A 54,826-nucleotide genomic window follows, 5' to 3' on the forward strand; every position below is an offset into this window, starting at 1 on the left:
TAAAAGATTCTCAGACCTGTAGATTTGTTAGTGACACAGGAATTTAATTTCACTCTGATATGATCTAGTTTGCTTAGAACTAGCATTGCATGATCATATAATCCCTTTGTCTAATTGAGGGTACAATGTGTAAGGTATTATGTCCTGAATATCAGGACACAAGCAGATGATCTTCTGATGTTACCCATATGGCCAAATTAATTGCCAGATCATGCTGTCAGGTATTGACAGTACTGCTAATAATACATATCACACTAAAATTACTCTTAAAATTACTACTATTCACATGCAACTTTGTTTGGCTGTCTGCTGAATCTTTGCATGTAATGTTTTTGGCAGCAAATACTAAACAGAAAGACTTTATTTGCTTGAGATTAGTCTTGACCTAATGAATAAGTTTCATAAATGCTGGTACATGTCTTATTATTTCTGCTCTAAAAATGCATATCAAATTACTAGTTGAACTGTTAGCTGGGGACAGGGGGACAGGCTGCTGAAAAATAAACCATCACTTTTTTTTTTTTTTAAAGAAGAACTTCTTTTTTGTCTTTCCTCCCATAGCCCTCCAGTATTTTTAGATTTTAAAAATGCAGGTAAAACTTCTCCTCCTCCCTTTAACTCCTTTTTCTCCAAAAAAAAGAAAGAAAAAAAAAAAAAAGCAAAAGCAACAGTAAAAGATGTTTTCTGTACTTCATCTGCAGGGAATTTGTAGGTCAATTGAAATACATTCTTTACAGTGGCTGTCACAGCTATGGGAATTCTCTTGAAAAGCCCTATCTGTCCAAATTGGGTGAGGAGAACAAAATTCACGCCTGTGATCTGCTTAGGAACTTTTTGGGTTTTTTGGGGGATCCTGAAAAAGATTTATGAAAGCTAATCCAGATCATAACTGTACTGGCTGTATCAGATTAAGTGGGACAAGAGAGTGGATGTGTGTTCACCCTCTCAGAATTTTACCTTCCCTAAGTGTTAACTTCAATCTCTTCTTTTTTTCTTTTTTGTTTTTTTTGATAAACATTTCTTTCACCATTGACCCTCCTTAGACGCAGAGGAAAACTTCAAGATATATACACGAAATAGCAAAAGTAATTACCTTAATTTATTTTAATCCTTCTCTCTCTTCTTTTCTTTAATACAGGAGGTTGGCACTGCAGCTCTCCATCCACACCCCAGCCACCCCTCATCCACTTCTTTATCCCTACTGCATGAAATTAAATTTCCCAGGTAACTACTGGAGCATAATTTTGCAGCAACACTAAAGCCCTCAGACCTCAGCCATCCAGATATTGATCTGAGTGTGAGAGTAGGAAACAAACAGGTTAGTCTAAATATTTTCTCATTCTGAAAGGAAGACCCTTTGTGGTGTTTGGCATGAACATCATTATTATTCAGCCTAACTACACTGCTGGTTCAACAGTTTACATATCCATGGGAAAGAAGGCATTTTGCTGCAACATGCTTCAGTGCATCTGCTGGCACCTAACCTACTGGCTAAAAGAAATAAAGCTACTGGATTGAACATAATATACAGTTTTCCCCTTAGGAAATACAGAGCCTATGGTTCTGTAGATTTTCCGTTTATTATTTTCTTGACATCATAAGCATCCATTTAATGTGGAGGGGACAAAACTATTTTACTAGCCTTTGATAACAGGCAGATTGCCCAGGCTGTCTTGGTTGCACAAAGGAAAACAGGAGAGTAGCTGGGAAACAAATACCTGTAGGCTGCCCAACCCAGCTAAGTTAGTAGAGTCCCATTGCTGCTGAAAATGTGCTCCAGAGCTCAGAAACATCTACTGAACCAGCACTGGACAGAGCATGAAAGTTAGCATGCATACGCTGGTCTTTGATGTTTCTCTGACCCAACTACTCTTCACAAAAACAATCTTAGATACTTCACAAAACAAGTGACCAAATGGTGACATTCATGAACAGGGTTTTGCTTCTTTTCTTTTTTTCTTTTTTTTTTTCCTTCCTTTATGGAAGACTATTTTCTTCTTTTTTTTTTTTTCACTTTTTTTCCCTCCCATTTCTGTTGCATTTAAGTGGTAGAATCTTTTCACTAGTCATATATGCTATCAAATATTGCAGAGCAAAATAAATTTTAGAAGTGCTAAATATGACACCAAAGCTAAGTATTTGATTTCATTATACTTTTTTTATATTCTATTACAAGATTAAATGTGCTACTGTGGATCTCAAGGTACCGTTTTTTGGGGGCAAACATTTAAAAAAACCCCAAACAATTATTTTCCATAGAAAGAATGTAAAGTTTACTGTTGCAATAAAAGAAAAGGGATCCTGAATTATATTCAGCACACACTTATGTAAGAGATACAAAAGCTGTGATTTCAACAATCAACACTTTACTAAAGATTGCAGGCTAACTTGGAAAGTTGGGTTTAACTTTGTAGTAAATAGCTCATTCTTAAATTTCCTAGCTTACTAGGAAAGTGCCTCTGCAGAACAGAGCAACAATACTTCCATCTGTTTGAACAAGCCATGTGGGCACTGCCTAAAGAAACAGACAAAGTGGGACTGCTCAGGCAGTGCTGGGCCATAGTGACCCCCACCATCCTTATGCAGCAGTTCTCTCCAGCCCCCATTATGAACTTCTTATTAACATCTGCCATAATGCATGACGTTGGTGTAAGTACTGTAAGGTCTCACTGCTTTGTAAATTGCCAAGTTGTAAACTTGCTTATTTATATTGGCAGTCCCATAAAGAACATATATTAAAAAATATAAGGAAGCTTATATGTTATATATATATTTTTACTGCAACCTTGGTTTGGGTTTTTAAGGAGAATCAGTGAAAGTGATAATCAGAGATTCAAGAGTTGACACAGGTTCTAGTGTCTTGTTAGGTGTAAAAATTAGTAAGACACAAGAAAATGTAGTTATTTTTAAAATGTCTTACATCCTACTCTTTTATGAGAACCTGGTTTCATACCACTGTTGTGACAGAAGAGAGAAATATGATGCCCCGTGTTGAAGAGAGTCACCCTTTCAGTATTCTCTGATATTGCTTCTGGCTGATTCCAAGATCATCACGATCCATTAGAAGATGACACTGAGTACACAGTGTATCAGGAGAGGCTAGAAAACAGACTTTATGCAATCAGACTTAAATCAAACTGAGACCATAGGGTATTTGGTTTAAATTATCTTATATTTTATTTTAAAAGTCATAAAAAGCAATTATTAGGACACACAATTTAGAATTTTAAATTTTCTACTATATTTTATATTTATTAAATAATGATCTATAAAAGTCATTAATAAGAGTAAGGAAGCTATTTCTTAGTCAGTATGCATGACAAAGTCCTGCAATAATTCTTTTTACGCTATATGAACAATTTTCCCCATTAAGTAGGCAGATTTTCTCTGCCTATTGTTCATGCTGATAAACATTTTGCAAAAGTTTGCTTTGTCTTCAGAATTTGACAGTCCAAACAGCCAGTTTAACAAACAAAAGAGGGTGGATTATGACCAAAAAAAAATCTCAGCAGTGATGTTAGTATTTGGCTTTGTTTGGAGAGCTTTCTTCTGCTTCAGTTTCTTTCATCTTATATTCCATCAGAAAAGTCTCTGCAGAAGAGTTGTTTTTTTCTTCCAGCCACTGTGGAATCTTTACTTCTTGAAATACATATTGAGAAGTACATATAAAATATAAACTGCATAAAAAAAGATGTTACTCGCGTATTTTTTCTTTTTAGACACAATGTGTGACACAATATCTTTATATATTGAATATTTTTTTATCATTTTTTATCATTCATGTTCATTTAGTACTAAGAAAAAGTATCAGATTCAGCATTTATATTCCAAAGTTAAGATAAAATAGATTTCAATCATGTTTTACAGGTTATTTACTTAGAAATTTGTCTCAAGAGGTAAAAAGTGATCAATAAAAATAATGATAAAGTAAGTAAAGATATAAGATATATCTGAATGTAAATACCAAATATATAAAACATTATTCTGGAGATAACTATGTATAAATACTGGTAATTACTTTTATTGTTTTCTCATACAATAGGTCCTATGGACTGATCCTTAAGAGCCTATTATTTGGTTAATTAAAGCTTCATTTTCCCAGATAAGATCATCTCATGTACTTCTTTGGTTAATGAGACATATGCTTTCTTAGAATTATCTAAAAAATAAAGAGGATCAGTAATTGTAGATGGATTAAAACCTTCATCCACAAGGCGAAATTTTTGTTGTTTGAATGTTCCAGTCATTTCCATTTTTTCCTGTAGAAGTGAGGAAGATACATTATTCAGAAGGGAAGCTTCTTCTCTTTTGCTCACATTCACATGTGCTTTTCAAAATCTTACTTGATATAAGATCAATACTGTTTACTCTCATTGTGCTGGAAATCTAGAACTTGTGTGCTGCTACAGACCAATACAAGGAGGTGTGGTGGACAGAAGCTAGAGCTCATTTCTTTCTGCATCCCTGTGCAATGTCTCATTAGTGTCACATGTGGTGCAGCCCCAGCCTGCCTGAGACAATCAATCTCCTTCACCGTGCACATTATAAAATGTGTTAAACTACACATCATAAAGAACGTGTGAGTAAAAACCATCACTATCAAGAGCTCTTTAATGATAAAACTCAGAAAATTCTCTATATAATCATTTGTTGTCACCTTAAAAGAGGGGTTGAAAGAGTCACATACTATATTAGCCGTATGTATATTCAGCAAGTCCAAAGGAAGACAGACCTTGACCATACATTTTGTGTTTTCAGGCCACTGTGTACCTTGGAAAAGTAGTGGGAGGCACCTCTAGTAAGACTCTCTTCTTTATTCTCCCTACCTCTACTCAGCCCAGCTTTATGATCTCTCTTCATCATCTTCTGGAGGTCTCCTGGGAGGCCAATCAGCTGACTAGGGGCCAGAACCCAGCCCACCCAGGAGGGATTTAAACGGCTGCTGGGAGCACACCAGGGATCAGTGTTGGGCCCAGTCCTGTTTAATATCTTTACTGATGATCTGGATGAGGGGATTGAGTCCATCATCAGCAAATTTGCAGATGACACCAAGCTGGGGGGGAGTGTGGATCTACTGGAAGGCAGGAGGGCTCTGCAGAGGGACCTGGACAGGCTGGAGAGTTGGGCTGATTCCAACAGGATGAGGTTCAACCAGGCCAAGGGCCGGGTCCTGCACTTTGGCCACAACAACCCCCTGCAGCCCCACGGGCTGGGGACAGAGTGGCTGGAGAGCAGCCAGGCAGGAAGGGAGCTGGGAGTGGGGATGGACAGGGAGCTGAACAGGAGCCAGAGTGTGCCCAGGGGGACAAGAAGGCCAATGGATCCTGGCCTGGCTCAGGAACAGTGTGGCAGGAGGAGCAGGGAAGTGATTCTTCCCCTGTACTCAGTGCTGGTGAGGCCACCCCTGGAGTGCTGTGTCCAGTTCTGGGCCCTCAGCTCAGGAAGGACATGGAGGGGCTGGAACAGGTCCAGAGGAGAGCAACGAGGCTGGGGAAGGGACTGGAGCACAAGTGCTGTGAGGAGAGGCTGAGGGAGCTGGGGCTGTTCAGCCTGGAGAAGAGGAGGCTCAGGGGAGACCTCATCACTCTCTGCAACTCCCTGACAGGAGGGGGGAGCCGGGGGGGTTGGTCTCTTTTCCCAGGAACCAGCAGTAGGACAAGAGGACATGGTGTTAAGCTCTGCCAGGGGACGTTTAGGTTGGATATTAGGAAGAAATTCTTTCCAGAGAGGGTGATCAGCCATTGGAATGGGCTGCCCAGGGAAGTGGTGGATTCTCTGTCCCTGGAGGTTTTTAAGATGAGACTGGATGTGGCATCAGTGCCATGGTCCGGGAACCACGGCAGTGTTGGATCAAGGGTTGGACTTGATGATCTCGGAGGTCCTTCCAACCCAGCTAATTCTGTGATTCTATGATTCTCTTCTGTCTTTATATTTATATACATACATACATACATACATTATATATATAGCTTATATATATATATATATTATATATGCTAGCAATCTCTGAAAAAGAAAAATTAAGTATGATGTCCAACAAAAATGTCAAAGAGCTGCTGTATCTACTCCAGGTGTACCTCCACATTGTATGTACCTGCTCTGGTTGGTCTAAGAAACGTTCTGACATCTTCTAAAGTATGATTATATCAAGCTTAATACATTTTTAATTTCTTCCCTTGAAGTTTCACCCACTACCTTTTTTCTCAATAACAGCTTTGCCAACAGCAATTCATCTGTAAGCATTTAAATTTTAGTTGAAATTCCAGATACGTGATATCAATGCTACATCCAAGATTCAGATTCCTTCTGTCCAGCATAAAGGCTTTTTTGTGCATCTATACAGGAGTAAGTCTCGACTAGGTTATCATAATTTCATAAAGAAATTATGAAATTTCTGACTACTGCAACATTCTCAAGTCTAATCTTGCTCGTTCATATCAGAATGCTGCTGCAAAAGATATCTTCCTGGACTTATAGATAGAAATACATATATTTCAATTTCAAGGTCTTTCGCAGTCTTTTCCTTTCCATTCTTTATTCTGAATCAGTATTCAGTCTCTGGTTAGCCTAGGGAACCAAGTTCCATAATTTAGCTTCTCTCTTTAAATGATGATTACTTTTTTCATCTGCTCCTCAGACTTAGGAGACTCCTTCACAAGCATCCTCAAAAACATTTTTCTGTTCATCTTTATCATGATGTTTTCAAAACACTAACCAGAACTGAAGATTAGACTTCAATTATTGTGATTATCTGTATTTTATGTTTTCTATGCTCCATTTTTTCCTAGCCCTATGTAATCCCCTGTATTATATTCATATTTTTAACTCTTTGGGGAAGGGAGTATTTTTTTCCCCAAACTGGACAGTTACTAGAGGGAAGTAGTACAGAAATAGGGATGACTGATGATTACCGTGGTGACGACGATAACATACATTTTTAATTCACCTTTTCAATTTACCTAGTATCTTTTCTTTTAACATTTGTCGTTAGCTTACACAGAAAATAGCATTTGTTTTATTGTGCATGATCAATGTCTCCTGCTTTAGCTGTACTTCTTTATTCTCTATATTCTATTGAATAAAATGGATTTTAGATTATTTTCTCCTGATGCAATTTTTCACATTTTTTAATCTGGATCTCTTTGTTTTACAATGCTCATGATTCTAATCTCCCTAAATCCTTTTGTATGATCTCCGTCCTTCCTCATTTGTACAATTTCTCCTGTTTAAACATAATCTGCAAATTTATTGACTTTTTGTGTAATCCCTTTCCCAGAACTCCATTAATGAAGACAGAGAATAGGACTGGGTCTAAAACTGGGTTAAGTGATACATGAACAAGCAGTTTCTGTTATTCACTTAGCCATTTCTGCATTTAAATGATGTAGATGTTTGTATGTACAATGCAATAATGCAGCTTACCTGGACTCTTAAGAAAAGGGGACAAGCATAACTCGGTAGATAAGTCACTACTTGCTTATACGTTTGCTCCAGGTCTAATGATGTATTCTGCTTTAAAATAACAGAGGCCATTCCTGCTTTTCCTTCATGATCTGGGGAAAAAGAAGTGAGATGAGAATTTTGAGAAATGAACGAAGTTGACATTTTAGGGATGAACCTTACAAAAAAATACTGTAGCGCACTAGCAAACTGGCAGTCACGTTTCACCTTCTGAGTTTCAATAAAGATGCAAGATTGCATTCATATTTTATGTAGTATTACACATATTTGGAGATCATTCAGGTGATCAATTAAGCAATAATGCTGTAAATGAGTGTGGTGGGTAAGAGCAAATGGAGTCCCATGCTTGATATTAATCAATAAAGGGGGATAAACGTCAACACCATTCCTCTCTCAGAAACAAGAGTGATGAGCCTCTTTCCTGGATTAACCAATTATGCTTCAGTTTTAGTCTCTCTCTCTCTTGCCACTATCTTTTCATAAAACTGTAGATCTGCAGATTGTTAACAGAGAGAGAGAGATTAAAAGTTCTTAATTGTTTGTCTGGAAAGAGAGAGCACTTTGTGTCTTTCGGAAAGAAAAAAAATCGATAAAATATAAAAGCAATCAACTTTAGCAGTCAAAACTAACTGCACACTTTAACTATCAGCTAGCAGTAACAGCAGAGATGTTCTGCCTTATCTTTGTTTTGATTTGGTTGGTTGGTTGCTAATACTACAAAATCTGTAATGAAACTTGGTTTGTTTATCTTTTAAGTGCAATTATCAAGACACTCACATAAACTGTGTAGGTAAACAGATAAATATTGTACAGGAAATGAGCAGCTCTCATATTTTGGAGTCTGGTTTTCAGACAGCCTTCTTTACTACAATCTTTCTTGTTGTATGGCTTTAAAATACAAGTAAATTACACCTTCTTCACATTTTGAACTCCTTGTGTTTACCCATGCCAACAACCAAACATCCAGCCAGCTTCTCACTCCCTTCTCCCATGGGATGGGAAGGCAGCAGAAGGGAAAGCAAGACGTGGCTATCAAGATAATGGCAGTTTAATAGGGAAAGCAAGAGTTACAGGCACAAGCAAAGCAAAACCAGGACATCATTCAACGTTTCTCATCATCAGGCAGATGTCCTGCTACTTCCTATAGGGCAGGGCCTCACTCAGGGCATACAGTGGCTGTTTGGGAAGACAAATGCCACAGCCACAAATATCCACTTCCTTTCCTCCAGTTTTTATAACGAAGCACGGCATTGTATGATATGGAATATCCTTTTGGTTAGTTTCAGCCCACTCTCCCATTTACATCTGCTCCCAAAAGTCCTTGCCAATCCCTAGTATACTTGCTGCAGGCAGAAAGCCTGGTACAATGCAAGTTTTGGTCAGTGATAGCCAGGCACTGGTGAGTTATCAACACTGTTTTAGCCACCAGTGCAAAGCACAGCACCATACAGACTCCTATACAGAAACTTATTTTTATGCCAACAAAAACCTAGTATTCATTTTTTAAAAAGATTTAACATGAATAAGAATCGAGCCCATAAGATCTCATGAAAAATAACAAAACAAAACAATCATTATTAAAAATAAATTAATGGGTTTTTTTCTTAATAATTTATTTACTTTACTCTTTGTATTCTTTTTCACTTTGTCCTTGGTTTTGTAATATTAATTGTTTACAGTTATTTTATGAGGCTAAGTGAAAGTTGAAATAAGACAGAATAATGTCGTCATACATTTTCCTTTAGAGTTACTTTATTCTTACCTTGTTGACATTTTATTTGGACACATGGATGTCTGGATTTTCCACAGATGTGAATTTAATAAATCTTAAATTTAGGTTATGTAGCTCTCACAAATTCATGCATGATAGCTTTTCAAAAATACACATAACTGCATACAAATAAAAATGCATGATTCACTGGCTCATTCACAATCTGGTGGTATTTCATTACCTGCATTTACACTTTAACTAGGTATTAAACAGATGACTCAACCAAAAGTGATTCATGGGTTTAAAATATGAAATCAAAATATGAAATCATAACTCCAACTAACCTAGGAGAAGAAACACATACAACTAAAGCTTTTACCTGGCACAGGCACACCGTACACATTTGCTTCTTGTATGAAGTCCAGCATCACAAGGACATCAGAAACTTCTGTAGTTGCAACGTTCTCCCCTTTCCATCTAAAATGTGAAAAAAATAATCCCGTGGAAACATATGGACACCTCCTCTTTAAAAAGCATTAACTTTAGTAGAAGCTCCATTCATTTCAGACTAACACCACCTTGGATTTTTCACACTTGTCACATTGTTGTATTGATCTGATCACCAGATCATGTTGCAATTCAAATGTTACTGGGTATTAGAACCACTATACCGGACATCGAAAGTTTAAAACAACTGTTTCCAAAATTTTTACATGTATTTAAATGTATCATCTCTACTATTTGATACGTTTTTCTCCACATCAGTATCCAACTTGCTTGGTCACAGCAAAACCATCACTAGTTATATGCTTATGGAAAGGAGTGTCCAAAGAGCTGGAAGTCCTACAAAACCTTCTGAAAATGAGCTATTCAAATACAGAGAAACACTTGTGACCAAATTAAGCCCCTATCATCCACTTCAGGATCATTATAAACTACATCACAATATAATAAACTGAACACTTGTGGTCAAAAACAAATATAAAAGTATTATTCTATTCTGTATATTTTTAATGAAATGTGAAAAGAAACAATAATTATACCTGAAGGTATCTCCAATCCTGTCCCAAAAATATAGAAAATTGTCATGATCTTGAACCATTAGATCTCCAGTATTAAAATAAAGATCTCCCTTCTTAAATACATCACAGAGTAATTTCTTTTCTGTGTGTCTCTTATTGCCAGCGTAACCAAAGAAGGGGTTCTTCGCATTGACTTTGGAAATGAGAAGACCAGCCTCACCTATACGGAGAAGTTAAAAGAATACAAACCTAAGGTATCACTGGAAATTTCCTGTATTTAACATTAATATTACTTACAGTATTGTTCACTGAAATTCTGAGTCATTTGTACTTCTTCCTAGCGACTCATCAGTTTTCTCCCAGAACTGTCACCTATCAATTGTAAGCTCACTAATAGGTTTATTGTCCTCCCAAAGTGCACAATTCAAGTTGATATTATGTCTCACTCCTCACATCTTACTGAGTTTCCAAAGATGAGTCTCAGCTTCATCAGCTTCCTACTGAAAAACTAGTGTTAATAAAAAGTAGGTGCTCAACCCAGACATTAAGTCCCTATTTAGTCTCCTTTCAGAAGTTCTGAGAACACTTCTTTAAAATATTCATTAAAGTGATAAAGCATCATCATTTTACTTTTTGGAGTAAAATATGAAAGTTTTAATACAATTTTTTTTTCCTAAAAAAATAAAGAGAGACAGGGAAAGGAATATCCTATTAGGCATGTAGTGTATCAAGGTACTAGTTTGCTGAAAGTGGAATAATTGTAGGAAATAACCTTTTGGGAGCAAGTTGTGAAGAGTAAAGCTTGAGAGTTACATTACTTTGTATCAGAGACAAAAAATGAAAATATAAAAAAAAAATGCTTCTGGAAATATGCATAACTTTTAAGACTTCTTCCTCATAAAATACCTGTGCCTGTTTTCCAAAAATTGGTAGTGGTTAAAGCAGAAGTATTTAGTTCACTGGCAGTGTCACTGCAGCCGTGGTGCTCTGAAGACACAGGGCATGGGTGAGACAAAGACTATAGACAGAGATAATGCTTTTTATTAGTCTGAGTGGTATGTGTTCCCTTAACAGCTCAGTCTGACATCCCTAGAGAATAAATTCCTATAAAATTTCATGTTTCAGGGACTCATTTTCTTCTTCTTTGAAAAATCTGCTTCAACTCCCTGTTAAAACTGTCTGCCTGACCTTTAATAAGACTTCTTCTTGCTTCAGTTTCAGCTATTACCTTCCTATAGTTCAAGAGATGCTTCAGTATCTAATAAACACTTTGGAAAATGGTATAACCATGACGTATCATATATTTGATAAGCGTTTTGAAGACATCTATAATCAAATAATTTTGTTGTTATTTTGCCTTTTTTTTTTTTTTAATTTTTAAGCTGAATCACATCACTTAGTCAGAAACAATCTCTCATCGAAAACATTTGCTCTAATCCACCAGTGTTTCCTGTAGATCTCTTTGGCAACCATCTCCCTGTGCTAAACTCCTTTTAAAAACACAGATGTCACTATCTACGTATTCAAAGATAATAATATCATACCATCACTTTTGAACATCACTGTTCTCTGAATGTATCCAAAGACCTCCTGGGTTCTTCTGGTATCAGCACTGGTATGTTTAATGATGTTTTGTCTTAGATCAAAAATCATATTGCTTTTATTTTCAGAGCAAAGAGTAATAGTTGTTGTTGGCATATTGCATTAACATGATAGCAAGACTCCTTTAAAAATTCTCTGGAGTGCTTCTATTAAAATCAATAGGCCATAATATCCTGTTAATATAAACACTTACCTTTCTTAACTTTTTCACACCAACCATGCTTATTTCTAATTGGTTCATCTTTTTGGAAATCATACTTGATTAAATCAAATGGGAAAAAAAGCTAAAAAAGGGAAAAAGTCATCGGTTATTTATCTACACAGTGACATCTGGTGGCAGCAAATATAAGCTGGGAAACCTGTACTCCAGTCTTCCTCATCTAAAAGGAGAACGCAGTTTCATTTAAAACTAAAAATACTCTGTATGTAAACTTACGCCATTTCCTGGAGTTAAGCAAAATCAAAAACATTTTTATAAATGAAGACAAGAACTGTCCTTTTGTCAATTTTCTTACAAGTAAGTTATGGGATCCACATTATCAGTGGAAAAGCCTACACTAGTCAGGATAATAGACGCGTATCTGGTACTTAAGTGACTTTTAGTGGTGGTGACTGATATGTTTTTGGGATCCTCTGGCACTGAAAACAGCTGGCAAAGCAAAGGCCTAAATCTCCTCACAAAGGGAAACCTGCTTCCCACTGGGCTTTACCCTTGCTTAGCTAGCCTCAGTTCTTCCCTCTTGCTTTCTCAGGCAGGTGTATAGTGGTGGAAAGTGAACACCAGCAGAAGGATTTATACTCCTGTGGCTCCAAGGAAGCTGAAGGAGAGGACAAGATACTCTAATCAAAACCAGAAATCGCAATTGGGGTTTTTTTTCCTCAAATATACGGCATTTGACTCTTATTTTGCTTCATTTTTTCTACTGTGATAAAAATACAAGCTGGATCTTTAAGAGACACTGACTGATACCATATGCTTGATACTATTTGGACCACTGTGTTTGCAGTTATTATTCTAAGGAAATAGTTTGCCCAGTTTGGGATTCTGTTTTCCTTTTTCATAAAGGAATGTATCAGCAACATTTAACACCTAGTCAAACCAAAGGTATGTAATTATCTTCTCCTGGAGAAATCTTGGTCACCAGGGAAACAATTTTATAAAACATATGAATATACACCTGCACTCTTCACAATAAAGAAATGCAGTATAATTTAAGGACAGTTTTATGAAAGTGAATGAAGTAAAGGGTAGGATGCTAAAACATAAATATCTTTGCTTTTCTGCAACTAATTCGGAAGAAGAGTTGCATATTTGCTTTACCCTAATTTGAAATGTTGTTGTAACTATATCAAATACTTTTGTTTTCAAGAAAGTCTGAATAAATAGCAACTTGAATCAAACATTAATCCCACAAATTCAGTCTCATCTGGAAAAAATTGTTTCTCTGAGTCTTTTCAATGTGTTTTCCTTCCAGTCTAAGCCTGAATCAAAAAGATATTTTTAACAGTTGATCAAAGGAAAAAGGTCATAGCTTGCAAAATAAAGTAATGATTCAAGAATGGGACACAATTTCCATGAAGTGAATGGTAATTTTTTTAATTAACCTCAGACTATAGGCATTTACCAAAGCCAAGAATCTGAGAACCAGAAAGTTTGCCTCGATTAGAAAATAGTTGTGTTATCCTCGAGGATCAGAATAAGAGTAATTTTTCTCTTAGGATCTTTTCTTATGGATGCCTACATTTAAATGCTGCTCTTTTTTGCTTTCCTTTTTTTTTACATTGACATTACTTTAATACATTTCATATGACAGGCCAAATGCAATGAATAATATAAATAATAAAAGTGAAATTGTATAAAATGAAGTGTTATTTTGTTTTTGTGTTTTATTAGAATAGCTTAAGATAATGTATCATACAGAATAGTATGTTGACAAGATACAGCAATTGAGCTCTGAAGGAATAAAGAATTATTTTAAGTTGCTATAAACACTTAGAAACTGTAATTTATTATCTAAGATCATCTAAAAACTGTTAAGACTTTTACTATATATGACTATACTGTGTTGATGTATACAACTTTCAGTGCCTACAACTTTAGAGTATTAACTAGGCCTATTCCAGTTAGGTGTTCAAAATAATACTTGTGCAAATACATAATTAAAAGAAAATACCATGTATTGTATTAGATATGCATAATGAGTTCATATAAACTCTGTGCAAACAACTGTGTCTGTGCAAAGGTCTTTTCCAAGCTAAATCATTCTATGATTCTAAGCTTGCTTTTCATATTAAATATCAGAAAATGAAAGCTCCACTGTAAAGTATTTAGTCTGGGCACAGACTTACATTTGGTTCACCTCATTATTTAAAATTTAATAGGGAAGAAGACCTGAGCTGTTGAAGCATTACCATATTATTTTCACAGACTACTGCATGCAATATTCATCATTTTAATCTCCATTTTACTGCCTGAAGCACCACATAAATGTAGCAAACAAAAAGCATAATTTAGCTAGCGGAAATTTAAAATGAGTTAATCTGCAACATTATTGTCTATTACTGTGCTGTCTGGATGTAACCTAATAACAGCTTTCTCCCCCTCCTTTTTTTTTTTTTTTAATTGACTGGAAATATGTGAGTTTAAATAATGATTTGAAAATAATTTTGAAATTCCTAAAGCTTCAATTTACAGTGAATGCTCACAGAGCCTTTTTCAGAAAATAAAGATCACAAGCTACTGCTGTTTATTACTTACTTGTTTTAGAGATTAAATATTGTTGAATTCTCTGGAAGAATATCTGTTTATAAAACAAAGCATTACGTGTACTAGATTTAGTTTCAAGCATCTTTAAAAACTGAAATTTAAGAAAAAAAATTCTGGAGCATAATATCTTAGAGATGTTTTTTAAAATATACTTGTAATGCCTTATGTATGCTGTAAAGAGTGGATCCATATGTCCCCCACATAGTTTTGTTAGCCAATGTAAACAAAAGCAAGGAAAAAACCCTTTTAAGTTATGATTGATATTAACTGAATCGCCACATATAATATGTATTGTAATACACTTGTAGTACCTTAGACTATTTTAGCTCAGAACTAGTCAAAAGAGCAGAAACATTAATTTTCATTGGCCAAAGCACTTAGGAGCTGCCAGTGCTTAGATTCACACCTGCCAATATTCTTGCTGTGAATCCAGTTTTCCAGGGTCTTAAAAATTTTTTTAAAGCTAACTTTGTTTACATTTAAACTAAACAGTAAACATTTAAACAAAAAAGTATCTCTTCTGCCACTTCTATGACTGCATGAAGAAATTGCATGATACTAGTTCTGCACTGCTGTGGGAAAGACATTTTATATGCTGAAGTTATTTAAAATTTGTTATAAGATTTAAATGTTTCTCAGCTCAAAGCTGATTTTGATCTATAGAGTTTTGAATAAGAGATTTAGGTTGCTGTGATAGTTTGAATATGCTTAAGTTAATGAAAAATTACATTTACAAATACAGTTTATTACTACTTTTTTTTTTACATGCTGATATTCAGGTGTACTTGGCGTGGTTTATTTTTAGCCCTTCTTGTAAGCTTCCTCAGATCTCATTAATCCCAAGCTCCCTTGTTGTCTGCCATCACTCAGAATTTATTTTAGTATAAGAAAGAGATTTATATATACATGTGATGGACATGACTGAGGGTCTTAGATATTTTTTCCATACCACATTTTTAAAAGTACACATATAAGGTATGTCATACATAACAAAATTGATTAATATTAACTAAATATGTCAGACGTTAAGATTAAACTGTAGTTTATTACTTTATGATGTTAATCTAGGCACTATCTTCTTTGCAAAACATTTTAAGTTTTGCAAGATAAAAAGCTACTCAGAGGCTTCTACTTTTCTTTTTGCTGACTCTATATAAACATTGATTTATTCATATACCAAGGGAAGCTTTCAAGCACATGAACCAATCCCTCTTATATAAAGAACATAGTGTGAAAATAAACAAGTGCAAACAAGAGCACTGCTTCTAGTATAAACACAGTGACTTATTGGATGTCTGGCAACTGCTATAGCATTCATCTCTCTTCTTATTAACTTATGTCTCTCAATTTTTTTATGAAAATAAAAGTGTTCTGTAGAACCTTAATTTTATCACATTTACTTGTCCCCAACCTTTGGCAGTAAAAGAAGGAGAACAGCTACACTTCAGAATGCATTGTTTAATAATCTGCAACTCATAAAATGTATTTAACAAAAAACACAAATGCCTTGAATAGGTAAAAACTAACTTACCTGTAGCATCAAAATACATATTTAGTTTGTGTCACGTGAAAAACCCACATACTACTTGATTAAAAATACAGATAATTAAATAAATATATAGGTAGTTTCAAGTCTAATCCTTTATCTGCTGTAACCTTTACATGGTATTTCCAAAAGGGTAATGACTTATGACAAAACTCTGCCAAAAGTTCTGCAATACCAAAAACAAGTTTACTCAGGTTTGGAACATAACAAATTTCATAATAATATAAGACATGTGATTTAGAAAACTCTGAAACAAAAATTAACATCAACTCTAAGTTTCCTGGCTCACCTACTACTCCCTAAATTCCAGACTCCTGATTTCCTGTAGTGGATCTGTACCCTGCTAGAGATACCCATCAGCATCAGAGGGCCACCATGCATGCTACAGAGCATGTGGGGCAGAGAGTCAGTGGAGTCATCTGCTTAAATTCCTGAGCTCTCAATGGTTTCTGAAAAATCCACTAGCTCCTGTGGTGCTTTTCTGAGTGTTTCCATGTTCCTCCCTGCAGTCTGAGTTCCCAGACCAGAAGTGAAGAATTCCTCTGGCCCCAGCTCGTGAAGCAGCCTGTGGTGATTGTCGTGTGGTGATGCTGTAGTGAAGTTGTGGACCCTGAAACATAGGCTGCCTAGGAACCTATCTGCACATCTCGAGAAGATACCTCTGATGTATTTACAAACAATGCTTTTACAATATTCTCTGAAAATAATGTTGTCAGGACATTTTGCTATCAGTTCTCCTCAGGAGCACAAACGTCACTTAAGTCAGCAGGACTTGTATATATGGATAGGTATCTCAGTCAATTTAAAATTCTAGGCAATGCATGTAGTACTATCCATTTCAAGAAGAGTAAAAACTGGCATAAACAACAACAAAATGTAGTCTCCTTGCAAAAAGCCTTGCTAAATATTCTTTCATATTATTAGCTAAAGCTTGGGACACACATTACTTAGGGACTTCTCAAACCATTTAAAAGATTGTACTAATGGGACCAAAACCAAAAAAATCTATCTGTGAACTTCAAGTTGAAATAATTTCTGCATTTATTCAGAGGGATGAAGGAAAAGTCACCATGTGTAGTATAAATAATACATAATCCTTCTCTCCAAGACATATGAGTGCTGTTTTCAAGGCTAATGAAATACAGAAGGGCTTTTTTTTCTAGTTTTAGTACCCTAGTGTACTAAATGTGTTTAGTACACCAAACACATTTAGCAGATGGTAAATGAAGGGGCACAGCATTTTAAAATGTATAATCTTGGCGACTATGTCACAATTACTCAATAATATATGTATTGTATTATCTTTGACATTTCCATGTAATGATACAGCATAGATGTAGTTTGAGTTACTTGTTTTTAATGACACCTAGGTATAAAATATCTATTAAAGTTATATCTATATGCTACTGTATTTTAATTACTATTATTTTCCAATTATGACAAATATTTACATAGCAATATGGAATATAAATATTCTATCTGAAAACATCTTTAAATATAATCTGTAGAAAAACAAGTCAGAATAGGACATTTGTACGCTTATTTTACATGTGATGAGTTCTTAGGTACTGAAACAAATTCAACTTTCTCTTTTGTCCTCTAATGTGGTAGAGATTTGAAATTGTACTTGGAACCTACTCAGAACTGTCAGAAGAGACCAAGGCCTTTTTGACCCTGGTGAACTCTAAGAAAAGATGTTACTGCTGAAAATATAACTGGGGTAGGCACCCAGATATTATGGAGAGTCGACTAAACTTGCAATGACTGTCTTAAAAAATTTACCTTGGATTTATGACTGTAGTCCCATGTCCCAGCATCAAACTGAGAAATGCAATTTTTCAGCACTACTTTTAACCAAGTAAAATGTAAATAAAGAGTCACCTTATAAAAGAAATTGGTGCGTCCAACAGATCCAATTTTTCCGGTGTGGTTCATGAAACAAATGTTTCCTTCAGTAGCACCATAAAACTCACAGATCTTAACAGCACCAAATCTGTCTAAAAATTCCCTCCATACATCATTTCTTACTCCATTTCCAACTGCTAGTCGGACTTTGTGATTTTTTTCTCCTTCCTTCTGTAAAAAAAAAACAAACAAAAAGAAATAAAATTAAAATATAGTATACTGATAACTGCATTTAATTGTTGCATGTGTTGTGGGGAAAGTGTACCTTCTTTAAAATACATCAAGTATAAACAACAAAAAGAAAAGAAAACAACAACCAAGAAGTTAAATAAAGCTGGCATGGCTGGCATACAGCTACAACATAGCAAGCTGCAATCAAAAACCTATTATCTCGTTGAGCAAACAAATTATTTCCTGAATAATGGCTACAATGATTTATATAAATGCTTCCACATTTTCAAAAATTGTCTTGTCTCAGTCTATTTCTACCCAGAGGAATTAGAAAACTGGGAAGAACAGAGAAAGGCAGGAATTATTTCTGTCGTGGGATTAAAGTCAGAAGAGATGAATAGTTACTTTCTTCTGTCTTCAGACTGATTATGAGAAACAATCAGATTTCACACACTTGTTCCTTCCCACACATTGTGTATGAGTCATCTTCTGTATTTTTTTCAATATTAAGACTTGCAAAATTTTGTTCTGTGTTACTGGGAATACATTTCCTAGTGATCTTGAGACTTTTTGTCAGCTCCCATGTTTATCACAACAAACATAACAGAATGCATCCAGTTCAGTAGAATGCTCTAATTTTATTAATACATTTCCAAACATTCAGATTGCATGGACCACCTTTAAAATACAATCAGATTTAAGATGAAGTACCAGAAGGCAAAACATCTAAACTATTGCTTTGGTTTGTTTGGGGTTTTTTTATTTACACCTATTTTAAAATAAGACTCCCTTTGTAATTATTGCAAGTGGCAATACAGAATGCTCTAGAAGTGAGATGGCACAAAATAAATATAGGTACAGTTTGTTACCACACAGCTTTAGAACTGCATAGCACTCTGGTACTGCATCACTGTCTGTATATAGCTCTATCTATGTACACTTATGTATATATGTATGCAAACACCCCTCTGTATACAAATGCACACATATGCACATATTCACATTCTTTACACATATATGTTTCTATAGATATATACATGTTCACATATATATATATCACAGAAAAGACTTGCTATTTTCTATTCTTCTATTTCTAGTTTCCCTCCCCTCCCCGACTCTAGTCCAGTATGAATTAGTTATGTCTCTATAGTAAAAATCCATTTTAGCATCTTTAATCTCACACAGAAGCACAGCTAATTATTTTTGTGAAGAGATCTGGTCAGCTGAGTGAAACAGGAATCTTTTAAGTATTTTGGCTGTTAAAAGCAGTAACGTTTCTGAGTACACAGACAATCCTCAGAGGATTTTGTCTTGGACAAATCAAATTTTTCAAGAGAATGTAAATTTTGACTTCTATAACAAAAACTAGAGGCACAAAGACCAACAGAAAAAATCACAAAGACCAACTAAGTTTTTTTCTTTCCTCTTCAAAACCAGTAACTCACAGAAAGAGAAACAATTTCTTTGTTGAACTTCAGAATCTTCCTTCTGCAAAGTAAGTCCTCTTGCTGGAATTCAGCAAAGAATGTACCTATTTCACTAGGTGCAGATAGCTGTTGGCACGTTACAATCTGAGGCACTATCCTGCACTTTTACCTGAAAACTACATCGCTCACCAGCCTCCATCAGTCACTAACCATTCTGTTTTTACAATAACACATTTCTTCCTTTTTCCCTTCCCCTCTTCTGTCTTATTTTAGATGTGAAACTAATTTATAAATACAGAAGCACAGACTTCACTGACTTCCTGCTAAATCGTTATTAACAAGTGCTGATTACCTAGCAAAATGAATCTGACATGGACATAGCCTGGAACAAAGTGGTTTGTTTGTTTGGTTGGTTTTTATCTTCAGATACGATAACACAGTGCAACAGTGTAGGTTTTCATTTGCTTGAAAACCTCTGTTACATTACACATTCAAAGTCATTATACTGTCGTTGAACAACAAAGGTATTCCTATTTTTTAAGAGAAAGTATGTCAGTGTTACTTTGAACTTAATGTGGAAAGCTTTTGACTCTTTTTTTCCCCAAAAAAATTGTCCATCATTTTTAGGGTATTCTGTTAGCTGAACTTAAAACTTTTGAATTTTCCTTATAGTTTCAATGCTAAATGAACATGACTGTAGCTGAACTGCAGTTATCCCTTGCTGATGCCACTATATTATTCAAATATACTGATTCTGCTAAAATATAAAAAAATAGCTCAAAAGATACTTTCAAGGAAATCCTTTGTTCCACAATGAACAGAAGAGACAAACATGTGCTTATACACACACGCAGTAATTGAGACTTTCACCAGGCTAGGAGCATTCAAAACCTCTAGAGACGAAGCTAATAAAAAGGTGATTTTTCTTCTATTATTTTAAGAAAAATAAAAGACAGCTGTTTGCTGGAAAACAAACTAGGATGAACTAGAAATTTGTTTTTCTCCCCAAAAGAACAAATACCTCATTATTTATAAGTGCAGTAATTTCAGTTCTTCATGTTGCCTTGTCTGGTTTATATTAATACAGTACAAAGTAGTTTCTGTAGTGGAAAACATGCAGAGTAGACCTGACAGGTCAGCATCCTGCTTTGCTTGCAGTGTTAACCCCTATCAACAACATCAACAACACAACGTATGACCACTGCCTCACTTTAGACAGGGATGCTCATTCCTCTTGCAAAAATACAAAGAAGGTATATGATGTCACCAAGAACTTGATCACAGAAGGCAAATTTTCCTAAAAGGGGGGGCAGTAATTTCCTTTTTCACAGCTACTGTAAGTTTTCTGTTAGATTGCATTGCTGCAACTGCCGAAGTTGTGACTTAGTCAGCTTCACACAGTGGTACCTATCTGTTGATATAAGACTCCCTGAGGAGTACTTCAGGGATTTCTGGAGAAGACATTAAAACTGTCACTCATTTAGCAGTCTTTCAACTGAGAGAGTGGAAATTATATGTAATTTAATCTCCGAGTAGGTTTAATAAGTATGAAGAAAATTGTTACGATGAGGGAAACTTTAAGCAGTGAGTTTCACTTACATTAGTTTTACATGTAACTAAATCAGTACAGCTATATTTTACCTATTTTTATCTAAAATTTTTCACAACTAATATATGACTTTAATTCATATTAGCTTTACACATAACTAACTTTCAATGGAAAGTGAACTGCATCCTCACATGTATTATTGTCCAGATTACTGCCAGAGTCCAGATTTAGGGCAGGCATGTTGGTATCCATGGGCACTGTGGCTGAGTATTTTAGGCAGTAAATAAAATGCTACGGGGAAGGGAAGGGAAGGAAAAGGGATGACAGTTCCAACAAACTGTAGAAACATGGTTGAGTGATGCAGGTTTAGGCTGTCCTAATGGAAAAAGAAATAAAATAACTATGCAGGCACTTACGCTTTAAACTGACTAGACCAAATAGTCGTGCTTTGAAGTTCTGCCATGTTCAGATGGCATTTCATCACCCAGCTTCTTTTTGGTACAATTGATAGAATTAGAGGAGTAGGAGGAATTCCAAGGGGTCACCTAGTACACGTCTCCTGGGAGATAAGCTTTGCTATCTCTGTGCCATTCTGGACACATGAAGGAGCTGTGGCATGTCAGCCAGATACTCAGCAACAGCTGGTCTGCAGCAATTGTCTGCATGCATATTCTTAGCCTGCTGCAAAAGCACAGTACCAAGTTAACATTTCCTACACTAAAAGCTGTGTTTCCTCACAATACCTCATCTACAAAGGACTCAGTGCCTTGCCCTGGTAAGCTATTACCAATAAGTTAAACAGTGTGTGTCCTGTGATAATTCGACCATGATTTGTGTTTCTGAATGCAATTAATAGCTCTCTACAGATAACTAGGACAATGGATTTTAGAATAACAGAACATGGTAACATCTTTCCAAGGTTTTTTAAAATGTCCATTTATTTATTTTCCTGCGCTATGATTTTGTTTTCTTACAGGGTGATTCTGAAATAAAATAGGGGTTCAGTCTACACTCACTTATTTCTAACAGTAAAGGTGAAACATTGTTTCAATGCCTTTTTTGCATTGAAATCAATCCATCAATAAGCAAGAACTGTTCCTACAGTACACCTGGATTTCTCTTCCATTCATTCTGCTAAGTTCTTTGAACTATGTGCCAAACATCTGCATACATCATAAATCATTTCTGACACCGTATGTCTCCATTCTGTGTGCTTGTTTCTTTTGTATATTAATTAATTGACAAGTCAGGATCTGCCTTATCACATTAAATACCACATACTTGGAATTTTTCATCTGCCAGTCTTTCCTCCATAAGTGTTCTTTGTAAACTATTTGGACTATCTATGCGATTAAGTTGTTGATAAAAGCCTTTTAGAGTGCTATCAACAGTGTACTACTGGTCCAGGAAGGATTCATGACTGCAGCTGTATAAAAATGTGCTTAGCAGCTGCTTTAGAATAATACAAGAAGATGTGTTCCTTGTCCTACTTTTACTGTTTCTGCCAAAGGAAAAGCCAAATGGAGAGAAGCAAAGACAATTCAAGAAAAGGAGGCATGAAATGTCTGTACCATGGCCTTGATGAAACTGAAAGCAATCTCAGGGCCTGAAAAATACAAACAGGTGTTAAATATAAAATATAAGACTGATGACACAGGATTTGCATTCATGTGTTTACAAAAAATGGATGTAACAACATGTTCACCAGTCCTCTGTTGACACACTAGCCCTGAAAAAGGGGTATTAGGTAGCTTATTAGACTATATGGGAGATATCCCACTGTTACAGGTGTAATAAATTCTTCAAGATGCATCTCTACCTTCACTTTTCAGTAATGCCTAATTATAAACTGCAACTAGATTTTTTGAGCAAAACATATACCCAAACTTAAAAATACAAATAACAGAAAACAGGAAGTATAGAGAAGAGATGCACCATAAGAAAGGAACAGGAATTGTAGGAACAGGACACATCCTTCTAAATCTGAAAGTGGTTGCTTGCTATTTAGCACAGCTCACTCTCACCACATTTCTATTAATCCATCTCCTGATAATCTAATGGGATTAGACTCTAAAAGAAGCTTTCTTCCTTTAGCTCTTCTCATAAAAAGGTTTTATTTAGCTTCCATTTCCTCAGAAAATATCTACCAACAAAAAAGTCACCTTTGTCTTGTGTTCCACCCATTAATATGAAGTAGATTTTTGTACTTTTGGTTATTGCCCCTGGAGCACACTAGTCAAAACAAATTACACAAAACTTTTCAAAGGTCAATTCAGAGAACTAAAGCGTGCACTGATTATTTCTTACATGTCATATTGCACACAGTATTCTGTGAGCAATATGAAGCTTCCCTTTGTTGAAGTATGGTTCTGATTACCAGGACATTTTCTGCATGACTCCACTAGTTTAACCCAAAAGATGAGTATCTAGGAAAAACTGGAAGGTGGAAGGAAGGAAATTGGTCAAAGCTGTGTGACCAATGAGTCTTAAAGACTCAGGAAAGTCTTGGGCCACCATGCTACAACCAGTAGTTGACATTGCATCTAGCCTTCAGGGGTGTTTTGGATAGGAAAAACTAATGCTTCCTAAGGCCGAAGAAACTCTACAAACATTACAGAAGACTTTTTCACAAAAAACATCTGAAAACCTTTACCATTATTAGGGAGAAGAATGAGAAAACAGACAGAGGATCATCATGTGGATGGAGTCCAAGAGAAGTATGCCAGTACATTTAAGTATCACTAGGGAGTAGTCAAACTAGACAGGTTTATAATCTCTTTTTAAAGCCACTTTTAAAAAACAATGCTGGTGTTGTAGTTAAGGCAGCTGAAAGCACAGACAAAGTTTGTTGGTTTTATAAGATCAATTGACCAACTGATGCAGTCTGGATTGAAGTAAATGCAAGTTTCCAAATCTCAGGTCCATTTCTAAGCTTCAATTTCGGATGTGCTGAATATGCTCTTAATTTAAAAGTTCCATTTTCTCTGACAGAATGTACAAACAGTGTTCAATTCTCATTTAAGGCACTGTTAATTCTGTAATAACTTGGATTAAGAATTATGTCTGCTTATGACATATGCAAATGGTTGCTAATTTTTTTAAGGGACAGTTTACTAGACGAATAAATAAATTGCAAAATTCCCCCCAGTAAATTAAATTGTAATGACATGTAGAGATTATTAATGGAAGATACAGATGTGGTTGTCTGTAAATGTGTAACATTACTGGTTTGGGGTATTCAATAAAATGTTTATGCTGAAAACTTGCAATGGTGTTGACAAATTTCCACTCTACATTTTAAGGATATCAGAAAGAACGATTTCCAGAATTGAACATAATTTGAGCTAAACTTTAATGGGGAATAAAATGTGATTTCAAGTCAAACCTCCATTGTAGAGAAGCGCAGGCTAACTAATTTTTCCTTGTCTGTGTGACTGTCAAATATTCTTCCTTCAAAGAAGCCTGTTTCTGGGTGACAGACAGTGCTATCCAACATGCATAAACCCCATTCTTACACTCCTTCCCACAACACTTGAGTCAACTGCAGGAAAATAAATGTTCATTCTGTTTCCTTATCCCGGTAGCACTGCGTTCCTCGTAGTAATTCCCTGGGAATTACTATTGTTCTAACACAGAAGAGTTTTAACAAAATAAATCCTTAAGCATCTTTTCTAAAGTCACTTCAGAGAGCTTAATCCCATCCAAAGAACCCTTGGCCGAACTGTATCTAGTAGAGAGACTGCCTTGCTTCAGCTTATCAAAACTTAGTCTGAAAGCTGATATATGCGGTCTTATACTCTCGAGGTTACCCCAGGGAAATAGAAAATGTTACTGATGACGAAGGATAACACTGGCTCAGTTCCAAGTGGACATAAAGCAGGACGGATGCTGGGTGGGAAATTCTAAGCAATGATATAATTATTTGTGAAATCGACTTTGTATACAAGGAGAAGCGCACTCCGGTTTTAAATAGAGAGTTAACCCAGAAAAGAAGGAAAGAGATGCTGAATTACCATTTCTATCTGTCCAAAAGCTTCAGGATGTAATGCATTATTTAAATAGATCATGACATGAAATATATCTGCAAGTGCCTTTAGAAGATTTTGTTTACACTTGAAATGTTAAATTTTAAATTAGGTGCAAGCCTCTGAGGAAAATATATCCACAGAGTAGTAGAGAAGTATTTCCAAGTCTTTTGCTGAGAGAGGATATAGGGAGCTCTGCTATGCCATACTTCTGTAATTTTTTTAATCATGTTTAATAGAGACTTTGAGCAATGTCATCCAGTAAGACCAAGTTATTCTGAATATTCTTTTTCACTGGAGTAGTCATGCTAGTATCTTAGAGCAGGACTCATTTTGTAGCTACTTATGGCTATTAGCCATCAACGCTGGTTCTTGTACTTTCACTATGACCACAATACTGCAGAAGAAGAGTTTGGATGAGGGCAGGCATGAGGATTACTCACTTAGGAGCCCAGCAAAATCTATAAAGGTCACATAATGCAATGTCTTTGTACTTGTACTTAAAGAAGAAAGACAACTTCCTTTTCTAACAAATGTTCTTTCCAGACATCAGATTACTAAACCAAACTGCATGCAGAGCAGCTTCAGAAAAATTCTACTGCAAGAGTGTTCAAGAGCTGTTGCAGATGTGAGTGGGAGGCAGAATGATCAAACAAGACAAAACCAATAACGAAGCTCAGCCAGGAGTCTATATGCTACCACACAGACTTGCCCAAAGTTTAATTCAAAATCTAGGAAATAAGAAGCCACAGTCTGGACTCCAGCTGTAAGAAATATACTATTTATTTCAAGTTTAGTGTTAAAAAAACAAATAAGGAACATAGGGTAATTGCTATGGTTTAATCTATGTTGATTAGAAGGGCTTTATAGTGCTCGAACCATGAGAACGCTGCCCACATTTTCACAGAACTTTAGAACTTGTACTTGTCATATCTTTCTCGTGCTGCTAGCCTATACAGTACTTCTATATTAATGAGACTTAAAGAGAGAATCCAACTTGGCAAATTATTTTACCTACTTGAAAACTAAGAATGGACTGCACAACATATTTTACAACCTTCTACTTATTTGTGTGAACATATTTCTCTTCCAGATTTACCATGACAAATACTTACTATTTTTCTTCAAGTATCTAGCTCTTAAACAGATTCATGTTATAATTTTAATTTTTCTTGAGAAGGTTTAGCAAGCTAGCAAACCAAAAAAAAAAAAACAAACCTGTAGCCTCACAGAAGAAAGAGTTTGAACATGCCAGCTCCTAGGAAGTACGCACATAAAATCACAAATAGAATAGTTATATAGTTAATAGAGAGTTAATGACTGTATAACCACAGTATGTAGTATATAAATAGTTAATGATGGTATAAATAACTTTATTGGAAAAAACTTAAAACTGCTTTAACTTCATGATGGCTTGGTAAGGATTTAAAAACAAGAGATTTTGTTTCAGAAATGAAGTATATTAATCTATCATTCTTGCTTTAAGATACTGAACAGGATAAATAGGAGTGCAAAAACAAAAACACATGTCTCTCATATGTCTTGATTTTCCTTATGGCCTTTAACTTGATCTTTTGTTATCCTGTAATTTTTTGTTTATATTACTATAAAGTTCAAAAACCAAAACAAACAAAAATAAAATAATTAAATAATAATAACAATAATAATAAAAAGCCACCACAAAAAAACCCATAACCACAGCATAACAAAAAAACCCCACAACAACAACTAAAAAAACCCAGAGAATGAAAGGTATTACTATCCTGGTTTTCCACTGCAGTCAGTGGTGGTCACTGAGACATTAGCCATGCTCTCTTTAATTCAAGAACTTCCACTTCACTGAGGCATGTGTGTACAGTGCAGTAGGGTCTATGACCCACCCCTACATTGCTTAAACATTCTTCTGAAAAATTTCCAGAGGGAAAAGAAATCCAATGACCTTTTCCATTCTTTGGTCAGCAACTTGAAATATTAATGCAAATTATTATTCTACTGGAAAACAAGACTGATTTGCATTCTCTTATTTTAGAATACTGCTTAAGGAGGATGTTATTCTGAAAAACTGTAAAATGAGGACTTGGATTAGAAAATAATTTTCAGATTAAGTAATTTGAATTACTGGCACGTTTTCCTAAGACATGAGTCACTTTAATAAAATTCACTGAAAAGGAAATAAACCACTGATTTTTTTTTTTTTTTTTTGAAATAACAAAATGAAATTAGGGTAGAGGCAAAGGGAGGCTGATCAATGAGGTAACAGCTGCATTGCATCTAACTTCTGTACATATTCATAAATCACTTTATGTTCTCTTAAACATTTGGTTAAATTAAGAGAGGACACGGTTCCTTTTGCTTAATGTTCTACAGGCATTTGCAGGGTGTTATTTATTTTTATCTAATATTCAAAATAAAATCTGTTTAAATAATAATTGGGTGAAGTAATTCATTAAAATGTTTAACTTGGTAGGATAATGTAAGAGGTAACATTTGGGATTTATTACTGAAAAACAACAGGACAACCCACAGCTCATAAATGGATGGAAGTTGCCAGCAAGAGGAATTTCAGTTTATACTGGATGATTAATATTTTTTGTGTATTCATTTTGACACATTTAGGATAGAAAGTCAGTTGGATTTGCTACACAACAAGTTATATTCATTCCATCTGTATTATTCTATATATATTGAGTTAATCCCAACAAATTTTCGGCATTTGGTTTAGCCTGAACATCTTGGGCTCTCTCTATTATCAACCAGTAGGTACAGAAATATACCAGAAAATAGCCAGATCAAAAGTTAATTCAGTTAGCCTGAGTCAGCTCTACGTGGTAATTGCAACAGGTTCAGCACACTTTGTACTTGGTATCATGTCAGTAAACCATCACACCACTAGCTGCCAAGGGAAAAGAAGTATTTCAGGGAGGAAATGTCACTGTAACAAAACTGGATTTGTTGTCTAGAATAGCTTTCTCACTGGAACAAAAAGCAAACTTTTTTGCATTGGAACCAAAAGCTGCTATCCTAGACCAAATCCCTTCCAAATTTTAAAATATGATTTAGACAGTCTCAAAACATGCACATTCCACAAGGCATTCCACAGTGCTAAAACATGAACTGCAAAATGTGAGACCTCTGATACACTCAGGTGCCAAGAAACAAAGTTTTGAAAATTCAGAAAAGACACTGGACAGTAATCCTGGTTTTCTGAACTTACCTTGTGAAACTCTGTAAAATAATATTTTTTCCCCACATGATGCTGAATCAGTTTTTAATCTCAAAATCTTTTCTTTTAGTACATCTTCGTGATTCAAGCCGTTATTTTTATTAAGCCCCCTACAGATCCCCAAATTTTTGAAGAACATCACATAAAAAGAAGGGCAGAGGGACATTTCCAATACAATTTTGTTCCCCTTTCAACATACCCACATGAAGAACGATAAATGTACATATCACTTACAGACAAATAGCCATCACTTGGATTTCACTTACCACTGGCTGATTGCAAAGGTAACGGCAAAGTTCTCCAATGTACTGGATGACAGTCACGTTGTACTTTCTGCAGTCACTCCAAAACTGACTGGCTGAAAACTTCTTTTTCAACACACAGGTTGCACCTTTATGGAAACAGTAGAAAAGGAAATGAAGCAATTTCTCTGTGTGGCAGTTATGTTCACTGGTTCTACAAAACAGAACGTTGGAGGAGCTACGAACAGCCTTGTTTAGAGAATTATGTGGTACTTAAGCTGTTTTATTTGAAACCTGGTAGACAAAGAAGGAAACCAGCCTCCTGGCTAAGACAGTAAAAAAATAGACAAGAGCTTGAACACAAGAAGAGAGCTTCTCATTGTCAGTGTTGTAACATTATTTAAAAGAGTTTAACTGAAAATACTCAGAAAATTCCGCCTGATTAACAAATCATTTGGATATCACTGAAACCTCACTTTGAAAGAAAGTATTCAGCAATGCAGATTCAGACAGTTAATCCATATTACAATGATCTTTCCTTTGCTCTGACTTGTCCTTGATCCATAAGGAAACAAGAAATACTTGCCATGAAGTTCCAAAGAAATCTCTTATAAGAGAGTCATTGAGGACACATTGTCTCAGTAAAACATGTACTTTATTGTCCATGACAAAACAGTACACAAATTAAATGAAAAAGAGTTATATTTCATCTAATGGTATATGGAAAAGATGAATATGTACTCAAAATGTAATTGTCAGGTTTTTAAGTTCACAAAAATACATTTTATTTCTATTCCACTGTATAATGTTTAGTCTGTACAGATACCAATGCACTGTACACACTGTCAAAATATTGCAGATGTCCTTAACTTCATTTTTATCAAAATATAAAAGAAAGTATAAGCATTCATGACACAAATTACTCTAACTAGTTCTTCTCCATGAAGAGACCTTCTTGTAGAGTTCCCTTGTTATTATAACATGCTCCCTCTCCCCAAAATAAATATATAGCTATTCCAAAAAAAAAGACTATTCATTTAATTTCAGCAAAGCATCAGTTTTCCTAGTGGCAATGAACCTAAGTGGTTTTATACACTTTTATAATAATTAATTTTATATTAACAACACAATTAAATTAAACAAGATGTACCCAGTTCAATGCATCCCCCGATGCCAAGAAGAGATGCTGCACTGTGATAAAGAGGCAGAGTAATATAAATTATGTCTTCTGCAGTAGCACCAAAAGCCCACAGTCCAGCAGCTCCTTTAAGAACCTGCATGTGACTGATGACTGCAGCCTTTGGAAGACCTGTAATAAAAACACAAAACAATGCATAAAGTTTCTCTTAAAGAGAACTCAGTTGTTTTTTTCTCCTGTGTTCAAGTCTCTAAAATCATAAAAGAATCAATTCTTTGTTCTGCAACCAAATTTTCAGCCATCTGTTTAGATGGCCACGAACAGACAACTGCCTGTTTAATATAGTATTGCATGTTTGTTCTCTACACATAAAGATAAGCCAGTTTGTAACCCCATCTGTTTACTATTTAGTTGGATGTCAAGTCAATTCAAACAGGTGGAAACACAAAGAAACTCCATGGTTTGTCTGCTATCGAATTATATAGAGCCAACAAAGTGGTAAAACTATTTACTCTGCATATGGACTTCCTTTAACATAAAGAGGCATCACACCAGATCTTGTTCAGGCATGAATCATAGTGATTGTAAGGTAAATTAGAATGATATGGGATCTACGTGAAGTAGTGGGTGCTTATCCAAAAATCGTGCATCCATATCTTCCCATTTGTTTTAGAACTCTGTTAAGACTATGTAGAACTAAAAACAAACAAACAAAAAAATCCAGTGAAAAGTCCACTCCAGTTAGGTTCTTCTTTTTGAGTTTTCTTCGTGTTCAGCCCAGCATTTTTGTTCAGCAACATGCAGACTCTCCCGCAAGGGCTTCTTGGGCTACTCACATCCACAAATTTCAGGCTGAGTCAGGCTGATGATGAACAGTGAGAGCTGTTCAATTTTTCAAAAAAATTTAATGGTTCATAAAGTTTTCTCACCTATTCTAGCAAAGCTACTGTTTAATTACATGGTACATAGTAGAAATTCAATGTAAATTAATGTGATGCATACGAGGATTCAAAAATATATTAAATCCTACATAACTGAAATTTGAGACTTCACACAGATATTCTGAATGCAGTCATAACAACAAAAACATACTACCTGGATAATTCTGTATTATTTTTTAGCTAATTTTAACTCCTTACTTTTGACCAGCAAGCTCAACCATATTTATATTAGTGGTATTACAAACATAACCTCACCTCTTGACAATATTTATAACATCCTAATATTGTTTTTGACTGGTGTTCCTATTTACTATTTTTTCCCCAAAAAAAGCAAACAAACTGAATTATTGTTTGTATGAAGGAACCAAGCTATAAATCACATATTCATTTAAAATCTTCTTGTTGCTAAAACTGTTGTGTTCAACTGAACGGGAAAGTCTATCTGCCCAGCTTAACAACATCGCTCTGCTTTTCAGTGATCAGGTGTTTTTAAGTCTTAGCTTCTTAGCTGCTGGAGCACTGGTTACAAATTCAGACATCTGTTTCTAAACTAAAAGGCTATAACTTAATCCTATTTTCTGTCTCTACTGTGACTTGCATAAGACATGACTTAACGAAGGAAAAACAAATGTCTTTTTGCTTGTTTCAAGATTGTTTTTTAAAATCCTAGATAAAATCTTAGGTGTTTTGGCTAGGCAGGGCTACGTGATCACAGAACAAAGCAATGTTTTACAAACAATTTAGCTGTGAAGTAATGAGAGGTAAAGCCTCTCATAGTATTCGCACAATGTGGCAGGAAAAAAAAAAAAAAAGAAGAGAAACCCATACACCACTGAATAGAGTTACTGACAAGAAACACTCTTGTTTTCTGTAATAAAGCTTCTAGACGAGAAATATGACATTCTGCTGTTAAAAGATACACTTTCAAAAAAAATCAAGTTCCTGGGTGAAAGCTGAAGGAAAACATAGACCTTTTCAGCAGACATGTACCTGTTGTTCCCGAAGTAAATATATATAAAACAGCTGATTTGAGGTTGTTGGCAGAGCATCGATTAACTGGGACAGGGTCTTCAGATGCAGCTTCTATTTTGTCTAAAAGGGTGTGCACACTTGGAAGAGTGGAGTCTTTGGTCATTATCCAGACGCTGACATCTTTTTGAAGGTTAGGAAGAATTTCCTCCAGTGTCCCAAGCAAATCTTAAAAATTACCATGAAATAATGTTACTTACATTATGTCTTCACAAAACTAGAGAAAAAAAGTATTTTTCCTTAGAGTTTTGATAGTGGAAAGAGAAATTAAAGTAGCCTCCATGGATATAAATAGATGCAATAAAATAATTATGAACTAGAATGAGAATGCAGTGAAAAAAGGGTATAATGTGCTAAAAATACTGCTGACCCCACATAGTCTAATTGTCAACTAGCCCTCAAGGCAAAATTGTGAGCCTTGATTACTAACTCCTGCTTCCCACATGATATCAGATAACCCTTAGTCATTGCTAAGACCAGAATGAAGTGTGGTTGAGCTTCAACTTCAAATAAACCATGAAGAAATCCATTAAAGATGCAAGGCAATTATATTCAAACTGGTAATTACAGTGCAGGTTTCCTTGGATGCTGTCAACAGCAATCTCCCATTATTTTTTTTCAAAAGTGCAGACAGAAGTGACTAATTTGAAAACAAATGACACACACACACAGAAACTAATTTACAAATTAGTTTACGAACATAATTTACTATATCATGCCTGAATTTCACAGAATAGAAATATGATACAGGCCCGTGGCTTATTCAGAATAATAGAGTGCTAAAGAGTGCTAATTCAGTGCTAAAGAGCCATGTGGCTATTTATGTAGCACTTTGAATGTTTTAAAAACCTTAATGAATTTGATTTTGGGCACATCAGACGATGTTATTTTCTTAAAAGATCATGTTAATTTACTGAAAGCCACTCCTTCTACTGGTCTTTATCTATATATAAATACACACTTATCTTTATAAAATAAAACTAGCAGTCTAACTAAGATTTATTTTGTTGCCTTACCAGGAAAAAAATGAGAGAGATTCCCAGATCTAAAAAAAAGAGGAAATATATAGAAAGACAAATCCTTAATACATCCACTATTTATATTTTGAAGCATTTTTATAATGTCACTTTCTCAGAAGACTGCACAGTCTTTAAAGTACTAATCTGGGAAACATGGCAAGAGTAGGAGTAACACTGCTTTCAGTAGAACTCATTTACACTTAACTGCCTTGATACATCTCAGTCAATCCAATTAATCTTGCAAATATTCCTGTGGGTATAAATTTGTGTTATTATCTCAGTTTTTATAGATGAATAAACAAATAAAGCTTACAGGTCTCACAATGTGGCATTGCCAGAGCCAGCACTTGAAAGCCTGATGTCAACTCCAAGTTCATTTCACTAATATTAAATATGGATACCAAGAATGGAATGCATCTATTTTACAGCAGAATAACTGAAGATTTTTAAACTTTCAGAGAACTACTTTCCTAATGGCAGACTGCCGTATATATCTTAATTAATAACATAATAATCTGTATTTCTATTACAGAGGTACAGTCTACTATCATTAACTAAACATGTCTTACAAACCTAAAGCCTACAGAGGACAGGTTTTAAACATTCTAAACATTCTATGAACGTTGAACAAATAGATCTGACACAGTGCAACATTAAAATTTTTATGTTCTAACTTCCTTGTACTGCAGAATGGTTTCAAGAAGGAATCACACAAATAATTTTAAAAGTCTAAAATACAGATGATCTCCAGTTTGAATCATTGGAGCACAGTTCCCTTCTATTATACACGGCAATGAAATGAAAAAATGTGAATAAAAAATAATGTTAAAGACAATAGTATTAACTGCAGGAAACCTGATGTACTGAATGTCAAAGTTCATTGGCATATTAATTCTGTCTTGTTGTCTTATAATAGAATTACAGTATATTGTTCAACCAATAAATACGAAAATACAACAGTACTATTTCTAAACAGCTATTCATAAACTAAGTGTGACAGAATAACTATGTACTTATGACCCTCTAATGTGTCTCTTAAATATATTAAGGATAGTTTATGTAGGTGCAAGTTAGGCTGAGAACCTAGCAAAAGAAACACAAGTGTTAGAAGTGGCTGAACTCTCCGTTTCTGTTCTCAAAAACAGTAAAAGAATACAGCATTCTCTGTCATTCTTCATTAGTGCACTGGCTCCAGCTACAATACCAGCAAAGGTGTTCAGGACTGCTAAGAACTTCTTGGCTCTTCCAGCTTTCTGTAATTATTTGAACTAGACTTGGCTGTTTATCCTGTGTAGTGTCCTTACCAGGTAACAGAAGTGATGTACAAATATTGAGGAAAAACTGCCCAGTAAAACTCATCGTGAAGAATTATTCCATGTAACTAAAGTGGACTTGTAAATGAAATTTCACCTGTCATTTAATCACAAAAGACACAGCCAAAAAAACCCAAACATCAGTGAATACCATCCTGTTTAAGTACCACAGAAACCAAAGGGATCATTGCAGCATTTCCTTATTTTTGATGGCTAAATTCATTCCTTCTTTCAATTCCTTAATTGTTTTGCTTTCAGCATTTTTGAAAGTGAAGATAAAGATGTATCACCTACAAACTCTTAACTTGTCTACAGAAAATATTTTTTTTAGTGCTGCATGACACGAAATCAAAAACTTTTCTAATGTTTTAGTACTAATAAGTTCTAGATAACATGTGCACCAAGTTCTTTTTGTATTTGAGTAACATGAAGTGCAAGTCTGTCAAAAAGAAGAGGACCTACCTCTTCTTTTTCTTTTTCCTCCTTTTCTTGGTTCAAAGGGAGAAAGATGGCAACTATTAATTGCAGACATGATCATTTAAGATTCAAGAATGACATGAGGACACAGCTCTCTTTTAGTAGACTGAAACATATTTACCCAAGATAGTTAAGATCAATCTTCAAATTAAACATGCACACTGCTTATTTTTTCTCTAAACATTCACTCCTAGAACCTAAGGTTTTTGGTTTTTTTTACTACTGTTGAACAATTAAATGATTACACAGCAGAATTTTTCTTCTGTGCTTAGGAATCTAGTATGTGGAACAATACGTGAACAGCTTGTAACTGAATGTTGCCTTGAAATAAATTTCTTGGTAGATAGCAGAGAACAGCAGAAACAATAAATTATATCCTGAATAAAAAAGGCAATTTAAAACAGCTATATTCAAAGTGCCAGAAGCTGAAAGTTACTTCTGGAACACAGAGGAAACGAGGTGTTTGAAGATAACTCTCAGTTGTGCTAACATATTTACAAACAATAATTCTAATGATAGTCAACTAACATTTTGTTCCATGAGTGTTTCATTTCACAAAAAAGCTTCTGTGCCAGACATTGTGAAGATCTCTCTAGTCTTTGCATATCGTCCTGTTCACCTGTCAGGAAGAAACAGCCCTCTTGGAAGAACTATAATTCAATTATTTCTAGAAGTACCTGGTGTGTGCACTTTGCCATATAGGAAAGTAATTGCAGTAAAGCAATCCAGCTATTTAAACTTGTGGTTTCTCTCCAGTACTTGTTTACTTTTTATACTATGAAAGTATATTCAGGTTTTGGGTTACTTGATTTGGAAGAAATGGCTGCTTATATGAAGCATGTAAAGTTCTCTCTGTGTTAGTTACATAGTTTGTATACAAATATTCACCCTTTGCTAATTATTTGGCTCCTCTGGGACAAAAATATCTGGAATTGATCTTGAATGCTTCTCCACTTTTTTTGCTTTTCTTTTCCTCTTGCTTTTAAAGCAGTTCATTATTCAACAAATGTTTGAAAAACTGTAACAATTTACTCACATGAATACATAACTCAGTTACATCTTTTGAGAAAGCAAGGAAAATACGCTTTCAACTAGCAACCTAGGCTTCAAGTTGCACAAAGGTTTTTTATGTTATTTTCTAGCAGAGAAACAATGCAGGCTTTTGGCAAGGACACAGTCCCACACTGATGAAAGGAATACATCAGATTATGAGATCAACTTGTACTGAACAGAAAGTTACTCAGAAAGAAAGCTGTATGAAATGGTTCTTACAAAACTTTGATGTGTGCCCTGGCTGATGTGCTCAGGAAGCTGTGGCAAGTCCAAACTCTTCCCCACACTGTCTGGCCTCGGAAAATAATTTTTACTTGTACTTGATCCCCCAAGTGACTTGTTACACTCGGCACAGCTTCTCACAAAGTCATAATAACAGAAAAGTCAGCTGTGGCTCAGGATCAGTGTTGGTATCTCGAAATGCCACCGAAAGCAGTAAAGGTAATAAAACACAAAACACCTTGTGAATCACAGTTGGCCCAGTTTTTCCACTCAAAGACCATCTGGGACAAGACATAAACCAAGAACAAGTAATCAGAGAGATATGATGTCTAACAGAGGGGGGTAAGCATGTCTCCCACAGGCCTTCTGTAGTTCCCTTGTCCTAAATGTTTAGGTCCTAATAGTTTCTTATTTCATATAGATAAGAAAAGGTGGCTTTGATGAAATCCATTCTTTTTTTCACTCAGTGACTAACATGAGAGGTGATACTTCTACTTGTATGTAACACCATATGACCTTAACTTACAAATACCAAAAAAATATTTTGTTTAGTCTCTTTCTTGAGGATGTAGACGTGCTTTTGCCTAGTTCAGCAGCAGCAGAAAGCATTGCTAGTGCCTCAAGAGTAAGGAATCCTGCCCAGGAAAATGCTGTACAGCTGGGAGATGTGCTTCTGTACAGAACTGCAAAAATCACAGGATGGCTGTGGATAGAAGGTACCTCTGGAGGTCGTCTTGGTCCAGTCCCCCCCCCCAAGCAGACCCACGTAGAGCACGCTGCCCACACGTGTCCATGGCCATGTACACTCCCTGAACAGCCTTTGTTATCAAGACTGATACAAATCAATCTCATGGAGTTTAGAATGCAACCCTTTAACAGTTGAATCCTTGCACAGGAAGTCGTGATGGTGATGTGGGGTGTCCTACTCCAGGCTGAACTCTTCCAGGTAGGAACACGCTAGAAAAGTGCTAGCAAATAAATTCCACTTGTGCATTTCTGACGGGTCACTAGATTGTAAGTGTTGTTTAATAGCATTTCTGTCACTCTGCAGTAAAGACAACGATACAAAAGACACAATGTAATTCCTTCTTCAAGCAAGACTTCAATCAATAGAAATAGTCCCCAGAAAGGACCCAGTGCCTCAAAAGGTGTCTTCTTTTTAAGCAGCCCCTTACTCCTCTGTTTAAGCAGCAGTTTTTAAAAAATTAAGGGTGGCATGGTCTGGTAACAACCGTAATGAGGACAAATACCTTTTGAACAGGTCAGATTCCTGTTAGAGTAAGCTAATGCTGGCTGGCTGGTAAAGAGAGGAGTATTCAGCTTGTTTCTTTCTCTTTTACAAGTTCCTCATTTATTTTCAAGTTAGTTAACTACTGTTTTATTTTAAAATGCCATTTTAAAGTCCAACTTCTTAATCCCTTTCAAGAAACATTCCCCGGAATAGGAGTGGTGGTAGAGAGGTTTCTGGGAACGGAGTTTGACAATGTTTAGTAACAAATTAAAGCAAGGGCTAAATGCTCTGGGAACACAGCAGACAAAGGAGAGTAGTTAAAGAAAAAAAACCTCTCTGACACAAAGGTAAATGGAAATAATGGAAAGGAACAGAAAGACTAAATATTGGCAAATCACAAGATCTGTATTCACTTTTTAGTCAGAGGCTGGATGAGAAGGAAGAAAAGTTTACTAGACTGTGCTAAATTAATTAAAAGAATATTGCTGTCATAGAAAAAAATCAGCCTTTTAGAGATAGCCATTTCATATAAGAAACAACAAGACAGGGAAATTTTGAAGTTTTTATAATATGTCTCAGTCTTAAGAATAAAGCATTCAATTGCAGGGTTCACAGAATACATTAAATCAAAATCAAACCCACAAAACTCAAATACTACTGGAACACTCACATCTAAAGATTGAAACAGCAATCAAAATGTCAGAAAATTGTCAGACCAGAAGAAAGTCTGATTCCAAGTGCTGAAGCAAAGACAAGATGATACTAACTGGATGGGGTTACCAAACTGAAATGCCTGAAAAATATGCAGGCACATAGCAATAGTGAAGAGCACAAATTTGGTTAAAGAGAATGACCTTGCAAGAGGCAACTATGAAAAACGGGCCAGGGCAACGGAAGAAAATGCCACCATGAATAGTATCCAGCCTATTTGCACAGGAATATCACATTTGTAAAAAAATAAAAGCATTTTTGAAAATTGCAAGAGGTACTAAAGAAAGCTGCAAGGTGCAATCATCTCATACCAAGGGAGGGTACATCATCCTTCTGAGCAGGGAAGATTTAGCAAAGAACAGTTGTCTGTGGGAACTGTTTCAGATAGCAGGCAAAGGTGGAAGGTTCCCCTCAGCACAAATGGAACCTGAATATTAAGTAGATTTGAATGTGCCATTACAGACAAGAATTTCTAGAGCAAATTTGATCTTGCTGAGCAGTTAGCAGTCAAATTGTTAAGAGGATGATTTCTGCTGTGCTGCAGTCTATACATAAGATCAAAAGTCATCCATAATATTGAAAATATAGTTTTGTAACTATTCCAAGAAATAGAATTGCTAAGTGAGGTCTGTATCTGTTTGTGGAGGGTGAAAACCCTACATATTTTTGAAATTTAGAACTTCACTATGCAGAAATACTGCCATTACATAAAAATGCCTGATTTAAAAAACAATCTCAGTTGACAAAATTGATGCCTGACTATGGCAGTGATAGATATTAGACCACAGGTTGATTGGTTTTAGTGTAAATATTTTGTTCAAGCTACCCACATTCCTGTGAAAATGGGGCCACAAGGGCAAAATGCACAAGTAAGTCATGCCTTTTGATAAGGAAGAATCCCTTGAAACACACACTAACAGTGGACACATGAATAGACCTCCGAGAATTACATAACTGATTGTGTAACCTCAATGTTCAATGCTGCTCTGCAATTTTTTATAAACATTAGTGGGAAATTATTATCTATAATAATTAGGTACGATATGTTTCTTACAAGAGTGATGTGAGTTCGTCCTCAAAGTCACTGGACAGTGTACAAACCTTAAGTTGCTAAACCTGGGCTTCTCTGGAGAGGTTTCCATATGATGTGGACAATAAACAAGGACCCAGCAACTTTAACTTCTTTCACGGATACAAATAAAAGAGTGTCAAAGTCCTGAAGAAGAAGAATTTGTTGGTGTCTCTGCTTTATTATCTGTCTGCATACAGCTTTTCTTTTTGTGAGCAAAGGAAGACTCCCAGAACAACCTCGTTCGACGCAGTTGCTCTTACTATCAGCTGCTGGTAGCAAATTAAGAGTGAAGAAACACAGGTCCTGATCCTGCTTTGCAAATGGTGCTTTCATTCTTCAGGTAACCTCTCATTTACATAAAAAACTTCTCTTAGGTATAAGCTTTGATCAAAAGTTTTTCCTTCACTACAGTCAATGAGCAAGAAGTTCCTGAACATTAATTCCAGTCCTCAATCCATAAACTCAAAAACACATATTCATGAGAGGTGGCTAAACAAGTTTGATTTTTTTTAATTAAGTAAGAGGGCAAAATAAAAACCTTTCATTTCAGAAGCCTTGTTATCATGTGTTGGGATTATATTTAAATTCATTTTTGTTTCAAGAGCTTGTTTTAATTACCAAGCATCTTAAACCAGCCTACCATATAGATTCAGAATAATAAGATTTATAATTAAAAATAGGAAAGGGAAAAATCTTAAATAAATTTTTGAAAGCTTGTATTTGTAGCAGAAGAGAACAGATGGAAGGAAATTCCACCATTTGGCTGTCATGGATGCAAAATCCCATGACCCATGTAACAGGAGTAAGGCAAGAAGTTGAAAAACAGAATAAGGCAAAGTGGACTTGAAACAATAATTTTGGAGAGGCAGGAAAATATTAATATGAAATATTTGGAAATATTTTCCTCCAACCACATGTCAAGGCTCTATGTGATCTTTCAGCATTGCAGGCTCACTTGCACTTGATCATAAACGCTGTGGGAAGTTTATGTTTTGGATCTGTCTTAAGTTCATACATTTCTATAACTGAAGCCAAATTTGAGCATATAATGCCCAGTATGCCTACACTGAGATCTGAAATTCTTTTGAAGCATTTAATAAAAATGTAATACTCTGGAAACTTACACAACACACACTTTTATCCCTATTCAAACACAGCAATTTCTTCTACAATCCAACACCAGCAGTAAGTTGGTTATTATGAATCAACCTTCTATGTGCTGTACTATTAAAACTTTAGTTCCTGGAAAACTATCATACCTCTGCAAACAGTTGAACAGCAGAGGTTGTACAATCTGAGCTTAGACCTTCTAGTTTTGCAGTGGTTTTGATCAGCAGGAAGACAGGAGAGATGGTATAAGAGAATAAAGTCCAGGACTTAACTAGGATTAAATCTGACTGTTTGAGGAGGAATGAAAAATTATTCCTAATAGCTAATTTTAATATTTCTAGAGACACACTAAGCAACTACAATTAAGCAATTAAGCACTTGGAACAGGCTGTACTTAGATGTTGAAAACTCTCCTGTAATGCACATTTTTTAAGAAAAGGTTAAATGGGTGTCCCCAAGGCATGGATATGCTTGATTCTGCCTGAGAGGCTGAAACTTTAAAATTTCTTGAAGCTTCTTCCAGCCCTGGGTTTCTTTCATTCTGTGAACATCTGAAAATCAGGTTTTCAATAAAGGAGCTGGAGAGACAGATACATAGGAGACGTGGCATTAAAAGCTTTGGATGTAGGAATGAGGCATACACCCTACCTGCTCCCACAACCAGTATCTTGGGCTCACAGCTACTGACACAGTGCAGGAGAGATCTGAGGCGGACATTGAAGTTGAGGAATGCCACCACACAGCCCAGCTTGGCCAGTCCGAACCACACGTGGATGAAGTCCGGCTCGTTGCCCATCAGCAAGGCCACGGTGTCTCCCTTCTTCAGAGCCTCGTGCTGCAGGAAGACCTGTGCTATCCTGTTACTCCTCCGGTCCACATCCTGGTAGGAGTGAACTGTCCCTTCGTAGATGAGGAACGGCTTGTGGGGCTGCTTCTCTGCCAGCTTCACAAACTTGTCCAGGACGGTGACAACCCTCCCTTGCAGCCGGTACACCTCCACCCTCAGCCCATAGGTCACCACTTTGAGCAGGTACCTCAGGTCGGCCCAGAAGTACGGGAAGAGGAGCTTCTGGATGAAGTGCAAGGAGAGAATCCCGACGGCAGCCCCCGGCACCCAGGAGGGCGGCACTGGGAGCGGGTAAAGGTCGTCCCAGGCACGCATCTCCCCGCAGCCGGGCCGCCGGGCACACGGCCGGCCGGGGCGCGGAGGCGAGGGCCGGCACGGGCCGAGGCTCTTCCCGCCCTCTCCTCCCCCAGCCGCGCCAACACCCGCTCGGGGCAGGGGGAGCCGAGCTCCGACGGCGACCGCCGCCCTCCCTCAGCCCCGGCGGAGCCGCCGCCCGGAGCCGCCCGCCCGCCTCAGCCGCCGGCACCTGGGCACGGCCCGGGGAGCGGCGCGGGCAGGCGGGGCGGGAGCTCCTGCGCTGCCCGGGCACTGCCGCGGCCGGAGCCCTTCTCCCCCTCCGCCCCGGCACTCACGGACAGCGCCGAGCTGCTGCTGCCGGCGGGGCGGCGGCGGCCGCTCCCTGAGCCGGTTGCATAAGGCGCGATCTCCCCTCACCCCGCCCGGCGGCCGCAGCCCGGGGGTGGCTCCCGGGAGCGCAGGAAGCCTCGCCCCGGGACGGAGCGGGCGCGGGGGCCGCGGGCCGGGGAGGGCGGTGGGAGGTGCCGGGGTGGGGGGCAGGTGGGTCCCGTTCCGCCCCGGGACCGGTGACCGCGCCGGTGCCCGGGGCTCGGCCCCGCCCGCGCTCACACCGCTCCTCCGCCCGAGGCTAGGGCTGAGGAGGCCGGGGCTGCACCGAGCCCGGGGCCGCAACGTGCCTTCGGCAGCGGTTCTGCTTTCCCCCGCCAGGGAAAGGAGGGCTGGGCCAAGGCCGTGGGTCCGTGGGCTCTGCCGGTTGATTCTTTGCGCTGAAGGGATTCTCTGTGCCGCTGGCAAGAAGTAGGCACACCTGGGTGCTGGTCCTGCTGCTGCTGCTGAGCCTGTGAGCGCCGGTACCTCAACCCCCCTGCCATCCCGGGGTACCCCCTGCCTTGCCCTCGGTGAGACACGTAAAGTGGTGCTGAAGTGGTTCATTGCAGCTGAGTCTGGACCCCGATAAACTGAGGTTATATTACGAGTGACACATTTTCTGCCCTTATGTTGATCACAAGGAATTTGAATTCATGACTCCAGTGCATCACAAAAAAAAAAAAAAAAAAAAAAAAAAAAAAAAAAAAAAAAAATCAGAAGATACTTACTTAGTTTAAAACTGTAGCCCGTAGTAAATTTTTTTATTATTATTTTATTTTAGTTTTTTACTGGATATGAGTGCACTTTTGAATAGTTAGGAATTTTCTAAAGTTGTAAGACTGTAAGTACTGGTAGTTTCCAGCATGAACTCTGCTGTCTGCTTTTTGTCAGTATCTCATTAGAACAATCTAGCCTCTTGTCACGGTCCACATCCCATCCTATGGCATGTCTCACATACTGAGGTAGCAGTTTAGATTGTTATTTTGTGCTCCAGGGTGTTACTGAAATATCTGCAAGGATGTACTACTTATTAATCCAATTGGCACTTGATATTCAAATCTTTTTGGTCCACAAGATAGTATGTCTTAACTGTGAGGTCTGAAAGCTGACAGTGTAGACTTTGTTTCCACTGTCAAGCCAGCCCTCTGTGTCATTTGTGCACTTAGGAGTCAATGAGGGATGTCTTCCTTCTTTGGACAAAGAATAAATTCATATACCAGAGCATGCTTCTTCCAGACTCGTCTTGAATTTTGAATTTTGTGGATTGTGGGGAGAGAATCCCATTCTGTCTGGAAGGATATGCTAACCTCCTCCTTGAGATTGTCTAGCACAAGGGTTTGTAGAACCCCGAACAGAGCAGTAAAGCCTGAACAGTTAAATCAACTCCTCAGTCCGTTCTTTCTGGAATCCTCCTTTACTACATCCAACAATGCCTCACAATTTCTGCTCTTCAAGTCTTCCAGACTTTGCTTGTGCTTTTCCCATCAGAATGGAACAGACTTAGATCTTTGCTTCTTCAGACCAGCTATCTGATATTCTGTTCATCCAGTCTCCACCTAGTCTATTGGCCTTGTGTCCAGTTCTGCTAAATCTCCAGCCATTCTCCTTTGCTACCAGTCTATAGCTTCTTTTTCCTCTCCCTTTCCCTCTCTTTTTTCTCTCCTTAGCTAAGTTGATTAGAGCACTGTGTTAATAACACCGGGGTCTCAAGGGCAATCCCCACTGGTACTTATGACCCTTGTGGGTCCCTTTCAACTCAGAATATTCTGTGATTCTGTGATATAATCTCCTCCTCTCCCCTTCACCTTCTTCTCCCCTGCTCTGTTTGTCAGTCACTCTTTCAGCCCATGAACCAACCTATACTGTTTACCTTTCCTTTCTAGGGCAGAGACAGTTTGTGTATGGTAATTCAAAAGTTTAAATATTAGAAATAATACGTCAGAGATATGATTTCATACATTAAGCAAATGGCCTAAATTTGTCCAGAGTCCTCCTTACCAAACTTATATGCCATTTTACTTTGTGTAAATTTGGTGAGTTTTTTAGCTAACACAGCTCACTTCAGCAAAAACCTCTTGTCAGCTTCTTCCCAGGTCTTCTTTACGTCCAAGGATCTTCTTAGCCTCTTCTAGAGCCTTGTGACAAGAATGTCGGTATCATTGAGGTGTGAATGGAACATTGATAGATGAGGAAGCAAGAGCTGCAAAAGAGCTGGAAGGATGCTCTGTACTGATCATGAAGAATGCACAAAATGAACTAATGAAGACAGTGCAGAATGCATGCACTTTCCAGGCAATCAGACTGAGGAATGTATTGTTGCTGGCAAGCCCGGGAGGCTCATACTCTGACACAGCACAAATGACTAATTAAGGGACAAATCTACCCTCTCACCAGAGGGGGATGACAACAAGGTTGCAGCATGTCATGTATGCCATTGCTCTCCTGTTACCCAATAGGCGACAGGAAAACAAGGACCTGATAAAATTTTCAAGAGATGTAATTCAAATGCTGCAAAAGGATTTCTCAGATTTCCACGTTATTACAAGGAGACTTTTCCCTCCACATCAGATGTGATACATACTTCCGTTCCAGAAACTCAAAAATTTATAAATTATTCTAAATCACAGCGCACATTGCCTTCCTCAATGTTTGAAAAACATTACTGCGGAAGGACAGTAACAAAAGTCAAGGAATCTTTGAATCTTGACATCTGCTTCCTGCAGTTAGATAATTGGTAGTTTATTAGTAAGAGAAAGACTTGATTCAACTAGACCTTTTGAAGATAGATTTCCAGCACAAAAAGAGGAAAAGCTCAGTTTATTCAGGTTTTTTTTTTCTGCCCTTGAGACTCAGGAACACTTCCTGCCCATGGGAAGTAGTGAATTAATTCCTTGTTTTGCTTTGCATGGCTTTTGCTTTTCCTATTAAATCTTCTTTATCTCACCTTATGAGTTTTCCAGCTTTTACCCTTCTGATTCTCTCCCCGGTCCCGTTAGCGGGGGAACGAGCGAGCGGCTGTGTGGTACTTGGTTGCTGGCTGGGATTAAACCATGACAATAAGGAATAACAGAAATTCAGTTCTGGCCATTTGACTCAAACCAAAGCCCAGCTTCACGCTCACTCCTTCATGTCACTTGAGAAAACTTCGTAACCCTTAGCTTGGAACCCTGAGGACCACGTGACCTGTTTTTCCCGTGACTCCACGTGCACTAAGAATTGAATGGGAGGATTGGGAGGGCAGTGGGTGAGGCATCAACAAACGCATTGAGAAGTGGCAGGCAACAGCTTCTCACACTGCTTTTCGTTTCTAGGAGTGCTCCTTGCTACTGGGACATCTCTCCTTTAGTCAAACTAAAGTGGTCGTGAGTGGTCTTTGTTCGTCAGCTCCAAGTTGCAGACACAATCAGTTTACCTCAAAACCCTATGTCTTTGGCTATTTTTTGCCACTAATCACCGATTTTTGTAAAGTTTTTAAGCTAAGTTAACTCATTTGGCTTTGCCCCAAAGAAATGGAGCAGAGCGGACACTCGAAGAGTTGAATTGCATTCCCAACGGGCTCTAGTAATGTTATTTTCTGTTTTAGCACTAAGACAGTGGCCTGACTAGATCAAAAATATACAGAGACAGCTTTGTTACATGAATGCTGACTGAACAACCATTGGAAACAAATTCCAGGGAATTAAATAGTGCAAAACTAGATTAAGAGTGGATTTCATGGCTCTTTATAGGCAATACTGTTGGGTTGACAGTTTTTATTGATACTGTAGTGCTGCTTACTTGAAAAGTGCAGTGGAGGCACCTGTATATGTTCTCTCCTAGCGAGGTAGGAGATACTTTACAGGAAGACAATAGTATTTAGTTCTTCCACTAAGAAGTGAGAATCACTTCTTCCAGAGAGACATTCTGTGAGAATACAGAGTTCTAGCTTGCTTTTCTTAGGGTAAGGTAACTTAATGGGCCACTGTTTTAAATTTATAAAAAATAGATAAGTAAATTAAGTGCTGCATGAACCTGTGCTTAACGTAAAAAAACCCATTGTAATTATTTGGTTAGCTAAACTTTGGTGTTGTTAACTGCTAGGTAAATGTGCATAAATAATGAACAAAGGAAAAGGCTGTGACCATTAAGGAAGATTTATACTTACATGCTGATTTGAGAGAAGATAGAGGTTGAAGGATACTCTTGTTTGCAAAGATTGCTTTGAAGAAGGCAGAAAGATGGGAGAAGGGAAGGCAGATGAGGTCTATGAAAGGCTCTGGGTGTGTGGATGTGAGTGAAAGGAAAAGAAATAGGTGATTAACAGAGTACAAAAGGAAGGGAAGTACTGAATTGCCAATGGATGATAGAGATGCATTTTAAATATACTGTGCTGTGAGCTAAAAATCAGTCAGGCAAAATTGCATTTACTGAGGGGACTAATGACTAGCACGTCACCAAAGACATGTTGTGAGAATAGAGAGGTAGAATTTTGTGCTTTAGATGTTATCTGTGCTGCTAATACCCAAGAACTGAAACAATGAGCAAAATTCTAATATAAAGACTACAGTATTATGAAATACTTAGTTTTCAAGGGAAATTGTGGGTTTGTGATCTCTGAATTGTCCTTGTTCCTCTTAGCTCTGCGCAGAAATTATATCAACCTCTCCACTCAGTATCCAAGTTTCTTTAAAAAGTAAACATTAATTTACTTCTTGTATCCTCCTGAAGGGAGGCAGGAAATGCCTCTGATGCATAAGTTGTTTTTCAGCAATTTTCTGATTTTTTTATAAAAATGGATGAGGCCAAAAATTTCAATAGGCGACGAATTTACAGAAAAGATTTGCAGAATTTGGGTGAAGCCATTGCAAAATTGCTTTTAAACCCTGACTGTGTCAGAATTCTTCTGGGATATTGGATTAATCTCTTACACTCTCCTCAAACTGGATGATTTAGTCAAGCTATGTGCCTAATCTTAAAGGCCCTCTTGGACTGTTAATTTGGTGGTTACACAAACAGCTCTAGATCAAGACGTGGGGATCTGCAGTTTGTATACTATGCTAAGTGGAATGGAGAAAAATCAAACACTTAAAAATCATCAGACACATTTGACTAATTTTTCTGAGTCAGATTCATCTCACAGGTATCTGTGAGGTAGATGAGAGTGTTGGTTATAATGGGAGCTTGCACCAAAGAAGTCTGAGTGTGACTGAGGAAATCTAGAGTCACTCGTCTGATCAAATGCTGCTGTCTAATTAGGGATGAGTGGATTGTTTGCTTGAATTACCTTACAGCGTCTCAGCTGTAATAGCAACATAAGAATGTGGCTTATACTCAGGCATTGTCTGTACCTCAGGCTTGAATCAGTTGCTTAGGATTAGGGATCTAATTCTATTCTAGATTCCTTGGCAATATATGTGCATATCTGACTTTATGTGCCTTATGCAGAAGGTGCTGAACTTTTGATTAACAGTTACCAGTCCCAAGTAGTCCTTTCAGTTTAGGTAGCTGGTCTAGCTCCTAAAGTAAGGACATGGGTTAGGAACAGGTTAAATTTACCTTCAATATTTTTGCTCTCTGCAGTTTCAGATTTTTAATCCAATGGAAATATATACACATTTATTAATATTTTTTAAAGTAAGCAACATAGAATTTGAATGGCACACAAAGAAATTAATAACTTTTCTTCTTGCTGACTAGTTAATATCACTAATGAAGATACAATTATCTGTATGCATGGGTCCTTGAGTGTAACACAAACTACTGAACTGTTGGTAAGTGAATATGAATTGCATTGAATAAGGCAATAGTTGTCTGGGAAAAAAATATATGTTATGACAAGATTAGAATTACTAATGTAGTGCACACTTGCAAATGCTAAATGCATAGTGGAAAGAAACCTTGATTAAAGCTATTCCAAAGGTCAGATCTTAAAAACCTCTAGATAATTCTCATATTTAAATTTAGTGATATTTGTTCTTAAGTAAATAAACTCCCAAAGGAATAGCAAGAAATGTACCTGTTCATCAGTTTCTTGCTAAATGTCATGAGGTGGAATCTATTTTACTTTTGACATTATGTAGAACTCATAAACTCATACTGCAGACAAACCACTGAGCCCTGAATTATTCAGTACACTGTAATTATTCTGCTCAATTTCCCTTCAACAGAAAACATTTTAATGCCTGAGAGTATGCTATGACCCAATAACAAAATACAAAGGAGTTTAATTTTCTACTAGTGGAACTCAAATGTAAGAATTTTTTTTAATGTGGTTAGATAAAACTAAAATATTTCCCTGTAACAACATCTCAGTATAGCAGGAAAATACACATCAGTTATAGAAATGCTTCTGTAATGTAAAAAAGTTGTAGTTTTGATGCTATCACTTTGATACCTTATGCCTTTTAATATCCAGATAACACAGCATGGTGCTGAATGTGTATTTTTATTAAATCCAAACCTGGTTAATATGCCTAAGGGAATTTACTTGTGCTATTTTAGTGGCATAAGCATCAACAAAGTGAACTACTTGAATTTTTTGGTGGGGGAGGAAAGTTGTTTTAAGTAAGGTATTTTAAATGTATGGAGGTTTTAGGTTTTGGTTTAGGTTTTGGGGTTTCTTTCCCTCAGGGAAAACAATAGCATAAATTCTGAAGTGTCAGCTATTTTTCAATTGTTTATTGAAGTAATTTTAAAGCAGCGGATTTTCATCTGGAATAGAATTTTTTAATTTTACAACAGAAAGAGGTGAAACAAGCATTCCTAGAAGAAAAAAATGTCTATGACTTAAACATAGAGAGCTGTTTTTTCAGGTTGTCAGAATGCTGCGATATGGAAAAAGAAGAAAACAGCATCATATTCTGAATATCAGCTTGCAGGTTGTCCCCCACTATTGAATTCTGCCTTTTTCATATTCAAAAAAATAGAAACTTATAATCTAGACTATGTAAAAATAAACATACCTTGAAAATGCATTTTTCAGCTCTTCACATCTCACTCTTCAATTCCATTCCCATTAAAGTAAAATAGTAATTTCTAAGTAATTGTGCCTATTGATTTCCACAGGTTAGCTGTGGAACTTATGTCTAGCAAAGTCTAAAATCCTAAAACTGGAAACGGACAAGTAATAAGCAAACCAGGGTTTGATGTCTTAGTGGCCAGTAAGAAAGTCATAATGCTGAAAAAGCTGCACAAAACTAACTCTTGACTAAAAATGTCCCATGGGGATGTGGGGAATGAATGGTGTAGACATAATAGAGTTATTGCAGGAACCTGAAGAGGCAAAGTCTAAAGTTGTCGTGGCGTGGACTGGACATTATGGAAGTTTTTCATCATCAGAAAGCATTTAGTATTCAAATCCATAGGAAATGAAAATTAATTTTTATAATATTTTGGGATGCTTCCTTATTCTGTAGTTCTGTGAGGATGTTACTTTGAAATACTTACACTGTATGAAGCATCTTGTCTCAAGTCATTCATTACATCACGTCAACACTACAGACTTGTGTCAGCCTTTCAAAGATGTAGAGAAATATATCATCTCTGGTAGATGGAATTTTATTAACAGATGGCTTTAGTATTAATGTAATAGGTCATTAAACCACCACCACCATTACAATTTACTGTTTATTTTAGTTAGCTTTGAATAAGCTCTAGAGGTAAGTATGTAGTTTTGCCTGAATTCATGAAACTGTGTTAATACTGGGAGCCATATGCCCTGTATATGATGCCAATGCATTAGTAATACAATAAAATTTAGCCATAAGCTTCCAGAAAATCATATTGAAATATTCAGATTTTTGCACTCCTATAACAACTTTATTGAAAGTAGATGGAATAAGCTCATAACGGTGAGTCTTTTGATGCTGAAAAGATAGAGTTGTGGTTCAGTCTTACTGTCATCCAGAAGTGATCTGAATTAAGAACCAATAGTAACCCACAAGTTTATGCATTTGAGATGAAATGATTGTATGGAAGAATTTCACATTTTCCTCTGATAGACTCAAACCAATATTTTTGATTTTGCTCATTACACAGCTCCTGCCTTGCTTATCAAGTACAGGACATGGCACTGACCTGTCAAATGGGTGCATACTTTACTTGGCTCTTGAGATACATAATTGTTTGCAGACAAAGAACAAAATAACCTCTGAAATAAGAGTCAGATGAAGGTTTGAATCTGAATATCAATCCTTTATAGAGGATATTCTGGTGTAGTCTCAGGTGTAAGGCAAACAAGAAGACTAAATCTTTAGAAGACTAAAGCATATGGAAACCCCAGCAGGACATGAATTCAACAGAGAAAGAAACAGACTTCTTAGTATGAAGTGCCATCATTTTCACAACCTTTAAGGTATTTTCTTGACCCCTAGTTTAACTTGACTCACGTTGTGGGTGCTTTGGAAGTACCTAAACTTTTCTTGAAAGTTTTACGCCTTAACTTTTGGCTATTCCTGTTATTGTTGCTTTAAATTACTGCTGCAGAGCATAGTATTCAAATCAGGTTTTTAAGAGACGTCAAATAATAAAGCATACTTTTATATAATCTTATCTTGACTTGGAATAGGATAATATAGGAGTCTACCAGAAATCTTCCAGTGATTGTCAGGGAAATTTGCTGGCGTGTTTGCCTGTGTGAAAGCAGCATGGAGCAGGTGAGGCGTGAAGATCTTGAGCAAAACTTCAGCAATGCTTAAATGTGACAAACTGGCTCATATCTGAACTAGATGACTACCATTTCCAACATTTGCTTCTGCTTTGTTGTTATATGCTGGGGAGACGTATTTTAACTTAAAAGCAGATTTTTTTTTTTAAAAGCATCTTTCAGATCAGGGTGTTTTGAATAACTACCAGTTGGAAGTGTTTAGTGTTTTTATTATCCCGGTGAATTTCTAGGTGAAAGGGCTGCCGTAATCATCCTTCAAAGGATTAGAACAGGGTGTTTGCTTTCTGTGCCTTCGGGCATGCATAAGATAGTTTTCAACTTGCCTGTTTTCCAAGCTTTCATGTTTTCATCACAGAATCAAACCATATGCCAGAGAACATCTGACCCTTATTTGTGCTTTAATTTTGTGCTTTGATTGCATTAGCAATTTTATTTGATGACTGTGATGATAGTATTATTGATATTAGCTGATATAACAGATCATTCCTGTCACCTCTGCTTGCTAGACATACTTGTCTGTGCTTGTATTCCATTTCTGATACTGTCTATGTTTAAAAAAAATTCCTCTATATGTCTTCTGTATAGAACAACAGTTTCAGAAATACTTTGTCATCTGGTATAACTGAACTATATTGTAAAATACTGACTTCTTTAAATTCAGTAGCAAAAATTTTTGCTCATTTTCTTAGCTTTTTCCTCACATACTCCTTTTCTGTTGTATGGAAATGAAGAAAGGAAATTACTCTCTTGAAAGTCCAAGAAGCAATTTACACGGGGCTAGGCAGAAAATAATTTTGGGTACTTGAGAGTTACAGGTACAGTACATGTTTGGACATTAGTGAATCCTGAAACCACAGTCATTTTGTGGTGCAAGAGACTCATTCCTCAAGCATCTTCTATCTGGATCCCGTTGAGTGTGATTGTAAACCAAATTGTTTTTGTATTAAGTCTCCTGGATTGAGTGGATGTGTTTTTGTACTAAGCTAATAACAGTTTCTGGCACATTTGAATTTTGCTTGCTTGAAGCAATGTTTGACGTGCTCTTTGTACTCCCTTTTTTATCTGGTATTCCCCTCCTCCCCTTCACAAAGCAGCTTACTTTAAGAGGTGATGGGGGGGAAAACTCTCACTTCGTCTTCCCTTGGCTCCATTTCACATAGTCAGTGTCACCAAGCAGCAACAGCAGAACTACTCAACAAGCTCGGGGACAAAACAGGTGCTGAGGATGCTCCCAACACAGGCAGTAGTACCTTCCCTGAACAGAGGGCAGTCCTGCTGAGCACACCCAGATCTGGGGTACTTCAGTATAGGGGCTGCAGTCCCAGACAAGGCACAGTAATGAATCAGGTTGAGGATTCATCCAGTCACTCCAGATGGGAGACGAGGCCAGAGGCAGGACTAGAGACAAGAATATGGCAATGTCCATCCCCAGGGCAGGACAAGTCAGTTCAGGTAAGAGTGGCTCCTAGCCCTTAGCTTAAACAGACCTTTTGGAGCCTTTGGGTAGAGGGGAGGAGGTCCCAAGTGACTGCTGGTCAGGGCCACCAGGGTGAATTTATGTCACTGCATGGTACTTGACTCTCACAGATTCTCTAAGAAGCTATGGCACCCTCTGACTCCAGCTGGAGTCTCATGACTTTAGCAGTTTTCTGAAAACTTTTCCTGAAAAAAAATTCTTTTATGTTCATTCAGGTAACTTGTCATATGAACTGCAGAATTAGATCTGTCATATTTAATCACCTTGATTGATAAACCTCATGAGGCTGAGACAGAACAGACATGGAAAAAAAGTTAATGAGGAACAAATAAGGTGACTCAATTGGATACTGTAATATCATTAACTTTACATTTATTTTATATAGTCACTATTACATGTGAGGAAAATATCTTTTGTATGTGTCATTTTATGGTGTTTGTAAGCTGTAAGCCATGAACACTTCAGACAAATTGGCCATTTTCTTAGTTTCTAACTGCCTGGGGTGTGTCTATATTATTAAGTGCTTATCTAAAAAATGAGGAGGTAAGTATGTACATATCTTCAAATACTAGCCTGGTAATAAAAGATAGAAAGTGGTAACCACAAGGCAAGTATAGGCAACTTAAAACCAGCATTATGTGAGTAAACAGCTATGCTTTTGCTTCTGGGGGAGATTCTCCTGCCAAAAACTTCATCTGTATAGAGTTTAATAACTTTTCATATCTATATGAATGATCTTGTTGCAAAATGTCGCTTTCATGCCAGGGTGTTGAAAAAAAAATTTCAAGGACCTGTCTGTGTGCAGGGGCCATTTCTTTTTTTAAAGGACTTGCTGAAATCTACTTTAGTAACCTCTGTTGTACTCCAGTCCATCAATCACCTAATAATTGGCCTACTGGCTATTTGCAGCTTCACAGTCCTATCTCAACGGTGTTAACAGAACCCCTGTAGCATGAGTGTTAGCAGTCAGTGAAGTACTGATGCATGCCAAGGCAATCACAGTTGTCTTTTGTCAGCTAGCACACTCTCTGCTCAGGTGTCACTGCGTTGACAGCACTGCAAATGGCTTTCACGTGAGGTAGTCAGCTCCACTTTCCCCTGGAAGCAAAAGGGATTCTGGAAGCTTTGACAAGGTCAGCTGACCATGGAAGGGTGTACAGAGGTGACCAGCCAACATGTTCTGACTGCAGTAACTTGCCGTTAGCGCGTCCTCCTGCGTTTCCATCTCTCTGTAAACCATGATAACTGAAAACTAACAGCTTGGGGAAATTAGTTGCTTTTGCAATTGCTGCAGAATGCCAAGGTAGGAAAGTTTTTGCCTGATTAGCTTGTGTAATAAGCAAAGCAGAGAATTGCCTAGCTGGAGCAAGAGAAAACCACAAACTGCAGAAAAGTTTCACATCTGTGATAGCAGTGACTGCAGCACTCTGCCTACAGAGCACTGGCTTGGCCACGGGCAATCAGTGCCTTCTCTCATGTCCTCTCTAAGTAATTCAATGAAGACCTCTCACTCTGTTAAAACAGCAAGAGTTGGGGTCTTGTTGCCTTTTTTTTTTTTTTTCAGACTTCTTCTGACAATGGGGTAAGAAAGGATGAAGATAAACACTGGGGAAGGGGCAGTAGGAAGAACAGGGAGGCCAATGACATGCTGCACATTCCAGCACCTCTCCTGAGCTCTGTCCCTCAGCATTACACTGCTGTCCAAAGGTTGGGTATATCCTCTCTGTACTGTGAGAAGTCAAGGAAATGCAGTGGTGGTAAGGAGAGAAGCAAGTTATGTCATGAGACATGCTAGTTATTCTGACATTCATGCTGACTGATTGTTTTCCTGAAGCCAAAGTTCAGAAGTCTTTGCTACGCCTGTGTACTGCAGAAATAAAGTGTTTGTATCACTTTTTCTAAAGGGTTTTAGAGCCTCGTTATTACTGGGCTCTTACTTTGGAAAGTGAAAAAGGTTGTGTCTGGAAGTTGCTAAAAATCCTTTTGTAAAGGAGTGCTGAGTGTACTCACAATTTGGTTACTCCATCCTTCTTTCTGTTTATTTTATAACAAAATTATTTAGTCTACATGCTTTGCAAACACCATATTCAGAAACTAGTGTTTAGTAAACTATTTTGAGAAAGGCTTCCATAGTAAATTTAGTAAAAATTCGAGAATAGTCTCCTTGCAGTTTCAAAAACCGATCAGAAAAATTATGGGTGAGGTATTGCTAAAAATAACCTAGGTAAAGGATCAGCCATTTAATAAACTTCTCTATTAAGGATTCCACAATCAAGAGTTCCGTTCCTTTTAAACTGTTTTTCAACACAGAGCATAAACAATTTTTAAAAATTATTGTTGATCGAAATACTGCTGCTTGTGTGGAAGAGCCACTTGACAGGCCTGGCAGAAGACAAAATAAGGACCTATTGCTAACAATACCATTTTCCATTCCTCCACTCAACAGACTCCAAAATTTCATTTACTGTCTCTAACATTTAGAAGGAGCATATTCCACGTATCGTCATCCCTTTCAGGTCTCTCACAAATCCCACTGTAGGGTTGTGTATTTCTCTCTCTGAAAGCCCTTAATATCTTTGCCACATTGTTACTCTTCTTTCTGAAAAATATCTCAGTCTTCAAGGCACACTATAGAATGATTAGGGTTTTTTGTAATGGAAGTAGTACTTGTGTTAAGATTATCCAACTCAGTTAATTTTTACCGTGCCCTTGTCTTAAGTATTATATTTTATCTATATCATAATCATATATCTATAATTTTTGGCTCAAGGTGGAGAGACTCCTAGTCTATTGATATCGATATTTTTCTTCATTATTATTTTCTTGTTTTCGTGATCTTCTTATTGAGGTAAGTAGATCTGTCCTATAGCTTTGGCTTTCTTTTTCTTTATGTCCTGAGGTAAAAGTACAGAAGTGTTTGGATAAGGGTTCTCTATGCTCTAATTCACATAAAATGCATATGTATTGTTAATATTCATGTGGTGGTGTAGATGTCCACTTAACAGGAAGTAACAAGTATGTAGAAAAATAAGCTTCCATGCAAAGTGAGGATTTTATATCATCTGCTTTGTATGAGTAAATAACAGCAGCTTTTGTCAATGTAGTAAGTTTTGTACTTCTAATTCTTGCAGGTTCCATTTTTAATTTAGTGGACTGCAGCATATTATATGTCTTAGAGTAAGAAGAAGTCTATGCTGGAGATTGTTTTAGAACATAATCTACATT

The 54,826-nt window shown here is 36.9% G+C and overlaps 1 protein-coding gene across 2 annotated transcripts; it reads right to left on the reverse strand.

Moving 5' to 3' along the window:
• Positions 1 to 3,168: 3,168 nt before the first annotated feature.
• Positions 3,169 to 41,606, reverse strand: SLC27A6 (solute carrier family 27 member 6). Of its 2 annotated transcripts, none has more exons than XM_051777429.1 (10): positions 40,616 to 41,606; positions 31,721 to 31,927; positions 29,802 to 29,960; positions 28,676 to 28,800; positions 17,991 to 18,182; positions 11,990 to 12,080; positions 10,216 to 10,414; positions 9,552 to 9,649; positions 7,423 to 7,553; positions 3,169 to 4,259 (listed from the first exon to the last, which is right to left on the reverse strand). In XM_051777429.1, exons 1-10 carry the CDS (start codon positions 41,127 to 41,129, stop codon positions 4,083 to 4,085), a joined length of 1,893 nt encoding a protein of 630 aa, XP_051633389.1. In that variant the 5' UTR covers positions 41,130 to 41,606; the 3' UTR covers positions 3,169 to 4,082. The 2 variants fall into 2 exon arrangements, with proteins under 2 accessions (XP_051633389.1, XP_051633388.1); XM_051777428.1 differs by having other exon boundaries at positions 3,171 to 4,259; positions 17,991 to 18,185; positions 40,616 to 41,598.
• Between the last annotated feature and the right edge of the window lie 13,220 nt (positions 41,607 to 54,826).

The sequence above is a fragment of the Manacus candei genome, unplaced genomic scaffold (assembly GCF_025592945.1).
Source record: "Manacus candei isolate 608988 ecotype Guabito, Panama unplaced genomic scaffold, ASM2559294v1 h1tg000010l, whole genome shotgun sequence".
Lineage (NCBI taxonomy): Eukaryota > Metazoa > Chordata > Aves > Passeriformes > Pipridae > Manacus > Manacus candei.

Excerpts from the sequence above, each read along its gene's own strand:
- SLC27A6 (XM_051777428.1), bottom strand. The coding sequence starts at position 41,129 with ATGCGTGCCTGGGACGACCTTTACCCGCTCCCAGTGCCGCCCTCCTGG. Across the intron at positions 29,961-31,720 it reads ATTTACTTCGGGAACAACAG|GTCTTCCAAAGGCTGCAGTC; the intron begins GTACATGTCTGC and ends TTTTTATTACAG. Across the intron at positions 9,650-10,215 it reads AGGATTGGAGATACCTTCAG|ATGGAAAGGGGAGAACGTTG; the intron begins GTATAATTATTG and ends TTCACATTTTAG.